At 44.0% G+C, this 72,089-nt stretch overlaps 2 protein-coding genes across 2 annotated transcripts in view; one reads left to right on the forward strand and one right to left on the reverse strand.

Annotated features, from left to right (window-relative positions):
• NECAB2 (N-terminal EF-hand calcium binding protein 2) overlaps positions 1–4,384 on the forward strand; it is a 208,632-nt gene extending 204,248 nt beyond the window's left edge. The window contains exons 12-13 of the mRNA XM_070953191.1: positions 370–461; positions 4,356–4,384. Of these exons, the coding sequence (XP_070809292.1) occupies positions 370–461; positions 4,356–4,384 (121 nt within the window). The remainder of the gene's footprint in view (positions 1–369; positions 462–4,355) is intronic.
• A 9,721-nt stretch (positions 4,385–14,105) lies between these two features.
• On the reverse strand, positions 14,106–39,535 carry SLC38A8 (solute carrier family 38 member 8). Its single transcript, XM_070953139.1, has 10 exons — positions 39,347–39,535; positions 35,334–35,532; positions 32,465–32,618; positions 30,462–30,566; positions 26,707–26,758; positions 25,382–25,496; positions 23,454–23,601; positions 21,561–21,757; positions 17,395–17,446; positions 14,106–14,208 (listed from the first exon to the last, which is right to left on the reverse strand). The coding sequence occupies exons 1-10, from the start codon at positions 39,533–39,535 to the stop codon at positions 14,106–14,108; spliced, it is 1,314 nt and encodes a 437-aa protein (XP_070809240.1).
• Positions 39,536–72,089: the final 32,554 nt, after the last annotated feature.

Raw genomic sequence — 72,089 nt, forward strand, 5'->3', positions numbered from 1 at the left:
GCTCAGGGGTGAAATCTACTTACCTTCCCAACCGGTTCGGAAGTGCACGTGTGCACGCTCATCACATGCGCACTTGGACCCTCTGCACATGTGCAAATCATTCTGCACATGCGCAGAAGGTAAAAAAACAGATAACTTCCTGGTTAAAACCAGGAAGTAACGACGACCGGGCGGGTGGGCAGAGCCTCACGCCGCCATCGCTACCGGTTCTCCAAACCGGGATCATTTCACCCCTGGCTTAGCTGGAGACTCATGATTTAATTAGGGCATCCGTTAGAACCCTGACAGCAAGCCAGCTTTTGCTCCACCAGTGTTCTGAGTTCAGAAACCAGCTGACATTCTTCTCTGTCCTTCTCCTTGCCTCCACAGGCACCTCCAGAGTCCCATCTGTAAAAGTTTCCAGCATGTCAAAGTGGATACACTGAATCAGCCAGAAGGAGTTTCCAGCGTGTCGGTGCCAGGTCTGAACCCTAAGATTGTGATTAACACTAAGATCTAGAGTGGCCTTGGGGTGGAGACAGGACTTAAATGTTTGGATGTTTTGATTAAAAAAATCAATGTTTCCTTGGAAACTAGCTTGAATCCTGACACATCCCTGGTTTTCTTGGCCAAAAGAATAGAAAGAGGTCTGGGATTGACTTCTTCCAGGGTTTCCCATTATAGAAACAATGCTGGCTTTTCCTGGTGGTCTCCCATCCTATTACTAACCATGGCTGACTCTGCTTAGCTTCTACGCTACCAAGAAAGCCTGGTTTTGCAGAAGCCACAGCATATAATGCCAACTCAACGTGGATGTGATTTGTTCACTGTACGAGATTGCATTTCATTTTTAAGGGCCAAATGGGCTGAGTCAGCTTCATGAGCTGAGTTCACACAACATGCCGAGATAGGTTGAAATGGAACCCGACAGTTCATGGCTGAAGATATTGTGGGAGACCCTGTCACTGTTTAGCAGGTTGGGTGAATGAGATTATCGTGGAAAGACGTGTCTTGAAAGACATCCCAAGGAATGTAACTGTGGGAATGGTATTTTGATCAGATGGATTGCGATGTTGTGTGAAGCCAGCCTTTGCTTGCAAAGTGGAAGGATCAAGAGAAGAGATATATTTAATTGAAATAAATGAAGGTCTCCTTCTTGCTCAGGGATAGAAAGAATGGCAGCAAAGACAGGCAGATGATAGATTAGATAGATAGATAGATAGATAGATAGATAGATAGATAGATAGATAGATAGATGATAGATAGATAGATAGATAGATAGATGATAGAATACATACGTACGTAGGTAGGTAGGTAGGTGGATGATAGGTAGGGATAGATAGATAGATAGATGATAGATGATAGATAGATAGATAGATAGATAGATAGATAGATAGATAGATAGATAGATAGATGATAGGGAGAGAGAGAGAGAAAGAGAGAGAGATGGTAGGTAGGTAGGTAGGTAGATGGATGGATAGGTAGAGAGAGAGTGATAAATAGATGATAGGTAGGTAGGTAGAGAGAGATATGGATGGATGGATGGATGGATGGATGATAGGTAGAGAGATAAATAGATATAGATGATAGATAGATAGATGATAGGTAGGTAGATAGATAGATGGATGATAGGTAGAGAGATAGATAGAACAGATAGATGATAGATAGATGGATGGATGATAGGTAGGTAGATAGATCAGATAGATGATAGGAAGAGAGAGAGATGGTAGGTAGGTAGGTAGGTAGACAGACAGACAGACAGACAGACAGACAGACAGACAGACAATAGATAGATAGATAGATAGATAGATAGATAGATAGATAGATAGATAGATGGATGGATGATAGGTAGGTAGGTAGGTAGGGATAGATAGATAGATAGATAGATAGATAGACAGATAGATAGATAGATAAATAGATAGATAGATATAGATGATAGGTAGGTAGGTAGATAGATCAGATAGATGACAGGAAGAGAGAGAGATGGTAGGTAGGTAGGTAGATAGATAGATAGACAGACAGACAGACAGACAGACAGATGATAGATAGATTAGATAGATAGATAGATAGATAGATAGATAGATAGATAGATAGAGATAGATAGATGGATGATAGGTAGGTAGGTAGGTAGGGATAGATAGATAGATAGATAGATAGATAGATAGATAGATAGATAGATAGATAGATAGATAGATCAGATCAATAGATGGATGATAGAAAGAGAGAGAGATGGTAGGTAGGTACGTAGGTAGGTAGGTAGATAGATCAGATAGATGATAGGAAGAGAGAGATGGTAGGTAGGTAGGTAGGTAGGTAGGCAGGCAGACAGCCAGACAGCCAGCCAGCCAGCCAGACAGATAGATGATAGATAGATAGATAGATAGATAGATAGATAGATAGATAGATAGATAGATAGATAGAGATAGAGAGCTGGTAGGTAGGTAGATAGATCAGATAGATAGATAATAGGTAGGTAGGTAGATAGATCAGATAGATAGATGGATGATAGGAAGGGAGAGAGAGAGATGATAGATAGATGATAGATAGATAGATAGATAGATAGATAGATAGATAGATAGATAGATGATAGATAGATAGATAGATAGATAGATAGATAGATAGATAGATAGATATGATAGGTAGGTAGGTAGGTAGGTAGATAGATATAGATGGTAGGTAGGTAGATAGATGGATGGATAGGTAGAGAGAGAGAGAGAGATGATAGGTAGATAGAGAGAGAGAGAGGACGGACGGATGGATGGATGGATGGATGGATGGATGGTAGGTAGGGAGTGAGATAAATAGATATAGATGATAGATGGATAGATGATAGGTAGGTAGGTAGATAGATGGATGATAGGTAGATAGATAGATAGATAGATAGATAGATAGATAGATAGATAGATAGATAGATAGGATAGATGATAGGTAGGTAGGTAGGTAGATAGATCAGATAGATGATAGATAGATAGATAGATAGATAGATAGATAGATAGATAGATAGATAGATAGATAGATGATAGATAGATAGATAGATAGATGATAGGTAGGTAGGTAGATAGATAGATCAGATAGATAGATGGATGATAGGAAGGGAGAGAGAGAGAGATGCTAGATAGATAGATAGATAGATAGATAGATAGATAGATAGATAGATAGATAGATAGATAGATAGATAATGATTAGGTAGGTAGGTAGGTAGGTAAGTAGATAGGTAGATAGATAGATAGATAGATAGGTAGATAGATGATAGATAGATAGATAGATAGATAGATAGATAGATAGATAGATCAGATCGATTGATAGATGGATGATAGAAAGAGAGAGAGATGGTAGGTAGGTAGATAGATATATAGATGGTAGGTAGGTAGGTAGATGGATGGATAGGTAGAGAGAGAGAGAGAGAGATAGATAGATAGATAGATAGATGATAGGTAGGTAGGTAGGTAGAGAGAGAGAGATGGATGGATGGATGGATGGATGGATGGATGATAGGTAGAGAGATAAATAGAGATAGATGATAGATAGATGGATAGATGATAGGTAGGTAGGTAGGTAGATAGATGGATGATAGGTAGATAGATAGATAGATAGATAGGCAGGCAGGCAGGCAGGCAGAAGATACACAGATAGACAGATAGATGAGAGAGAACGAGAGAGAGAGAGAGAGAGAACGAGAGAGAGAGAGAGAGAGAGACCATATTTTTCGGAGTATAAGATGCACCTTATAGGGGGTGAAAATTTGGGTGTGTCTTATACACCAAATGTAGCCCAGCCCACCCACTGGCCCCAACCCTTTGCCCTCTGCCTCCCAGCAGTTTACCTCTTTGCAGCAAGCAGCAAGAAGAAACAGCCTATTTCAGCTTCAGCACAGCCTAATTAGCACAAGTTGATTGTCAGTTGGATCAACCTCCCGACTCTCAGTTGTTTCAGGTTGCAGGCATTGCCATTGCCTATTGCTGCGCCGGCCTCTGCTGCTTGCTGCAAGGAGGTAAATTGTTGGGAGCAGATTTGTTGTTTCTGCTGCTAATCAAACTATGCTGAAAACGAAACTGAAAGTAAAGCAGACTGTTTGCTGTTTGCTGCAAGGAAGCTAAATTGCTGGGAGGCAGAGGCAGATTTCTTATTATTTTCCTCACCAAAAAACTACTCTGAAAAATATGGTAGAGATAGAGGTAGAGAGACGGCGAGACAGAGAGACATATAGAAATATATAGACATAGAGATATGGATATGGATATATATATATATATATATGTATATATATATATATGTATGTATGTATGTATGTATGTATGTATATAGACATATATGTACTACATATGTATATTTGACTCCCTAATCCTTTTTTCTGAGCGCTTCTCTTTTCATTGCAGCTGCCTGGTGCACCCTCAACCGAGACTGAACTGGAGAAGAGAGTGTCCCAAAGGGAAGTTCAGATGGGTTTCCTTCTCCTCGCCTGGCCGGTGCCAACGTCCTTTCCTCTCTTTGGCAGAGAAGCACACTCTTATCTTTTCTAATAACTTTGTTACCCGTGTCGTTTCTCCTCCTTCCCTTCCTCCCAATGCATTTCTGTCTAGAAATGAGATTTCTTTGCCCTTTGAAGTGGAGGAAGGAACAACAAGAAGTCTAACTCTCTTCCCACTAGGCCATGGCCAGCAAACCATTTTTTCCTCCCCTGAGCTACATACCCCAAGCCTGTAACAAATGTTGGTCTGGTCTGGTAGCCGCCAGAGATGAGGGCTTGATTGCAAGTCCCAAAGGTGTTTTTTTTTTTCAAGAGGCAACTGGACTTTTTGGTTTTTCTTTGAAGACTTTTCTAATGTAGGTAATGCGGGTCCAGCTAGATGATCACTGAGGGGCCCTCTTTATTCATAGTATTGTAGGAAAGAAAATGTGCCTGTTTGAGAGGAGCAACTAACTATATCCAGTTGAAAGGCAGAGAATTCCTTTGAAGTAGAAACATTCAGAAGAGGGGCCCCTCAGTTGTCAGAGATAGAGACATTTGGCGATATACAGTTTGAAGGTTAAAAGAGATCAAGGATGACCACATGAAATATCAACAAGAGATAATTTGAATCTATGCTTCAGTGATTTACAAGAAGAAATACGACTGTTTGGCAAAGATAATGTAAAACTTAGTAATTAGGAAATGTCAATTAAATATAACAAATGTATATGACCACATAGATCCTTTGTTTGAAACTGTATAAAACTGGAGTCTCATGATCATAACTTTGCTCAGATCTTGAGGTATCAATACCTATCTGAACCTTATTGCAGTAATAAACTGACTCTGTCTGCCCCGAAGGGATGTCTCTTAATTCCTTCCTTCCATAACAACATTTCACTTCTCATCCAAGAAGCTTCTTCAGCTCTGACTGAATGGTGGGGAATGGAAGAACTGTGTCTACAACACAATCCTTTCAGCAGTTCCAAGAAGGCTCCACACCCATTTGGACCACTCAGGTGACCCTGAGGACACAGACAAACCTCCCAAGTGGTCTCAATGGCTCTCTAAAAGGATGCAAATGACCAGCTCTGTCTGCAATGGAATCCTTCCATTCCCCACCCTCCAGTCAGAGCTGAAGAAGCTTCTTGGATGAGAAGCGAAACGTCTTCAAAAGAAAAAACCAGAAAGTCCAGTTGCCTTCTGAAAAAAGCACCTTCAGGACAACCGTGGCCTAGATGGCTGAGAATCCATATAGACTTTTAGCTTGATTGCAAGGTTTCATGTAGCACTGGTGAAAATTCCTTGATAAATATAGCTCTGGTGGCTCAGCAGACTAAAGCAGTTATTAACCTCCACTTACATCTGCTGCCTGCAATTACTGCAAGTTCAAATCTCACCAGGCTCAAGGTTGACTCAGCCTTCCATCCTTTCTCAGGTAGGTAAAATGAGGACCCAGATTGTGGGGGCAATAAGCTGACTTTGTATAAAATATACAAAAGTATGAAGGCTATTGCTTAACGCACTGTAAGCCGCCCTGAGTCTCCGGAGAAGGGCGGCATATAAATCAAATTAAAATTAAAAAAATAAATAAATAAATAAATTTAGCAGGTGTTTCCCCAAGAGCATTCAGTGTTTCACCAAGGAAAGTTTTTTTTTTCTTCCAAACTAGATGGTTTGTGATGGCCTGCCTTAACAACCTGGCCTGGTTCAGACCACAGTGAAGTAACATATCCAGTGATCTGCAGTAGGGGAAAGGCTCTCTCTTCCTTTTGTTGTTTTAGAGATCGTCAAACTTGGCAGCTTTCAGACTTGTGGACTTATGCTGGCTGGAGAATTCTGGGAGTTGAAGTCCACAAGTCTTAAAGCTGCCAAGTTTTATGAACTCAAAAGACGTTGATAAACGTGCTCTGCTCGTCAAGCAACTCACAAAATTCCAGGAAATTCCAGCCAACTCCAGCATATTACTGCACATATCCTTTGATGTCCTTTTCCGTTTCTAAGGTCCTCTTCTCCTTGTCCCAAAGGTGCTTTTCCCAAAAAGCAACTGGATTTTCTTCATTTATTTTCCCCCCATTGAAAATGTTTTGCTTCTCATCCAAGAAGGTTCTTTGGTTCAGAACCGAAGCAGCTTCCTGGATGAGAAGCAAAATGAAAAGACGATTCAGGAGAGACATGACAGCTTGTCTTTCCAATACCTGAAGGGCTCTCACAGGGAAGAGGGCATTGATTTATTATCCATAGTATTTGCGGGAAGGAAAAAGAAGCAATCGGTGGAAGCTCATCGGAAGGAGATTCAACCTAGAAATAAGGAGGAATTCCCTGGCTGCAAGAACGATTAATCAGTGGAACAGCTTTCCTCCTGGAGTGGTGGGTTCAGAACAGTGGCGGATTCAAATAATTTTAACAACCGGTTTATTTATTTTTATTATTCATATTTCTATGCCGCCCACTCTCCGAGGACTCTGGGCGGCTTACACCAAAAACAGTATACTAAATAGCATATTGCCCCCAGCAATCTGGGTCCTCATTTTACCCACCTCGGAAGGATGGAAGGCTGAGTCAACCTTGAGCCAGTGAGATTTGATCCACTGATCTGCTGAACTAGCAGTCAGCTGAAGGAGCTGCAGTACTGCACTCTAAGCACTGCGCCACCTCGGCTCTTGGTTATGGTTTTCTGCCATAATGACCAGCTGGGTGGGTGTGGCCAGGGTGTGTGACAGGTAGCACTTGGCCTCCTGCACCGCCCTGGGAGCAAAAATGGGCTGCGGGGGGGAGGGCTGCACCCCGCGCCCCTTTTTGGGCCTAGGAAGCCTCCCTGCACTTACCTGGGAGCCAAAATGGAGTGCATGGGGACTCCTGGAAGGGGTGGGGCCGGCAAGCAATTTCGCCCAAACCGGCTGAATCCCACCACTGGTTCAGAACTGAAGAAGCTTCTTGGATGAGAAGCAAAACATTTTCAAGAGGAAAACAAAACAAAAGTCCAAAATTGCCTTTTGGAAAAGCACCTTTGGAGCAATCTTGACCTGGATGATTGAGAATTTCCATGACATCCTCTTCTCTTTGTCCACCCAACCACCACTTATTCCAACAGGTTGGTACTGAGTATTCCTGCAGAATCTGAACCATTCAGAATTGTTTCCAAGGTTTGTTTGTTTGTTTTTTTAAATTAGTAATAAGAGCTGCAAGAGACCCTTGGAGAAACCCCTCACCCATCTTGCCTGACCATTCCTGTACTCCCACTTTAACACCGTTGCATGAATCAATCAAAAAAAGCCTTGATGTATTTATCTCTCCCCCCCTCTCCGCGTACTGTAGAAAAAGTAGCATTATCTTACTCTGCCAAATAATGCACATTTTCTTTTCCAAACCGAAAATGGTTGTTTCTAACAAGACTGAAGCAGGCAAGTTTTTCATAGAACAAGGGATTTCCCACAGCCCCACAGCCCCACACCCCAAATCCTCACCTCTTTCTCTGGGCAATGTGGCTCATATATCTTCATTTTGACTGTAACCTTTGATAGCTGATGTGTACTGTTTTAGAAATAAAACGATGTAGCTCCCAAGCTTAGCACGGACGGCACAGTATCAGTGTTAGCAAACATATAGGCAAATTTTAAGATATAAACATGTGCCATTGTGTACGGTTTTATGACTAAGTACAGATAACCAAATAAAAAGGAAAAGATTAAAAGAGACCTTTGGATTTGTTTTCATTTTCCTCGCCATCTCTTAAGACAAGTGCTTCTCAGTGTTGAGACTCTAGAAAGAGTGCAGAGAAGAGGAATGAAGATGATTAGGGGATTCGAGACTAAAATATAGGATGAACGGTTGCAGGAACTGGGCACGGCTAGTCTAGTGAAGAGAAGGACCAGGGGAGACAGGATAGCAGTCTTCCAATATTTGAGGGGCTGCCCAGTGGTGGGTTCCAACCGGCTTTACTACTGGTTCTCTTCGTGCACGTGCTTTGCGCGTGATCACCGTGCGCATGCGAGCAAAGCTCGCAAGCGCGCCAAATTTGCACGTTAGGGATCTGCCCAGCTGAGGTGCGGCAATCCACTCTGCAGGTCTGCCGCAACTATCAGCTGGGCTAAAAAAGAAGAAATAAAAGGTAGGAATAACGCAGGGGTGAGCGGGAGGGCCCAGCTCCGGGACAAAGAGAACTGGTTCGGTGACGTCATATCGTCACTGCTACCGGCTCAGCCAAACCGGGAGGAACCCACCACTGGAGCTGCCCCAGAGAGTGCTATTCTCCAAAGCACCCGAAAGCCAGACAAGGAATAATGGATGGAAATTCATCAAGGGGAGATTCAACCTGGAAATAAGGAGGAACTTTCTGACAGTGAGAACACTCAACCCATGGAACAGAAGCTGCCTTCCGAAGTTGTAAATGCGCCAACACTGGAAGTTTTTAAGAAGAGATTGGACAACCATGTCTGAAATGGTATAGGGTTTCCTGCCTGAGCAGGGAGTTGGAATAAAAGACCTCCAAAGTCCCTTACAACTCTGATTCTGTTCTGTTCTATTTTCTATTCTATTTTCCGTTCTATTTTCCGTTCTATTCTATTTTCTATTCTGTTCTATTCTATTTTCTATTCTATTTTCTATTCTATTTTCTATTCTATTTTCTATTCTATTTTCTATTCTATTTTCTATTCTATTTTCTATTCTATTTTCTATTCTATTCTATTCTATTCTATTCTATTCTACTCTACTCTACTCTACTCTACTCTACTGATGTGGACAGGGTTCTGGGTAAGATTAGTGCCGCCACGTGTTTATTGGACCCGTGTCCCTCCTGGTTGGTACTGGCCTCCCGGGAGGTTACACGAGGCTGGCTCCAGGGGATTATAGGTGCTTCTTTGGGTGAGGGTGCCTTTCCTGCTGCCTTGAAAGAGGCGGTAGTGAGGCCCCTCCTCAAGAAGCCTTCCCTGGACCCGGCTGAATTAGCCAACTATCGTCCAGTCTCCAACCTTCGTTTTGTGGCGAAGGTTGTTGAGAGCGTGGTGGCACGACAACTTCCCCGGCACCTGGATGAAGCTATCTATCTAGACCCGTACCAGTCGGGCTTCAGGCAGGGGTACAGCACAGAAACGGCATTGGTCGCGTTGGTGGATGATCTCTGGAGGGCTCGGGACAGGGGTTGTTCCTCTGTCCTAGTCCTATTAGATCTCTCAGCGGCTTTTGATACCATCGACCATGGTATCATGCTGCAGCGGTTGAGGGGGTTAGGAATAGGGGGCACCGTTTTGCGGTGGTTCTCCTCCTTCCTCTCCGACCGCTCGCAGTTCGTGTTGGCAGGGGGGCAGAGGTCGACCTCGAGGCGTCTCGCATGGGGAGTGCCACAAGGGTCGGTCCTCTCGCCCCTCCTGTTCAACATTTATGTGAAGCCGCTGGGTGAGATCATCCGTGGTTTTGGAGTGAAGTGTCATCTGTACGCTGACGATACCCAGCTGTACATCTCCACCCCAGACCACCCCAACGATGCCCTTGATGTGATGTCCCGCTGCCTGGAGGCCGTGCGGGCCTGGATGGGGAGGAACAGGCTCAGACTCAACCCCTCCAAGACCGAGTGGCTGTGGCTTCCGGCGCCCCGATATAGTCAGCAGGTGCCATCGCTGACTATTGGGGGTGAATCTTTGCCCCCCACGGAGAGGGCTCGCAATCTGGGTGTCCTCCTGGATGCGCGGCTGTCTTTAGAAGAGCATATGACGGCCGTGGCCAGGGGGGCCTTTTATCAGGTTCGCCTGATTCGCCAGTTGCAGCCCTTTCTGGATCGGGACGCCCTGCGCACGGTCACTCATGCCCTTGTTACTTCCCGGTTGGACTATTGTAATGCTCTCTACATGGGGCTCCCCTTGAAGAGCACTCGGAAGCTCCAACTGGTCCAGAATGCGGCCGCGCGGGTGGTTATGGGCGCAACCCGTTATGCCCATGTGACACCCCTCCTGCGCGAGCTGCACTGGCTCCCGGTGGTCTTCCGGGTGCGATTCAAGGTGTTGGTTACCACCTTTAAAGCGCTCCATGGCATAGGACCCGGGTACCTCCGAGACCGTCTTCTGCCACCAATAGCCTCCCACCGACCAGTTCGTTCCCACAGAGAGGGTCTCCTCAGGGTGCCGTCAGCCAAGTTATGTCGGCTGGCGACGCCCAGGGGGAGGGCCTTCTCTGTGGGAGCCCCAGCCCTGTGGAATGAACTGCCCCCGGAAATTCGTAAGATATCTGACCTCCGGGTGTTTCGCTGCGCATTGAAGACCCTGTTGTTCCGCCAGGCCGGACTATCAATACAATAGTTTTAAATTGGGGTATTTAAATTTACTGGGGTTTTAAATTTGAGCCATTTATTTAATTATTTTAAATTTTATATCATTGTTTTGTTTGTGTTTTTAAATAGGCTGTACACCGCCCTGAGTCCTTCGGGAGAAGGGCGGTATAGAAATAAAATTATTATTATTATTATTACTCTACTCTACTCTACTCTACTCTACTCTACTCTACTCTACTCTACTCTACTCTACTCTACTCTACTCTACTCTACTCTACTCTACTCTACTCCTATTCCTATTCCTATTCCTATTCCTATTCCTATTCCTATTCCTATTCCTATTCCTATTCCTACTCTTCTTTATATTCTCCATTCTTCTCCATTCGCAATCCTATTCCATCCTATCCTATCCCATCCTTGGCAGCTTTCTAATGCATGGACTTCAACTCCCAGAATTCCCCAGCCAGCATGGTTGAGGAGCACTGCTCTTAGATTTGGATTGTGCTATGGATTCTACCATTCTGATTTATGGGGGACAGTTCATGCTCAATGTAAGGCCATCCTAATAACATCAGTACTTGCCCAATTATCCCCAACGAATGTATGCAAAGAACATGTTGATTCCAGGTAGTAGCTGGACTGTCTTGCCACTCAGGTAGTCCTCGACTTACAACCACAACCGAGTCCAAGATTTCCATTGCTAAGCAAGGCAGCTGTTGAGTTTTGCCCCGTTTCATGACTTTTGCCACTGTTGTTAAGCAAATCACTGCGATTGTCAAATGAACCATGCAGTTGTTAAGTGAATTGGGGTTCCCCCGTTGACTTTGCTCTGATACAGGTAGTCCTCAATTTATGACCACAATGGGAACAGGCATTTCTGTTGTAGGACATTGTGGTTGTAAATCAAGTCATCACCTGACCAGACTCAATCTCGTGGCTGTTTTTAACTCTAGCCATAAGTCAAGTCACCATGTGACCAGACCCAATCTTACAACCATTTTTACCATCGTTGTATGTTAAGTCATAATCGTTATAAATGTGAAACCAGATTAACCATTGCATTTTTTAACCATTGTTTTGCCAGAAACTAGCAGAAAAATTGCACATTCATATAAACATTCATATATACAATTTTTAAAATGCATCACTTATTCACGTATTTATACGAACCATCAAATACCAGAGACAGACAGACAGACAGACAGACAGACGGAGGGGCTCTATAGTCAAATTCTATATAATCAGAGTTATTTTTAAACTGGCATCTTTGAGATGCAATAGACACCTATTCTCATATTCCCCAGCTAGTTTTGACTATCAAAGCACCCTTGAAAGCAACATGTCGGAGAAAGGATGGAGCAGAGAAATAATCCAGAGAACTGAATGTTAAGGGATTGAGTGGTAAGAATTGCTTTGATCCCAACATCAAATGATGTTTCTTGGCACTTGCTTCAAAACAAAATATGGGGTATTCCAGACCCCACTACAACTATATCCATACAATGCAGAAAGCTGTTTTGAGGAATGCCTATGGAGATGCTCAGTCCTCCAGGTCATGGTTGTCCCAAAGGTGCTTTTTCAAGAGGCAACTGGACTTTCTGGTTTTTTCTTTGAAGACCTTTCGCTTCTCAGCCAAGAAGTTTTCCCAGAGCTGAAGAAGCTTCTTGGATCAGAAGCGAAAGGTCTTCAAAAGAAAAAACAAGAAAGTCCAGTTGCCTCCTGAAAAAGCACCTTTGGGACAGCCATGACCTGGAGGACTGAGCATCTCTACAGGTGTTTAGTTATACAATTTGGGATGGAGACCCTTTGAATGGTGTGGGAGTCGGAATGGATTTCCAGAGGGAAAAAATTGCAGACTACAGGAATCATTTGCACTACTCAGGTGGCCCTGAGGACACAGATAAACTTCCAAGGGGCCTCAATGACTCTCTAAAAGGATGCAAACGATCAGCTGTCTGCCAGGAATATAAATCCTTCTGTTCCCCACCATCCAGTCAGAGCTGAAGAAGCTTCTTGGATGAGAATTGAAAAGTCTTCAAAAGAAAAAGCAAAAAGTCCAGTTGCCTCTTGAAAAAGCACCTTTGGGACAGCCATGACCTGAATGACTGACGATCTCTATAGACGCACATTTGTATGATTGTTGGATCGGGGTAAAATGCTCCCGGTTCGGACCAGATCGCCTGATCCGGTAGCGATGGCAGCGGGTGGTTCGGAGAACCAGTAGCAAAAATCCCTGTGGCCCCCGCCCCCATGCCCAGCTGAGCTGCATGATCATCAGAGGCTTTTTTTTTTTTTTACTTTTAAAAGCATTTTTTCTACTACCTCTTCTGACAAAAGAAATGCTTTTAAAAGTTAAAAAAAAGGCCTCTGATGTTCGCGCGGCTCAGCTGGGATCGTCAGAGGCTTTTCAAAGCATTTTTTTCTGCAACCTCTTGGCCGAAGAAGTGGTAAAAAAAATGCTTTGAAAAGTCTCTGACGATCCCAGCTGAGTTGCCTGATCGCCAGAGGCTTTTCAAAGCATTAGAAAAAATGCTTTGAAAAGTTTAAAAAAAAAAAAAAGTTGGCTACGCACACCCAGTCACATTACCCCTCCCCCACCAAGCCATACCCACAGAGCCGGTAGTAACAAATTTTACATTTCACCACTTGTTAAGTGAGTTTTGCCCCATTTTACAACCTTTCTTGCCATGGTTGTTAAGCAATTTCACCCCTGTGCTGGATGCTGCAATCAGTCATACAAGTGAGCTGCCAGGAATCTAAATTTTGCTCAGGTCACTACAGCGGTAGGGCAACAGTCATAAGTTTGAGTTTAGTCATATAACTGACTTTTTAGGAAGCTGTTATTAATTGAAACCATCATTAAACAAACTGTCATTAATTGAAGACTGTATGTAATGTGCAATAAAATCTGCCCAGCACCCCTGTTAAATATCCATAAGAATATTTAAAAACAGCTCCATCCAACAAGAGACATGACTAACACGTCACTTTTATTAACAATACCAGATTGATAAAATGTGAGTATGAGTTAAATTATAACCAGCATAGTAAAATCTCAGTTTAAGGGGCCATTTAAGGAACGGGGTGGGGGTGGGGGGTTCTGTCACTGCCATTTCTTTTCCATGATGTCATTTTCACTACATTGGCACCATTGTGTATAATGATGCAATTGATGTGAATGTTACAGTGTAAATCACTGCAAAGGAAATAGCATGAATTGTCCGGATTATTTGCAAATGCCGGTGCTGAAATTCTTAGGCAATTCTTTGCTTCCAAAGAACTGCTAAAATTAACCCCGTTCAACTGAGATTTTACCGCATCTGTCAGTGACACGGAGCATTGCATCACAATAGTCCAGTTGTGAAGAAGAGCGTCTCTTAGAGGCAACATCACCTCGCCTGATGACTTTGGCTAGAGTTTGTGCAATAGGACCATGACGGCAGATGCTGTGCTTTGCCCAAAGATGAAAGCTCCACAAAAGACGGTGATGATTCCCCAGGCAATTAGGCAGGACCTGCAAGGAAGTGGGGAAAAGAGGCCGTATTGCACATATTGTTGTGGCCTATCGGCCACCGGCCCCTCCAATAGCGGAATCGGAGGAGGAGGAGGAGGCATGGGAGTCGGGATCAGCATCAAGGCAACCTGGGAGCTCCGAGGGGGAAGAGGGAATGGAGCTGGCAGAGAGAGAGAGAGAGAGAGAGACAAAGGCAGAGCCTGGGTTGTCCGTCAGCCCTCAGATGGAGAGTCAACAGCCCCCAGGTCTGGAGGTGGCTGATGAGGAAGAGGAGGAACAGCTGGGTCCAGTGCCTGACGCGCAGATGCACAGAAAGCAGAGGAGAGGAGAGCAGTGGAAATCTATGGGCCGGTCCTCGGGATGGAAGAGCCACCGCTGCTAGCGAAGCCCCACCCTAGCTCTGGGGATAAAAGGCAGGGGGCGGAGATGAATAGGTGTGGCAGACAACTATTCATCTCCCTGCCAGACAAACTTGTTAGCCTGCGTTGAGAGAGAACCTATTTGCTGGGGCTGCTGGCACTCCTATTAAAGGAATTATTGATTTAAATACAGAGGTTTTGTCGTGTTTGGAGAGCTGGGTCAGAACACATGTCTTCTATAAAACCTGGATGAAGATCCAGCTTTTATAGAAATACCGGGACGTGTCAACCTGCAAAACTACCTCAGCTGAAGCCATGCTTACTTCTGCTTCATTTCTTGGTTGCCATTCAAGGGGGAGGAGGGAGCGCATGGGAGGGGAACTTGGGAATGTGGTGGCTCAGCCAGCTAGCCATAACATCTACCAGCCAGCGTGAGAACCAAGATATTGTGGTCTGCCAGCAGCCTGCGGAGCTGGCAGCGTAGTCGGACAGTGAGGAGGCTGGGGAGGACAACGGGCCAGTCCTGGAGTCTGGGGAAGGCTCAGATGAGGGCTCTGCGTCGGAGGCAGAGATGGGGCCAGGGCCATCTGGGAGCAATGTGCAGACCCCGGAGCCTCTGGAGGCTGACAGCAGAAAGGGAGAGGAACAGGAGGAGCCTGTTCCCAGTGCATGCATGCGAAGAGCTGCCAGAAGGCAAGAGCAGCTGAAGAAAAAAGGACAACTCAGGAGTAAGGCCAGGAGATGATTGGCCACTCCCATAAGGCTTAAAAGAGCAGCAACGAGTCATTGGGTTCTTTGTAGAAAAGCACCGTTGATTTCAGCGTCTCTTGAACTTTGTGGGGGTTTTGCCAAGAAAAGCCTTTGGCAGGTTGCCAAAGACATCAAAGGTTGGTGATAAGGCCGTAGGACTGGTTATGAAGAATTTGTTTTGGACTAAGCCGAGAATGAATTAATTCCCAGCTGTTTTAATAAAATAAGTTTGTTCAGGACTGAATTGTGTTGGGCAATCACTATGTGGGCCTCGGTCACAACACAAGGTCATGTCAATGGACACCTGTTGAAGTTGAGCGAGAATCTACATCTGGACTGATTGGCCCATTTGACCTGAGAGGCAAAGGGGGGTGGGGAGATCTCATTCTTTTAACTATCTATAAGTGCGGGAATAATTTAGAGCTAGTTTCACCTTTCTAAGTGCCGATATGATGTACTCAATAAAGGATCTCTTGAACTTGAACAAAGTGTCAGAGTCCTGACCGAGTTGACAGGATGCTCGGAACAATGACAGGACGTTCATTTAAAAATAAATTTTATTTTTTTTCCCTATTAAAATTGGTTGCTGCTTGCCCAACAAGTCCCTTTGGCAAAATGGGCGGATAAGCCAGGGGTGAAATGCTCCTGGTTCGGACCGGATCACCCAATCCGGTAGCGATCGCAGCGCGAGGCTCGGCCCACCCACCCGGTTGTTGTTACTTCCTGGTTTTAACCAGGAAGTAATGTTTTGTACCCTCTGCGCATGCACAGAATGTTTCACTTTTTTGCTTTTAAAAGTAAAAAAAAAAGGCTCTGACGATCACAGCTGTGCATCGCGATCGTCACAGCCTTTTTTTTTTTTACCTTTTAAAAGATTTTTTTACAACCTAGTTGGGCGAATAGGTTGTAAAAAAAATGCTTTTAAAAGTAAAAAAAAGATCGCCCCAGCTGATCTCTCCCACCCACGTGCGCTGTTCTACTTACCCCATGCTTCCTTTTGGTGTACACTGCACGCGCACGCACACACCTCGCATTTGGTGCGTGGTGCGCAATGCGCATGCATGCTGCAGTGCGCATTTGGCATGCAGCGCGCTTGCGCAGCCAGCGAACCTGGTAGTAAACCAGTTCAGATTTCACCACTGGAATAAGCCTCTCTTAACGTTTTTGCAAAATGTTGCCAGCTGCTGTGATCACGACTTTCTCGGCTTCAGGATTCTTCCCAGCTGAAGCTTTGCAAAAGCACGTAGCCAGGGGTGGGTTCTAAATTTTTTTACTACCGGTTCTGTGGGTGTGGCTTATTTTGAGGGCGTGGCTTGATGGTCATGTGACAATTCTTTAGGATTTAGCAGAGGTACTGGTCTACCAGGCTTTTAACTGCTTGCAGAGCTGTACCGGTCTACAGCTGTTCTTGGAACGTCCTGGTCTACTCATTCGTTTTTGGAGGCATTGGTCTACTCATTTGTTTTGGGAGGCACCGGTCTACTCATTTGTTTTGGGAGGCACCGGTCTACTCATTTGTTTTTGGAGGCACCGGTCTACCCATTTGTTTTTGGAGGCACTGGTCTACTGCCACACTGCCTTTTAACACTGATCAGCTGTAGGGCGGCCCTTTGAAGCCCCGCGACAAGAGTTTAAACAGTTTTTTTTCCTTCTAGCCGATCAGCTGGGACTCGGGAGGCAGCAATAGATTGGGGGTGGGGCCAAATAAAAGGTAAGAATAACATGGGGGGGGCGGAGGGGGCAGCTCCCAAACAAAGAGAATCAGTTCGGTGACATCATATCATCATCGCTACCCGGCTCGGCCGAACCGGGCCGAACCAGAAGGAACTCACCACTGCACATAGCCTATGCAAAGGCTGTAAAAATGCAGCTGGAAGAATCATGAATCCATTTTGCACCTGGTCACACAATGAGGAAGCCGCTTTGCAGTAAGCGATGCGGATTGGCTTCAATCTATTTGATGCCTAAAAGTAGATGACCGATGAATGGAACCAGCCACTAATTCTAATGCAACTAAACTGTCCGTTCCTATTGTGCAGAAAAAAATTGGTTGAGGGGTTAGGGGTGGTAAACGTACTTGGTTCTTGGCCTGAAGGGCTCAGTCTCCATTGCAAACACCAAACACAAACCTGAGAAAAAATAGATAGCATTCAACATAAACAATTCCTTAAAGATCAGTGTTGGCGCAGTGGTTAGAATAAAGTATTGCAGGCTAATTCTGCCAGCTGCCAGCAGTTCGATCCTGAGCGGCTCGAGGTTGACTCAGCCTTCCATCCTTCCAAGGTGGATAAAATGAAGACCCAGATGGTTGGGGGCAAGAGGCTGACTCTGTAAACAGCTTAGAGATGGCTGGAAAGCACTGTGAAGCGGCATAGAAGTCAAAGTGCTATTGCTATCTTCCTTCCTTCCTTCCTTCCTTCCTTCCTTCCTTCCTTCCTTCCTTCCTTCCTTCCTTCCTTCCCTCCCTCCCTCCCTCCCTCCCTCCCTCCCTCCCTCCCTCCTTCCTTCCTTCCTTCCTTCCTTCCTGTTAGAATGCAGTATTGCAGGCTCACTCTGCCCACTGCCAGCAGTTCGATTCTCACTGGCTCAAGGTTGACTCAGCCTTCCATCCTTTCGAGGTGGATAAAATGAAGAGCCAGATTGTTGGGGGCAAGAGGCTGACTCTGTAAACAGCTTAGAGAGGGCTGTGAAGCAGTAGATTAAGTCTAAGGGCTATTGCTATCTTCCTTCCTTCCTTCCTTCCTTCCTTCCTTCCTTCCTTCCTTCCTTCCTTCCTTCCTCCCTCCCTCCCTCCCTCCTTCCTTCCTTCCTTCCTTCCTTCCTTCCTTCCTTCCTTCCTTCCTTCCTCCCTCCCTCCCTCCCTCCTTCCTTCCTTCCTTCCTTCCTTCCTTCCTTCCTTCCTGTTAGAATGCAGTATTGCAGGCTCACTCTGCCCACTGCCAGCAGTTCGATTCTCACTGGCTCAAGTTTGACTCAGCCTTCCATCCTTCCGAGGTGGATAAAATGAAGAGCCAGATTGTTGGGGGCAAGAGGCTGACTCTGTAAAACGCTTAGAGAGGACTGGAAAGCACTATGAAGCGATATATAAGTCCTATTGCTATTGTTTTTTTTTTCTTTAACTAATGAAGGTTTAAATCACATATGGAAGGTTTTAACCAAATCATATTTGGCTTCAAAACATTGTCGCGAATGTGTTTGAGGGGAAAGTGATCGTACCGCTCCATAATGCACTCTTTATTTTTTTTATGCAGAACAAAAAAAAACGCTCAGTAAATATACAATTAAAAATTCTAGTATAAAATAATAAAGAACAACTAAAATATATAATAAAATCCGGTCTGTTCATTATACATGGTCTGACTATACTAAAATTATAATCCCTAAACTGTGTGGCCCGTGGTAGGTTCAACAGTAAAAGGGAAAGGAGTAAGCAGTGCAAAGGGTTTGCCACAAATTGTTATATAACTTCGCTTTGGTAGAGAAGACACGTCTTTGCGATGAATCCCCAGTGCTGCTGCGTAGAATCTGTCCACCTGCGCTGTAGTTAATGCACTAATTAACTAATTAATTAATTAACTAATTAACTAATTAATTAACTAAGTAGAGCAGTGTTTCTCAACCTTGGTAGCTTGAAGATGGGTGGACTTCAACTCCCAGAATCCCCCAGCCAGCAACGCGTTGCTGGCTGGGGGATTCTGGGAGTTGAAGTCCACCCATCTTCAAGCTACCAAGGTTGAGAAACACTGAAGTAGAGTATTAACGTAATCTACGTCCAGTTCTGATTCGCCATGATACATAAATGATTCTGAGGCTCCAGAAAGAAGAGTAACGAAGATGATAAGAGGTCTGGATGCTAAATCGTATGATGAACGGTTGAGGGAACTGTGTCTGTTTAGACTAATGAAAAGAAGGCTGAGGAGAAACGTGATAGCCATCTTCCCATACTTGAAGGGCTGTCACAGAGAAGAAGGGATCGACGTATTCTCCAAAGCACCAGAGGACAAGACAAGAAGCAATGGGTGGAAGCTCATCAGAGGGAGATTCAGTCTGGAAATAAGGAGGAATTTCCTGACAGTAAGAATGATTAATCAGTGGAACAGCTTTCCTACTGGAGTGGTGGGTGCTCCATTGGAGAGGGAGAGAGAGATAGACTAGATAGATAATTAGATAGATAGATAGATAGATAGATAGATAGATAGATAGATAGATAGATATAGAGATAGATATAGATAGATTAGATAGATGATAGATAGATAGATAGATAGATAGATAGAGAGAGAGAGAGAGAGAGAGATAGCGATAGAGAGATAGAGAGATAGACTACCGTGTTTCCCCGAAAATAAGACCCCCCCTGAAAATAAACCTTTCCCCAAAAATAAGCCCTCCCCAAAAAATATTTAACTGCATGCACAGCCGGTCCCCGCCATTTCCTCTGGTTAGGGTTAGGGAGGCAGAGCTGGAAATCAGGTAAGACGACAAAAGGATCCCCATCTTGCTCCACGCACCCCAAAATAATAAAACCTCCCCAAAAATAAGGCCAAGCACTTATTTCGGGTTCAAAAAAATATAAGACAGGATCTTATTTTTGGGGAAACACGGTAGATAGAGAAAGAGAGAGAAAGAGAGATCAGATGTTGAGTCAATTCAGTTATTATTATTTTTTTTTTAATTTGATTTATATGCCGCCTTTCTCCGGAGACTCAGGGCGGCTTACAATGCGTTAAGCAACAGCCTTCATCCTTTTGTATATTTATACAAAGTCAGCTTATTGTCCCCACAAACTGGGTCCTCATTTCACCTACCTTAGAAAGGATGGAAGGCTGAGTCAACCTTGAGCCTTGGCGAGATTCGAACCCTGCAGTAATTGCAGGCAGCTGGTCTTAATAAGCTTAATAACAGGGTGCCTTAAACCCCTGTACTACCAAGGCTCCTTATTAGATAGAGACCTCCTTATCCGAAATATTTAGAAATAGAAATAGAATAACAGAGTTGGAAGGGACCTTGGAGGTCTTCTAGTCCAACCCTCTGCCCAAGCAGGAAACCCTACACCACTTCAGACAAATGGTTATCCAACATCTTCTTAAAAACTTCCAGTGTTGGAGCATTCACAACTTCCGGAGGCAAGTGGTTCCACTGATTAATTGTTCTCACTGTCAGGAAATTTCTCCTTAGTTCTAAGTTGCTTCTGTCCTTGATTAGTTTCCACCCGTTGCTTCTTGCTCTACCCTCAGGTGCTTTGAAGAATAGTTTGACTCCCTCTTCTTTGGGGCAGCCCCTGAGATACTGGAAAACTGCTATCATGTCTCCCCTAGTCCTTCTCTTCATTAAACTAGACATACCCAGTTCCTGTAATATATTTGTTTACACAATATATTTTTCTTATTAAACAAGGATGAGAAAGTTTATAACTGTTTATAGGCCCGTTATGTAAGGAGGGTTCATTTTATTTTTCTTTTCAACATCCAGCGAGGGTGGATTTTTTAAAATATGTTTAATGTAATTGTACGTTTGGGTCATTTTTCTGTACTTTTCTGTACACATTTTTTTTTCTTTTTTGTTGTTACTTCGATGTATGTTTTTTTTTCTGTTTTGTATTTTATTCCTATTGATAAAAGATAATATATTATGAATGAATGAATGAATGAATGAATGAATGAATGAATGAATGATGATGGATGAAAATAAACAAGAGATTGGACAACCATTTGTTGTCCAAGGAACCTGGATAGCTCAACAGACTAAAAAGCCTGTTATTAACATTCAGCTGTCTGCAATTATTGCAAGATCGAATCTCGCCAGGCTCAAGGTTGACTCAGCCGTCCATCCTTTCTAAGGTAGATAAATTGAGGACCCAGTTTGTGGGGGCAATAAACTGACTTTGTATAAAATATACAAAAGTATGAAGGCTATTGCTTAACACATTGTAAGCCGCCCTGAGTCTCCGGAGAAGGGCGGCATATAAATCAAATTAAAAAAAAAATAAAAATAAAAATTTGTCCGAGTTGACATAAGGACTTCTGCCTTGAACGGGGGGTGGACTTGAAGACCTCTAAGATCCCTTTGAGCCCTAGGATTCTGTGATTCAATGGAAATCAGCAGACTGGTTATTTTTACAAAATAAGTCATCAGGCAAGTTTTCGCATCCTGACCAGCTGCTGCTACCCCCTCCCCCCTTCCCTCCCTCCTCCCTTGACGGTCAAACTCTTTAACGATTCCCAGGAGAGAAAAGACACATGGACCTACCTGGAAAAATGAAGATGAAGAAGGCCCCAATGCCTCCAATGACGCTGACCACTTCGCTGATGTCAGGTACACACAGGGCAATGATGAGGGTGATTACTACCCAGGCAGTGGTCAGCAAAATCCGTATACATTTCTCATTGGTTTCCATCTGGATGCAGCCCTGCTTGGAGCCGAGGCACACATCTTGGAGGACCGACCTAAGAGACATATTGGTGCATTTATATAATGGCTCAAGAATCTGGTGATGCCTTAAACCAGTGTTTCTCAACCTTGATAGCTTGAAGATGGGTGGATTTCAACTCCCAGAAGTCCACCCATCTGAGCTAATGCTCATCTGTTTTAATAAAGTCTGTTTCTTTTTTGGAACTGTTTTGCATTTAATATCAACTACACAATACACAGGTTTTAAAGTGGCCAAGGTTGGACACCCCCCCACCCACATCTAGAGGAATAAATGGATTAATGTTTAAGGCAGTGTTTCTCAACCTTGGAAGCTTGAAGATTCTGGGAGTTGAAGTCCACAAGTCAAAATCGCCAAGGTTGTACCTCCCTGCTCTAAATACTTTCCCAGATAAGCTTTGACTTCCTCAGATTCCTTTAAACCCAGAAAAGTGAATATTATCAACCACGACGGAGTGGTCTTTAAAAGAGGAACTGTTGGTCCTTGAAGACAGGAAACACAACTGTGAATATCATCTCCAGCAGGGGGAGATGGCTTGGTGGGCTGGCATGGCTTGGTGGGTGTGGCTTGGTGGGCGTGGCAGGGGAAGGATACTGCAAAATCTCCATTCCCACCCCATTCCAGGGGAAGGATACTGCAAAATCCCCATTCCCTCCCCACTCCGGGGGAAGGATACTGCAAAATCTCCATTCCCACCCCATTCCAGGGGAAGGATACTGCAAAATTCCCATTCACTCCCCACTCCAGGGGAAGGATATTACAAAATCCCCATTCCCTCCCCACTCCAGGGGAAGGATACTGCAAAATATCCATTCCCTCCCCATTCCGGGGGAAGGATTCTGCAAAATCTCCATTCCCTCCCCACTCCAGGGGAAAGATACTGCAAAAGAGCCTTGGTAGTACAGTGGTCTAAAGCACCCTGTTATTAAGACCAGCTGCCTGCAATTACTGCAGGTTCAAATCTCGCCAAGGCTCAAGGTTGACTCAGCCTTCTATCCTTTCTAAGGTAGGTAAAATGAGGACCCGGTTTGTGGAGGCAATAAGCTGACTTTGTATAAATATACAAAAGAATGAAGGCTGTTGCTTAGCGCATTGTAAGCCGCCCTGAGTCTCCGGAGAAGGGCGGCATATAAATCAAATTTAAAAAAAAAATCCCCATTCCCACTCCATTCCAGGGGAAGGATACTGCACAATCTCCATTCCCATCCCACTCCAAGGGAAGGATATTGCACAATCTCCATTCCCACCCCACTCTGGGGCCAGCAAGAGGTGGTATTTTCCGTTTCTCCGAACCGCTCAAAATTTCTGCTACTGGTTCTCCAGAACCTGTCAGAACCTGCTGGATTTCACCCCTGATCTCCAGCTTCATTGTCAGCTTACATTAACAAATCTTGCAAGACTGAAAGTATTCCTCTCTCCCCCCTCTCCTTATACTCTCTGAAAGACTAGGGAGGGTCACTTCAGGAACTCTTCCCATGCCCTCCCTCCTTCTGGGGGACGAGACCACTTTTACATCCCAGTTGTCCCAAGAACTTCCTACTGTCTCCCAAAAGATCTTGACAGCAACTCAAGTCTTTTGCTGGTTCTCCTCGATGAATAAAAAGACTGTGTGTGGTGACCCAGTTTTGAGAAAACGTCAAACCGTTGGGTTTTTCTGAAACAGACTTTAACACTTCTGAATGTCCTAGAAACTGTTATTTTTTGCTTCTCACCTTCCTAGGAAAAGGACTATCGGGTAGATGGTGATAATGGAGATGCCAAATAACAGCCGGGCTACAATAACCATCACATCATTTCCAGGGTAGGACATTAGGATATCCGCCGCGACATCAGCTCCAAATGTTAAGTAGCCGTACAAACCTGGCAGGAAATAAACCATGAGGTTATAACTAGACGATCTGTGATCTGATGCCTCATCGTTTCAGAAAAATTTCCAATGCAAATAAATCTCTGGTCTTCTGCCCGTTTATAATATATAATAATATATAATACTGTGTTTTCCTGAAAATAAGACCCTGTCTTATATTTTTTTGAACCCCGAAATAAGCCCTTGGCCTTATTTTCGGGGCGGTCTTATTATTTTGGGGCACGTGGAGCAAGACGGGGCTCCCCTTGCCGTCTTACCTGATTTCCAGCTCTGCATTTAAATATTTTCAGGGAGGGTTTATTTTCGGGGGGAGGCTTATTTTAGCGCATGTGCTCAAAAGCCTGATTGGGCTTATTATCAGGGGATGTCTTATTTTCGGGGAGACAGGGTATATTATATATTATATACAGTACGCTGTTTCCCCAAAAATAAGACCCAACCAGAAAATAAGTCCTAGCATGATTTTTCAGGATGCTCATAATATAAGCCCTATCCCCCAAAATAAGCCCGTTAAGATTGTCAGCCAGATGGATGCATTTAGTACCATATTTCCCCAAAATAAGACCCAATTGGAAATAAGTCCTACCATGATATGTTCGTAATATAAGCCCTATCCCCAAAATAAGCCCCAGTTAAGACTGTCAGCCAGATGAATGCATTTAGTACCGTATTTTCCCAAAAAATAAGCCCTAACCAGAAAATACAGCCTAATGCATTTTTTGGAGCAAAAATTAATGTAAGACACAGGGAAACATGATATTATATAATATAATATATAATAACTCTCCACTTTTGGTAGGGATTTCCTCCTTGATGGTTCTCTGATTAATCAAGGAAGTGGTTAATCAAATTGGCAACTATATGTAAATGGGCAGCAAATTCCACATGCACACAAACACAAGATGTTAACTAGTTTGACAATGAATTATCTACCAAGCTCAGAGACCACTAAAAACTCCACTAGCTTAGTTATTTGGGTGAAAGAAAATGTATGGCAAACTCTTAAACTTCTAAACCCAAAAGAATTATTTGCCCACCAATGATTCTCACCAAGTTGCTTTTAGTGAAATTTCTTGAGGGGTTATAAGAATTCCAGCAAACTGGACTATTTCCCATCTAGGATCAATATATATCCCAATATCTATTTGTCAGATTTCAAGCGCTACGATGCTCAGGCTGCCTAGCCAGTAGTTGACTAGAATGGAGTGGCATTGAAATCCAGTCTGGTGCCGTCTGAACTTAGTTGTTTTCTTGCAGGCATTTCATTGCTCAAACCTGGGGTGAAATGTTACCAGTTTGCACCGGTTCGTGCAAACCAGGAGCGGCAGCAGTGGGTGGTTCGGAGAACCGGGAGCGGCGGCAGCACGCCCAGATGCCATTACTTCCTGGTTTTAACCAGGAAGTAACCTGTTTTTTACCTTCTGCGCATGCGCAGAAGGGTTTGTGCATGCGTAGAGGGCCCAAGCGCGCACATCATGCGAGCGCACATGTGCACGGAGCGAGTGCGCAGCATGTGCACTTCCGAACTGGTAGGGAAGGTAAGTAGATTTCATACCCCGGCTTAAACTAGGTAATATCGTCAGTGCTGGCTTCACTAGCACTGAAGATGTTACTTAGTTTGGGTAATGAAACATCTGCAAGAAAACTACCAAGCTCAGAGAACATCCCCTCACGTCAACCTTGAGCTACAAATATTCTCCTTTATTAGTACCTTCTGAGGGTACCAGATGTGAAAAGTTTCTTCTCTGACGGAGAACGTTACGAGAAAGATACCTGTCAGGGAGTATATAAACAGACAGAAGAGCATGGACATCACAGAAACCAGCACCCAGTGGGACAATCTCTTATCGCTCAGGCTGCAGTAGATGGCCACACAGGCTTCATGACACTGGAAGGCAAACACAAAGCACTGGAATTCAAAGCAGAGCGCTAAACATCCTGCCTGCCCAGAACTCACTGCATTGACTTCTTCCTCACTTCACATCCCTAAAGCTGTCGATGTTCTAGTTAGTAGTACAATATTACCAGAGAAGAAGCTATGCAAGATTAGGTAAACAACTCTTAATGCCTTTTTGGCAATGTTGTTACAGTGGGCTTTGGCACTTAGATCTTTAGAAATGAGTACTCCAAGGTCCTTGACAGATTGATCTACAAGGTCATGTCCATCTAATTTGTATTTTTTGTGTTGAGATATATATCTATCTATATCTATATCTATATCTATATCTATATCTATATCTATATCTATATCTATATCTATATCTATATCTATATCTATATCTATCTATCTATCTATCTATCTATCTATATATATATATATATATATATATATCAACACATATATATTTGGTATATAGATAGATATATATACCAAATACATTTTACTGATAAATAAAGGGAGACTGGTATAGATCTATTTCAAGCTTCTTAGCTCTCATCAGCCAGCCTTACCCTTACTTGGATTCGAACCTGGGCTGCCTGCATGTTAGGCAGTTGTATTAACCACTGAGTCACAAGTTCTCCTCCCTTCATCAACCTGAGCCAGGGGAAAGATTAAGTGTTTTACCGAGACACCTGGTCTACTCCAACATGTGGGAGTAGCAGAATGCTCTCTCCCACATGTTGGAGTAGACCAGTGTCTCGGTAAAACACTTTATATATATACATATGTGTGTGTGTGTGTCTGTGTGTGTGTTTTCCTCTAGCCAGGTTTTCCCTACGTAACCAAGGTTATATATATAACCTTAAGGTATATATATATATATATACATTATAGGTATATATATATATATATATATATTCTGACATATAGTTAAAGTCTTTTTGAAGGGTAGTTGCATTGTCGGTGGTGCTTAACATATCTCAAGACTTCTCAATTTCCTGATTTTGAAGTAAACAAGGAATGGGGAATCAATGACAAAGTTACTCTTTTTCTCCTGATAGTAAAAAAAGGTACACTTACATCTAAGTTATTGCATCCTCAGAGATACCTATAACTTTAAGTGTCCTTTTGCAACGAGGATGGACAAAGGATATGGATTAGCTCCCATATCTCCTTCACCCTTTAAGGAAAAAAGGGAAAATATTCACTTTATTACCTGAAATCCGAAACAGATGGTTGGGACAACGCTGAACATGGAGGCCCAAGAGCTGTGCGATTGAAAAACAAAACAAGGATGTACATTATGAAGGTGCCTGCCATTGGTCTACATGGAAACGGCCAAATAAATCAGAGTCTATTGGCTATCTAGGTAGGAAAATACCCTGAAAGATATTTAAAGAATGCATCTCCTCCCCCGTTGTAGATTGGCTTCTTCCTTAGTCACCTTTCTGCATTTCAATGTTAATATTTATCTTTTTAAAGTGTACGTTGTCATTTTTATCTCGTAATCCACTTAGCGAAGCTTGATGATAAGATGGGCAGCATAGACATTTAATAAAAATATAAGTAAATAAAAGAACATTTGGGTGCCCCCGTCCCATCATCTTGCCTTGCCACCTGTCAGAAATGGTGTAGGGCTGTGATGGCGAATCTATGGCATGTGTGCCACCTGTGGCATGTGGACCCATATCAGTAGGCATGTGAACTCAGCTCTGGAGTGCAAGGAGAAGAGAAGAAGAAGGAGAAGGAGAAGGAGAAGGAGAAGGAGAAGGAGAAGGAGAAGGAGAAGGAGAAGGGAAGGGAAGGGAAGGGAAGGGAAGGGAAGAGAAGAGAAGAGAAGAGAAGAGAAGAGAAGAGAAGAGAAGAGAAGAGAAGAGAAGAGAAGAGAAGAGAAGAGAAGAGAAGAGAAGAGAAGAGAAGAGAAGAGGGAAGGGGAAGGGGAAGGGGAAGGGGAAGGGGAAGGGGAAGGGGAAGGGGAAGGGGAAGGAGAAGAGCAGAGAAGGAGAAGAGCAGAGAAGGAGAAGGAGAAGGAGAAGGAGAAGGAGAAGGAGAAGGAGAAGAGAAGGAGAAGGAAAGAGAAGAGAAGAGAAGAGAAGAGAAGAGAAGAGAAGAGAAGAGAAGAGAAGAGAAGAGAAGAGAAGAGAAGAGAAGGAGAAGGAGAAGGAGAAGGAGAAGGAGAAGGAGAGAAGAGAAGAGAAGAGAAGAGAAGAGGGAAGGGGAAGGGGAAGGGGAAGGGGAAGGAGAAGAGCAGAGAAGGAGAAGGAGAAGGAGAAGGAGAAGGAGAAGGAGAAGGAGAAGGAGAAGAGAAGAGAAGAGAAGAGAAGAGAAGAGAAGAGAAGAGAAGAGAAGAGAAGAGAAGAGAAGAGAAGAGAAGAGAAGAAAAGGAGAAGGAGAAGGAGAAGGAGAAGGAGAAGGAGAAGGAGAAGGAGAAGGAGAAGAGAAGAGAAGAGAAGAGAAGAGAAGAGAAGAGAAGAGAAGAGAAGAGAAGAGAAGAGAAGAGAAGAGAAGAGAAGAGAAGAGAAGAGAAGAGAAGAGAAGAGAAGAGAAGAGAAGAGAAGTTGGAAGGGACCTTGGAGCAGTGGTGGATTTCAAAAATTTTTACTACCGGTTCTGTGGGTGTGGCTTGGTGGGCGTGGCTTGGTGGGCGTGGCAGGGGAAGGATACTGTAAAATGTCCATTCCCACCCCACTCCAGGGGAAGGTTACTGCAAAATCCCCATTTCCTCCCAATCAGCTGGGACTCGGGAGGCAGAGAATAGTTGAGGGTAGGGCCAGTCCGAATTTTTACTACCAGTTCTCCGAACTACTCAAAATTTCCACTACTGGTTCTCCAGAACTGGTCAGAACCTGCTGAAACCCACCTCTGATGTGTGCGCCGGCCAGCTGATTTTCGGGCCTTCTGGGACCACCAGAAGTAGGGAAACAGGCTGTTTCCGGCCTCCAGAGGGCCTCCAGGGGGTGTAGGGAAGACTGTTTTCACCCTCCCCAGGCTCCTAGAGAGGCTCTGGAGACTGGGGAGAGTAAAAAATAGGCCTACCGGGCACACCATGCCATCGTGTGCCAAAAGCAGGGGGAGCACTAGGGGGGTGTTTCGCGTGCATGCGTGGGAGGCAGGGCGCATATAATTATGGGTTTGGGCACACACACACGTGATACGCCCCCACACACACTCCCCACGCTTTTGGCATGTGATGGCAAAAAGGCTAGCCATCACTGGTGTAGGGTCTTCTGCTTGGGAAAGCTGCGGGGTGGGGTTGGACTAGATGACCTACAAGGTCCCTTCCAGCTCTGTTAATCTTTTATTCTTATCTAAGTTGGTCAGGCAGAAAAGCAGTGCCAGGTGGTGAGGGAATAAATCTGTTTTCTCTGGCAATACCATTCACTTCATTTCCCCCCCCCCCATTTTTTTTTAATTTTAAAAACAAACTTTATTCAATATAAAAAGATAAAAAATTGTACAAAACGTTCTTAGCTCTACAAAAGAAAGTACAATTGTAAGTTGCAAAGATACTAAAAACTAACAAACAGGATTGTCTATCTATATTTGAACATGTAAATACATATATACATTAACCTTTATTTCTTAATGCCGGTGTAAATTTGTTATCCTTAATTTCTTACTATATTTGACTTTAGGTTTTTTTTTCCATCGATTGATCCATTCATACCATCTGTCCCATATTTTGTAATACTGTGAGTCTTCCTTGTTGTTTAATTTTAAAGTTAATCTATCCATTTCTGCACATATGAATATTTTTTGGATTATTTGTTGCTCTGTTGGCAACTGTTCTAATTTCCAGGATTGGGCTAGGGTTAATCTAGCCGCCGTAATTATATGTAATGTGATGTATTTTATTTCTTTTCTACTACTTTTTTTAAGTATGCCTAATAAAAAAAATTCAGGTTTTAGGTCAATCTCTTCTTCTGTTATTTCTGTTATCCATATTTTAATTTTCATCCAGAATTTTTTAATTTTTGGGCAAAGCCACCAAAGATGATTAAAGGTTCCCACATTAAGAAGATCCGTGATCAACACATCTGGACATTTTATCCAGTTTGCTCCCAGGGAAGATAATCATTATGATTGATAAGAATAATACTGCCTAATACTGCAGTCACCCTGTTGGAGACCATGGCATCTCTTGGCACCTATGGCAGGGGGTGTCAAACTCAATTTCATCGAGGGCCACATCAGGGCTGTGGTGGACCTTGGGGCAGGGGTGGGTTCTTCTTACCTTTACTACCAGTTCGCAATGGGATCGCGTACATGCCTTGCTTCTGCACATGCGCAGATCGCTTCTGATGATGTCAGGGTCAGTGGGAGGAGCCTCCCGCCGGTTTTGCTACTGGTTCTATAGAACCGGTCCGAACCGGGGGCAACCCACCGCTGCCTTGGGGGCAGCGGTGGGTTTCACATTATGTTACTACCGGTTTGCACATCCGCCTGCCTTCCGTGTATGCGCCTGGCCTCAAAATGTACCTAAATAAGATGGCAAAGAGCCGAGACGGGTGGCCAGGGCCACCCACGATTTCCGCTACCAGTTCAGGCGAACCGGTCTAAACCGGCTGAATACCACCTCTGCTTGGGGGTCCAGGTGGGTGTGGCCGACTGGGTGGCTGTAGCCAACTGGGTGGGCACGGCCAGCTTGATGCCACTCACTGGGTGTGGCCAACTGGGTGGGGTGTGGCCAGCTTGGCATGTTTCCTCTTCGCATTGAGTAGACTGGGCTGAAGCCGGCCCTTTACATTTTCTAGGATGGTTCCAAGGGCCAGATCCGATGTGTTTGACACCTTTCTTTGATGCCCCTCACCTATGGGCTAGTTTGACCCCTAGGGCAAATGAGAAGCACTAGACAGGAGTTTCAGCAGCACTTTCTCAAGAGTCTCCTCACATAATCCCACGACAATGTATGACTTGCATCAAGGAGACTAATTCAAGTACAACTACGGGTGTCTATATATCCATACTTACCTAGCAGAATGGAGACGTTCCTGCTTAACAGCGTGATTGGTTTGGAGATAATATTTCAGCACAATGACCAGCATCAGGTAGCAGGCAGCTAAAGTACCAAGGATACTGGAAAAGATGCGCAGAAAGAGCAAAATTGGACAGAGGCAAAAGATTCTGCAGGAAGTCCTCAAGAGGACCAACCTAGAACTGAAGAGATATTTCCTAACGGTGACAACAGTTAACAGTGGAACGCCTTGCCTCCAGAAGTTGTGGATGCTCCATCACTGGAGGTTTTAAAGAAGAGATTGGACAACCATCTTTTGATGGTTTGAAATGGTAAAGGGACTAGAAGATCTTTGAGGGGCTGCCCCAGAGAGGAAGGGGTCAACCTGTTTTCCAAGGCACCCGAAGGCCAGACAGGGAATAATGGATGGAAACTGATCAAGGAGAGATTCAACCTGGAAATAAGGAGAAATTTTCTGACAGTGAGAACAATCAACCGATGGAACAGAAGTTGCCTTCAGAAGTTGTGGGAGCTTCATCACTGGAGGCTTTCAAGAAGAGATTGGACTGCCATCTGTCGGAAATGGTGTAGGGTCTCCTGCTTGAGCAGGAGGTTGGACTAGATTACCTCCAAGGTCCCTTCCAATTCTGTTCTTCTGTTTAAAGGAAAACCTCCAAGGTCACTTCCAACTCTGTTCTTCTGTTATATGACTATAATGGAGCCTGCCCGTTAAGGTCGTAAATTTTGACGGTCGTAAAATGACCAATCCAATGCTATGATGTTTTTTGCAGCAGTCATTAAGCAAACACCACAGCTGTAAAGCTGCCACTGCTGCAGTCGTTGAGCAAAGGTCGTGGTCATTAAGCAAACCCTATGGGCACAACTTTGCTGAAAACCAGATGCCAGTGCCAGCCTTCAGCAAAACTATCACAAAATGAAGTCATGCGAATGCAGGAAGTGGTGGGTGCTCCATCACTGGAGATTCTCAAGGGAAGATTGGCAGCTATCTGTCTGGAAAGGTATAAGGTCTTCAGCAGGGGGTTGGATTAGAACAGGGGTCACCAATCTTTCGGACCTCAGGGATCAGTAAATTCAAAATTTTAAATCCTGCGGACCACTAATATGATCTGCCTAATGACCGGCTGGGTGGGCGTGGGTAGGTGGTCATGTGACTGGGTGGGCATGGCCAACTCAATGTCATTCATGTGAAGGGGTGCCTCGCCCCTCCCCTCCCAGCCACTCCTTGCCTCCCCGCCCAGGCTCCTTAGGGCCCCAACAGGAAGCAGTTGTTGGAGCTAAGCAGCCACCACGAGAAAGAGTTGGCAAAACAGCTCAGTTCAAATTGGATCTGACCGAGAAGGAGGCTCAGTAGAAGCACCTCACTGAGGACTAGGAGCATAGGCATTCCAAGCAGAGGGAAGACCTGTGGGAGTGCAAGGCCAGGTACTGATGCTGGAGGCTCAGCAGGCTGAGATGGTCAGCCAGTTCCAGGCCACGATGCAGTCCCACTGGAACGAGGCCCTCCGGCTCCTTGCCACCAGCGGCTCTTCCCTCCAGCCTTTGCCCACAGCCCTGCACCAGGAAGCTAAAACAGACCCCAAGTCGGAATTTCTGCCCCCCTCCAACCCACACAAAAAGACCCCGAGGGGGAGACTCTACAGCAACACAAACGTTCATTGCACGTATCTGTCCCAGGGGCCGTAGTTTGAGGACCCCTGATTTAGTGCAATATAAATAATGCAAATAATTTTTCTGTGGACCACCAAAATTTTCTCATGGACCACCAGTGATCCACGGACCACCAGTTGGTGACCGCTGGACTAGAAGACCTCCCAACCCTATTATTCTATATTCTGTGCTCTTGTTTTGCACCTTACTCTGTCCAACCAGGGTAAAACCCATATTCTGTTTCACTTCCTCCCAAAACATACCCGGGATGTAAATCAGATCCAAGTTGGAGTTAGACTTAATCCCTGACGGGCCCCAGTTCCAAAAATGGGCCCTTTGAACTCTGTCTTACCTTGTATATTTTTGGAAGCCAATTTGTCTTGGGATGGAGAGCGGGAAAATCACCAGGAGGCACAAGGTAGACAAGGTGAAACGCTGGTCGATAAACCAGGGCTGGCGAAAAGTGTCTCCGTGCAGGGTTTCGTTGAGGGAGAAAGAATCGCATACTGGAAAAGAGTTAGAAGAGGGCAGGGTTAGAAGAGGCAGGAAATGAATCCAGTGGTGAAATCCACATTTTTTTATTACCAGTTGTGTGGGCGTGGTTTGGTGGGCGTGGCATGGCTTGGTGGGCATGGCATGTCTTGGTGGGCGTGGCAGGGGAAGGATATTGCAAAATCTCCATTCCCACCCCACTCTGGGGCCAGCCAGAGGTAGTATTTGCCAGTTCTCCAAACTGCTCAAAATTTACGCTACAGGTTCTCCAGAACTTGTCAGAACCTGCTGGATTTCACCCCTGAATGTATCCGAAGTTTGTCTTCTTCTGCTTTGTTTTTTTTAACGTACAGGCAGTCCTCGGTTTATGACCAACCACTTAGCAATCATTCTAAAGTTACATCATACCACGAAAAAGGTATTTGGGACCCTGATTCAAAGTTCTGACTTGTGCACCCTAACTCTAACCCACATCCTCAGTCATGTGATCACATTTTGGGCATTCAGCAACCGGCCAGCATTTTTGGCCATTGGAAGTATCTTGCAGTCACATGACCTTGATTTATGTTGGTTTTTTTCCCCAAAAAAACTGATGTTTACTTCCAGTTTTCTGGGGAAAATGCCCCCTAGCAAACAATAGGTTTTCTTAACACCTATTACAAAAAAGGTAATAAAATCCCACATAGTCACATGTGTTACCCAGTTAAAAATGGACATGACCTACGATTGTACCAGGGATGAAATTCAACAGGTTCTAACAGGTTCTGGAGAACCGGTAGCGGAAATTTTGAGTAGTTTGGAGAACCGGCAAATACCATCTCTGGCTGACCCCAAAGTGGGGTGGGAATGTAGATTTTGCAGTATCTTTCCCCTGGAGTGGGGTGGGAATGGAGATTTTGCAATATCCTTCCCCTGCCATGCCAACCAAGCCACGCCCACAGAAGCAGTAGTAAAAAAAAATTGAATTTCACCACTGAATTGTACCTCTTTTTATGGTTAGTATTTTGACTGTTGGAATTGAAGTCATGCACCATTGATGATTTCAATTGCTCCCATGGAATCTTACTTTGATTCAGGACTTTCACAAGCTTATCAGAAGACAAGCTGGCATGGTCCTCACCAACCTCAATAACTCCCCAAAAAAGAACTTCTAAGATAGGTGTGTCAAACTCAAGGCCTGCAGGATGGGGTGCTTAGATCTGGCCTATGGGGCCACCCTAGAAACAGGAAAGGACCAGCCTGCGGTGCCTCTGCCAGCAAAAATGGAGCTCAGGAGAGCTGTGCATGGCCTCCCTGAGCTCCGTTTTCACTGGCAGAGGACTGCAGGAGGCCGTCGCGGCCGAAAACGGAGCATTGATGAGTGACGTTGAGCTGGCCACGCCCACCCTGGCCACACCTGCCCCAGCCACGCCCACCACCCCGGTCCCCCAAGGTCAAACAGCCCTCAATGGAATCAAGTTTGAAAGCCCTGCTCTAAGGCCATAAGTCAAGTTGAACATTTTTTTTCTTCTGCACAGGTGGCCACATATCCAAGAAAATTTTATTTTCTAGCAATTCCTCTGGGGCTTACCATATTTTTTGGAGTATAAGTCGCTCCGGACTATAAGACTCACCTACGTTTTTTGGTGAGGAAAACAAGAAAAAGAAATCTGCCTCTGCCTCCCAGCAATTTAGCCTCCTTACAGCAAACAGCCTGCTTTACTTTCATTTTCGTTTTCAGCATAGCTTGATTAGCACAAGGGAAAAAAAAATCTGCTCCCAGCAATTTACCTCCTTGCAGCAAGCAGCAGAGGCCCACGCAGCAATAGGCAATGGCAATCCCTGCAGCCTGAAACAGCTGAGAGTCAGGAGGGACAATCAACTTGTCTAATTAGGCTGTGCTGAAGCTGAAATGGGCTGTTTCTTCTTGCTGCTTGCTGCAAGGAGGTAAATTGCTGGGAGGCAGAGACCAAAGGGTGGGGGCCGGCGGGTGGGCGGGGCTACATTCGATATATAAGACGCACCCAAATTTTCACCCCCTTTTAGGGGGGAAAAAGGTGCGTCTTATACTCTGAAAAATACAGTACGTAGGACACAGAGATAGTCCAGGAAATAAAGCTGAAGTCCAGGGTTGGTGCCTTGCAGCTCTCCAGATTCTTAGTAGATAAAAAATTGTATGTAAAAACAAAATGAATCAAGTCAGGGGAGATTTGAAACATCACTGGGCATGCCAGTTACTCCATGCACTCATTTTAGAATGGAGAACAAACTCTGTCTATGTGTGATTGATCATATTGACTTCTACTGTCCTGAATCTAATCCTTCTACGAAGCTTGGAAGAATTGCATCAGAGTAAACCAAGCACCTTAGGATATATGCTTTAAATCAGGGGTGTCCAACCTTGGCAAATTTAAGACTTGTGGACTTCAACTCCCAGAATTCCCCAACCACCATAGCTAGAGAACTTAAGACTTGTGGACTTCAACTCCCAGAATTCATGGCTGGCTGGGGAATTCTGGGAGTTGAAGTCCATAGCTCTTAAAGTTGCCAAGGTTAGACAACCCTCATTTAAATCATAACGTCTAGGGCTATCCCGGAGAGGCTGAACATTTTGGCGCAGAATGGCCAACTTCATAACTGAGTATTTTTTTCTGCTCAAAAAACCCTCCCCACCACCTCACCCAGCCAAAAAAAGACTGTCGAGTCCCAAAGCAGAGTTAGCAAATTCCAAGGGAATCCAGGAATCTCACATTTTTCTAGTTGATCTCCCATAACTCTGAGGAAGGCCACAGAGATCATGAAGAGGTTCAAGATGAAGCACACTTCGCAAAGCTTGCCCACAGCTGATCCACATATTTCTCTCACCACACCTTGGTAGGTTGTCTGAGTGCTGATGGAAGCTGCATAACCCAAGATTACTAAGCCGCTAATGAGGAATATCAAAGATCCCTGCCAGGAGAGACAAGAGAAGAAGACACTGAAGAGAAGTACTGTAGAAGCCAACTGAAAACAAGCCAATGAAATATGTCCCTGTCCATGGTGCTGAAGTCTAAGGAGTCTCTCTAAGAATTACCTTGGGTAGTCACTACTTGCATTTCTACAGAAGGTACATGGCAGACCTCTTACCATTGGCCCATCCACTTGATACATTAGACCAAGTTCACACAACTCATATTAGCCCAACATATCGTCCACATGTACATTCCATGTTATGCCCAAATCATCTATATTAACATGATGGCCCAATTCACCCAACAGATTAAGTCCATGACCAGGTTCCCCACAGAACCCCAGATCACAAATGTGTTTAGTCCAGTCTAGGCATGTGATGTAAACCAAGTTTTCATCCTTAAAGAGGGGATCAAATTGAGAGAACTGCTGCTGAGGATGTATTGCGCATTTTTTCCATTTGTCCTAAATTCTAGACCCTACAATTTGGATAAAAAGTGAAATTAATGTCACAGTTTACTTAGAGAATCATAGGGCCGGAAGGGATCTTGAAGGTCTTCTAGTCCAACCCCGTGCCCAAGGAAGGAGATTTTATTCCATTCTTGAGAAATGGCTGTTCATTCTTTTCTTGAAGACCTCCAGCGATGGAGCACCGACTACTTCTGGAGGCAAGCCATTTCCTGTTCTCACTGTCAGGAATTCCTCCTTAGAACTTGTAAGAAAAGAAAAAGCAAGAGAAACTTTGTCCTCCCTGGGACAAATTAATATGCAACAAATTAATAGGCTGTTGTTAACCACAGCTCCAGAAGGAAGAATGGATAAGTAAACTTTGACTCCAGTTTCATCCTCACAAAAACTCAGATAAAAAGCTTATGATGAATAATAACAATTGGCTTGAAAGTATGCTTCATCTGCCAGGGATGACAAGCTCATCTTTTTCTTTAGATGTTTGAGAAGGTTGGTTCTTGATTCTTACCAAGCAAGCTCTCAGGCAAAAGTGTCTATCAGAACGTAGCCAGCTTCAGAACGTGGGCATTGGCTGAATATTACAAAACAGTTTTCCATCAAAAGAAATAAGTAACCCAATCCTGCTTGAAGTTCAAATATATGATTTTCTTTACAAATTTACCAAAAAATTAGTAACACATGTTAAGGCTTAAATTTTCATGGACCAATGCAACTGTAAATTTATTAGCCTTTACTATGACACAAGACAAGCCATTTTGTTGATGCAACTAAATAGTGTGGAATTGGACACAAAAGGATCATATTCTTTAAAATGTGGAGAATTTGGATGCATGTATAACTTTCTCAGGATGTTTATATCGATGTATAAATCTCAGGACTTGTTTTTTACTTGCCTGCTGGTGGTGCTGTGTGGGTGTGAGAGAGAGAGACAGGGAGAGACAGAGAGAGACAGAGAGAGAGACACAGAGAGACAGAAAAAGAGACAGAGAGAGACAGAGACAGAGACACACAAAGACAGAGAGAGAGACAGAGAGAGACAGAGACAGAGAGAAACATAGAGACAGAAAGAGACAGACACAAACACACACACAGAGAGAGAGAGAGACAGAGACAGAGACAGAGACAGAGACAGAGACAGACACACACACACACACACACACAGGGAGATAGACAGAGAGAGAGAGACAGAGAGAAAGACAAAGAGAGACAGAGAGACAGACACACAGAGACAGACAGAGAGAGACAGAGAGACAGAAAGAGACAGACACAAACACACACACACAAAGAGACAGAGAGAGACACACACACACAGAGACAGACAGACAGACAGAGAGACAGAAAGAGAGACAGAGAGAGAGAGAGAGAGAGAAAGAGAGAGAGAGACAGACAGAGAGAGAGAGAGAGAGGGAGAGAGGGAGAGAGACCTCATCTGATGAGAAATTCAGAAATGGAAAAGACTGAACATGTTATTATGTTACATTGCTGGTTGCAATAAAGCTACCAAACAGCTGTGGATTTTAGATGGTCTCTCCCTCCCCCCCCCCATCTCCATCCTGGCCAATGCAGCTTTGGACATATTTTCACAATCTCCAGGAATGTTCCTTTTGTAGTGTAAAGGTTTTGACCACCTTAAACCTACTGAAAATCAAAAGCTACATTGCCCAAGGACATCAAGAAATCTTAAAATAATTTGAAATGTAGATTATTTTAAGAGAGATCCACTCCAAATTCCATTAAATTATAATTTTTTTTCCTCCTTTTCTTCTCATACCTAACTTTCCTTCTAGGGTTGTTCAAGTCAATGTTGTGGTTAAATAAAGAATAAACCATACACTGTGCTTTATGGGATATGGGAGGAACAGGGAAGGAACAGAACAGCACACGAATATAAATAATGCACCGTGGATTTAAATTATTCATCCTTAAATGAAGAGCCAGCATGCTTTTTCAATGCCCATTCTCCACTCTGAAGGGGAGAGCTCAGTTGAACCTATTTTTTCAAATGGCATAAAATAGCTTTTCATGTACAGGTGGGCTGTAGGAAGAGAAAGATGCTAAATCAGAACCAAGCACTGCTAGGCAAATACAGGTCATCCTCAATTTACAATCCCATTTAGGGCCAGAATTTCCATGGACAAGCCAGGCGGGGGTTTTATTTTATTTTTTTTTAATTTGATTTATATGCCGCCCTTCTCCAGAGACCCAGGGTGGCTTACAAGGCGTTAAGCGATAGCCTTCATACTTTTGTATATTTTATACAAAGTCAGCTTATTGCCCCCACAAACTGGGTCCTCATTTCACCCACCTTAGAAAGGATGGAAGGCTGAGTCAACCTTGAGCCTGGTGAGAATTGAACTCGCAGTAATTGCAGGCAGCTGGAAGCTAAATACTACCTTTAACAGTAGCATTCGTCTGCTGCGCCACTCAGGTTCAATGAGTCGCACCCGATTTCATGACTTTTGCCACAGGCATTAAGTGAATCACATGGTTGTTAAGCAGAACTGGCTTCCCCCACTGACTTTCCCCGTCAGAAGGTTCTACATGGTGACCGCATCACCCCAGAAGACTAAAACCTGCTGGTTCTCAAGTACCCGAATTTCGATCACGTGACTTTGGGGTTGCTGCAACAGTCATAAGGGTGAGGACCGACTGCAAGTCGCTTTTTTTCCCCAATGTCGATGACTTTGAACGGTCACTAAACAAATGCTTGTAAGTCAAGGACTACATGTAGCTGCATTTCTGTCAAAGGACCTCTCTAGTCTTCCGTCCTTAGGTTATTAGCAACCTGTGGAACTTACTTCCAAATCAACAGTTAGGACTGGATGACCCGAAATTTATCACTATTTATTCCATGAGGACAAGGTAGTCCAATCTACAAGAAATCTCAGGGTAGTCCAATCTGCAAGAGATCTCAGGGTAGTCCAATCTGCAAGAGATCTCAGCTATCCGATCTACAAAAGATCTCAGGTGGTCCAATCCACAAGAGATCTCGGGTATCCAATCCACAAGAGATCTCAAGTATCCAATCCACAAGAGATCTCAGGTATCCAATCCACAAGAGATCTCAGTGGTCCAACCTACAAAAGATCTCAGGTGGTCCAATTCACAAGAGATCTCAGGTGGTCCAATCCACAAGAGATCTCAGGTGGTCCAATCCACAAGAGATCTCAGGTGGTCCAATTCACAAGAGATCTCAGGTGGTCCAATCCACAAGAGCTCTCAGGTGGACAATCTACAAGAGATCTCAGGTGGTTCAATCCACAAGCGATCCCAGGTATCCAATCCTCAAGCAATCTCAGGTAATCCAATCCACAAGACATCTGGAGAACTTTCCGTTGGCACTTACCAGTTCCACGGAGATCGCTGGGGCCATTCCACCAGCTTTATTGAAGGCCCAGGGGAAGTTTAGGAGTCCAGCTCCCAGGGCAGATTTGAGCAAGATGAAGATGGCACCCGATGAGGAAAGCTGGCGGCTCTCAGACTCCAGAGATGGCTTTGCTAGCAAGCTGATGCTCTCTCTAGCCATCTCCTCCATGCCTGAAAAGAGAAGGAGGAGTGGGTGTTTTATTGCTATCAGGTCTAAGTGGACATCAACAATTCCACAATACTTCTCAAGGAAGTCAATCCAGCTCCATGGCTTTGCAGAAAAGCTCAAAAGATTTTCTCCATCTGGGGGGGAAAAATGACAAAAATAATGGGCAGAGGGGGTCCAAAGGTTTTTTTTCCCCACCCCCTGCCCCACTCACAAGCTTAACCTACTGCGGGGAGTGGGCTGGGAAATGAGAGGAACATTTTAAATAGAGTAAACAGTCCTAGGACTGAAGGAATGTGAAATGCAAGTGTACATATGCAAGTGCTAAAAATAAATGAAGCTTCTCTGGGCAATTTTCAGCCCCTAACGGACACTTAAGGACGGCTGCAGGATTTGAGTTTGGCCAGTCTAGAGAAAAGAAGAATTAGGGGGGACATGACAGCAATATTCCAGTATTTTGAGGGGCTGCCACAAAGAAGAGGGGGTCAATTTATTCTCCAAAGCACCAGAGGGCAGGACAAGAAGCAACGGATGGAAACAAATCGAAGAGAGAAGCAACCTGGAATTAAGGAGAAACTTCCTAACAGTGAGGACAATTAACCAGTGGAACAGCTTGCCACGAGAAATCATGGGCACTCCCCATCACTGGAGGTTTTTAAGAAGAGACTGGACAGTCACTTGTCTGAAATGGTCTTGGGTCTCCTGCTTGAGCAGTGGGCTGGACTAGAAGACCTCCAAAGTCCCTTCCCTTCCCTTCCCTGTTCTCTGTTCTCTGTTCTCTGTTCTCTGTTCTCTCCTCTCCTCTCCTCTCCTCTCCCCTCCCCTCCCCTCCCCTCCCTTCTCTCCCCTCCCTTCTCTTCTCTCTCCTCTCTCCCCTCTCCTCTCTCCCCTCTCCCCTCCCCTCTCCTCTCCTCTCCTCTCCTCTCCTCTCCTCTCCTCTCCTCCCCTCTCCTCTCCTCTCCTCTCCTCTCCCCTCCCCTCCCCCCCCTCTCCTCTCCTCTCCTCTCCTCTCCCCTCCTCTCCCCTCCCCTCCCCTTCTACTCTCTCTTCTCTTCTCTTCTCTTCTCTTCTCTTCTCTTCTCTTCTCTTCTCTTCTCTTCTCTTCTCTTCTCTTCTCTTCTCTTCTCTTCTCTATTCTATTCTATTCTATTCTATTCTATTCTATTCTATTCTGGTCTCTGGTCTCTGGTCTCTGGTCTCTGGTCTCTGGTCTCTGGTCTCTGGTCTCTGGTCTCTGGTCTCTGGTCTCTGGTCTCTATTCTATTCTATTCTCTGTTCTGTTCTGTTCTGTTCTGTTCTGTTCTGTTCTGTTCTGCTCTCTTCTCTCTTCTCTCTTCTCTCTTCTCTCTTCTCTCTTCTCTCTTCCCTTCCCTTCCCTTCCCTTCTCTTCTACTCTCTTCTCTTCTCTTCTCTTCTCTTCTCTATTCTATTCTATAGAAGGTTCACTAGGAGAGGTTAAAAGTGAACATCATGAAAATAGCAAACATGCTAGAGATTCAGCAGGGAGATGTTTGCTGACCAAGGCCAGCTTAAACCAGAGCCATTGTATGCAAGATGGCAGCACCCAGTCTTTGGCTCAACATTCAGATGTTCTTAAGATGTTCAGTTCAATGGCATCTCCAGCATGGCGGGTGGGGAATTCTGGGACCTGAATGTCAATTAAGATTTTCAGTCATCCAGGTAGAGTTATCTGAAGTTGAGTCATGGGAACAGGACTTCTTCTCTTTTTTGGTTTGAAACGTTTTGCTGTTGATCCAAGGAGCTTCATTTTGAGCACATTGGTTAGGGGGACCTCATGTATGTCCTCCAGGGTAGTTTCATTTCCCACCTAACTGAATAGATTCATTAGATCAGTGTTTCTCAACCTTGGCCGCTGGACAATGTGTGGACTTCAACTCCCAGAATTCCCCAGCCAGCTCTGCATTAGATGAAAATGAATCCACCCCAGAGGACATATATAGGATCCCCCTATTCAATTTCCTCAGAAATTGAAGAAGTTCCTTGGATAAGCAGTGAAACGTTTCAAATCAAGAAAGAAAAGAAATCCAGTTGCCATGACTCAACTTCCAGTCTAGTTCTTGAAGTCCACCCATCTTAAAGTTGGTTGAGGAAACACTGAGCTGGACATCTTAAGGCTGAGGAGCAGCGAGTTTAACTCATCAAAGCAGCTTCCCTGTCAACAAATTCCAGAAATCCAAGCCAATCTCAAGCTTGAGATTTCTGAGGCATGGAGGTGATGCTTCAGACAAAAGAGATATCCAAGAAGTTGGGTGTCTACTCAAGTGTTGAAAGAGCCCAGAAGTTGGCCATGGCTGCATGAAGAAGCCTTGATGCTTTTGTCATGCATTACAGCTGCTATCTTTATTTTCTTTTATTCTTTTATTTTCTTTTATTCTTTTATTCTTTCATTCTTTTATATTTTATTATTTTTGGCACTCCCTCTGCAGATCTCCATTTGCTACCAAAGTTTCAAATACTTTCAGACATAAAACAAGGCAGACACCATAAAGGCCAGTCCCCAAATGAGCATAATGAAGTTAGTAATAAGGTGACCTGCTTTCATTTGGGAATTTTACAGGTTTTAAAAAGCTAAATGTATGCCAACTAAAAAAACACCAAGGCAACATATCAAGAAAGAACTACACAGCTCAGTGTAATTTTCAAAAGCAGAAAGGCACCGAAAAGTGTTGAATAGCGTGGGTGGATGCGTTAAAAATATGTATATATATTTTAGCCTATTTGTTTTTCTATAGACCCAAGAACGGGTAGATTAGTCTACAGAAATTATAGGTAAAGATAAAGGTTCCCCTCGCACATATGTGCTAGTCGTTCCCATCTCTAGGGGGCGGTGCTCATCTCCGTTTCAAAGCCGAAGAGCCAGCGCTGTCCGAAGACGTCTCCGTGGTCATGTGGCCGGCATGACTCAACGCCAAAGGCGCATGGAACTCTGTTACCTTCCCACCAAAGGTGGTTCCTATTTTTCTACTTGCATTTTTTACCTGCTTTCGAACTGTTAGGTTGGCAGAAGCTGGGACAAGGAATGGGAACTCACCCCGTTACGCAGCACTGGGGATTCGAACCGTTGAACGGCCGACCTTTCGATCGACAAGCTCAGCATCTTAGCCACTGAGCCACCATGTCCCTGCAGAAATTATACTGAGAAATTTTAAAAAAGAATTTGATTTGTCAGAACTAAGGTCAGCTTCTTTTTATCTGGTTATCTATCACCAGATCAGTAATTCGTTTTTTTTTTTTTACTTCCTAGCCATGTGACCTTCTGATCTCGGTAAGCAGGATAAAGAGATTTTAATCAGCTGCTATAAAGAATTATGAATGGCTAATTGTTCCTGTCATCCTGATTATGTCTTTGCAACCTGCTGCATTCGGAGCCATTCAAAGTGTCCCTTTCAACCACCAGCAGCCTCCAAAGCAATGCTTAATTGGCTGGTGGGGTTCAGAATTTAGCTGTTGGGCTGGAAGTAAAGGGTTTGGCCAATAAGGGAAGGCTCGGCACAGACTGGCACACTTTGATATAATTTTGGAAGGATGGGGGAAAATTCAAAGTCTTTTGAGAACTTTCGCTAATCTTGCCTTCGTGACACCGTAAGTAGAGCCAATATCCCACCTTTATTATTTTTACAAATAACTCATGGCAGCAAAGATAGACAACACACCTTCCTGCTTCTCTTATTTTCTTGTGAGATGAGTTGGGCTGAGAGTGACTGGCCCAAAGTCACCCAGCTGGCTTTCATGCCTAAGGCAGGACTAGAACTCACTGTCTCCTGGTGATTGGCCCAAAGTCACCCAGACAGGTTTCATGCCTAAGGCAAGGCTAGAACTCACCATCTCCTGGTGATTGACCCAAAGTGACCAGTCCTCACACTTACGACCATCGCAACATTCCCCACGGTCACATGATCAAAATTCAGGCTCTTTGGCCATCAGGATATATTTATGATGGTCGCAGAGTTCCAGGTTCACACGATGGCCATTTGTGACGTTCCCAGCTGGCTTCTGACAAGCAAAGTCGGTGGGGGAACCCAGATTAACGATGGCATGATTCACTTAACAACTGCAGTGATTTACTCAGCAACCTCGGCAAAAAAAGGTCCTAATAATCAGGTGTGACTCATTTAAGTGTCCTCCTTAATAAATTCAATGTAGAGAAATTCAATGTAGAGAAAAATAAAGTCTTACACTTAGGCAAGAAAAACCAAAAGTACACATATAGACTGGGTGAAACGAGGCTTAATAGCAGAAACTGTGAGAGGGATCTTGGAGTGTTAGTGGACAACCAGTTAAATATGAGCCAGCAGTGTGCAGTGGCAGCCAAAAAAGCCAGTGCAATCCTAAACTGCATTAACAGAGGGATACAATCAAGATCAAGGGAGGTACTAATACCACTCTGTAAAGCCTTAGTAAGGCCACACCTTACTCACTATAACCACACTATAAAAAAGATGTTGAGACTCTAGAAAAAGTGCAGAGAAGAGCAACCAGGATGATTGGGGGACTGGAGGCTAAAACATATGAAGAACAGTTGCAGGAACTAGGCATGACTAGCCTAGTGAAGAGAAGGACCAGGGAAGACATGATAGCAGTCTTCCAATATTTGAGGGGCTGCCCCAGAGAGGAGGAAGAGGGTTAAGCTATTTTCCAAAGCACCCGAAGGCCAGAGAAGGAATAATGGATGGAAACTGAACAAGGAGAGATTCAACCTGGAAATAAGGAGGAATTTTCTGACAGTGAGAGCAATCAACCCATGGAACAGAAGCTGCCTTCGGAAGTTGTGGGAGCTTCAAGAAGCTTCAACTCTTTCAAGAAGAGACTGGACTGCCATCTGTCAGAAATGGTGTAGGGTCTCCTGCTTGGGTGGGGGGTAGGACTAGATGACCCACAAGATCCCTTCCAACTATGTTAATGTGTTAATGTGTTAATAATGGAAATTCTGGTCCAGTTGTGCTTTTGTAAGTCAAGGACTACCTGTATACACATTCAAGGGGAAAAGTTATTCTCAACCAAATTCAAATCTTAATTTACTGAGGTTCAGCTAAGACATTTTATGAGAGTCCACCAAACTGGCGCATTTGGTTTCCCCGAATTATGATGTGCAGTTTGCACATCTTTTAGTCCTATTTTGGATAGCGTTGTGATGACTGTTTTTCACCCTTACAACCCTTGCAGCATCCCCATGGTCATGGGTTCAAAATTCAGACGCTCGACAACTGATTCATATTTATGACGGTTACAGTATCCCAAGGTCCTGTCGTCCCCTTTTGTGACCTTCTGACAAGCAAAATCAATGGGTGAAGCCAGATTCACTTAACAACCAAGTTACTAAATGAACCACTGGAATGATTTGCTTAACAACCGTGGCAAGAAAGGTCGTAAAATGGGGCAAAACTCACTTAACAAGTGGTGAAATGTAAAATTTGTTACTACCGGTTTTGTGGGCGTGGCTTGGTGAGGGGGTGGGGTAATGTGACTGGGTAGGCGTAGCCAACTTTTTTTTTTTAACTTTTTAAAAAAGTAAAGAGGTTGTAGAAAAAATGCTTTTAAAAGGCTCTGACGGTCCCAGCTGAGCTGCACGATCATCAGAGGCTTTTTTTTTTTACTTTTAAAAGCATTTTTTCGGCAGAGGAAAAAATGCTTTTAAAAGTAAAAAAAAAAAGCCTCTGATGATTGTGTGGCTCAGCTGGGCATGGGGGGGGGGACAGGGATTTTTGCTACCGGTTCTCCGAACCACCCGCCAACATCGCTACCGGATCGGGCGATCCGGTCTGAACCGGGAGCATTTCACCCCTGAAATGTCTCCCTTAGCAACATAAATTTCGGGCTGCATTGTGTTTGCAAGCTGAGGACTACCTGTAGTGATTTTTCTTTCTTTTACTGTTTTAAAAAAAAACGGCAAAAAAATGTTGGCAAAAATTCAAGTTCCAATCAGATTGCTTTCAAAACCTCCTTTAATGGGGCCTTGCATTTAACCCGAGAAAGAGGCTATAGCTGTGAAGAAAAAAAACAAGTAGTAGGCCAGTTAAATAATTTTCTTAGCAAGGAAGAGCTCTTCAGAGCTAACCTGTTAGTTTAAGGGTATCCCTTCCACTTTTTTTCTACCAGCTCTTGGTCAGTGAAGGAAAGGAATTATTTTTGAATAATAGAGAAAATAGAGATGTAAGAGAGGCATGGAGGTAGCCTTGAAGAAAATATTTAGAAGCTGCTTTATAAACAAGGGCAGAAATGTTCCTTAGACTTAGAATAAGGGGGTCAACTTATTCTCCAAAGCACCTGAAGACAAGGACAAGAAGCAATGGAGGGAAATTTATCAATGAGAGAAATAACCTAGAATTAAGGATAAATTGCCCAATCATGGCTCAGTTCCCTCTGTAATTCTCCTTGGATGAATAACAGAATTAGAAGGGACCTTGGAGGTCTTCTAGTCCAACCTGCTCAAGCAGGAGACCCTATGCCATTCCAGACAGTGAGCACACTGTCAGGAAATTTCTCCTTAGTTCTAGTTGGATCTCTCCTTGAATAATTTCCTTCTATTGCTTCGTGTCCTGTCTTCAGGTGCTTTGGAGAACGATAGAGGGTCTAGAATGGTATGGGGTCTCCTGCTTATGCAAGGGGGGTTGGATTAGAAGATCTCCAAGGTCCCTTCCAACTCTGGTATTCTGTTCTATTCTGAGAACAGGTGGTCTCCCTCTTCATTGTGGCAACCCCTCAAATATTAGAATGCTGCTTTCAAGTCACTCCTAGTCCTTCTTTTCATTAGACTAGACCAGGGGTCTCCAACCTTGGCAACTTCAAGAGCTGTGGACTTCAACTCCACAGCTTGCTGGCTGAGGAATTCTGGGAGTTGAAGTCCACAGGTCTTAAAAGTTGCCAAAGTTGGAGACCCCTGGACTAGACGTCATTAGAAGGCACCCTGCTTTGGCTTCTGTACACCAAAGCCCAAATACTAGAGAAAAGACAAGGCAGGAATGACCCTTTCCAATATCTTTTTTTTTATTAAAAAGTTTTTTAAAAAATTTACACATATTTTCACCTTGCACCACTTATATTTTCCTTATAACCCACAAGTTTATATTTAATCTTCAACAAAACATTCTTTAATATAGGATTAATATAATTTAAAACAAAATATAAAAGTTTAAGTAATGTCCTTCTTCTAACCCATAAACTTATATTAAATGATCTGCACCTGTCCATAACTTTTACATCCCCAATATATATATATATTTTAACCTTTCCAATATCTTAAGATCAGCGTTTGTGTTCCATTTCTTCTGGCAGGCAAAACCTTAAATCCAAATTGGGATCTGGGACAAAACGAAAAAAAAACCAAAACAATATAAAAGCAGATGAGAAGTTGACCTATAGCTGCCCCAATGAGTCCTCCTCAGTCAATCCAGCAGAGCTTCTATAGCAGTGTTTCTCAACCTTGGCCACCTGAAGATGCGTGGACTTCCCTGCCGCGTGGCAGCAGCCCTGCCTGAGCTACTCGAAGTGATAGCCGCGGTGGCAGTTGATACACCCAGGCTTATGGTCATGGGTGATTTCAACTTGCCATCTGTTGGTGAAACGTCTGGGATGGCTCGGGAGTTCATGGCTTCCATGACGGCCATGGACCTGACCCAGTTAGTTCATGGCCCCACTCACGGGGGGGGGGGCACACTCTAGACTTGATTTTTGTCTCTGGCCAGTGGTTGAGTGATCTTGTTATAGGGGATATAGATATGGAACCCTTGTCATGGTCAGATCACTCACTCCTTCGTCTGGACCTTCGTACCGCTACACCCCACCGCAGGGAGGCGGACCCAATTAGATGGGTCCGCCCCAGGCGCCTGATGGATCCTGATAGGTTCCAGATGGAGCTTGGGCCAATTCCTGATGATCTGGCACACGACTCGGCCGAGGACCTAGTAGCTGCCTGGGACCGGGCGGCTGGTGGGGCCTTGGATCGAGTCGTGTCTTTGCGGCCTCTGACCCAGTGTCGATCCCTCGCGGCTCCTTGGTTCACCGAGGAGCTGAGGGAGATGAAACGCCGGAAAAAGACGCCTAGAGAGCGGTTGGAGGGCCAGTCGCGCTGAATCTGACCGAACACTGGTAAGGTCGCATATTAAAACCTACCTAGTGGCGATAAAGACGGCAAAGTTCAATTACTTTTCCGCCTCTATTGCGTCATCAGGGAATTGTCTGGCTGCCCTGTTCAGGGTAACCCGCTCCCTGCTCCACCTGGGAGCGCGGGAGGATCCCTTGAAAGGCAGGGCGGAGGATTTCGGACAATACCTGCATGACAAAATCGCTCAGATCCGGGGGGACTTGGACTCTGACTGGGTAGATCAGGGCAGGGTGACGAGGAATAGTCTTGAGAATGTTATCTGGGAGGAGTTTGATGCTGTGACTCCCGATGATGTGGACAGGATTTTGGGGAGACTTAGTGCGGCCACATGTTTACTGGACCCGTGTCCCTCCTGGTTGGTACTGGCCTCCCGGGAGGTTACACGAGGCTGGCTCCAGGGTGTTATCAACGCTTCGTTGAGTGAGGGTTACTTCCCCACGGCCTTGAAAGAGGCGGTGGTGAGGCCTCTCCTCAAGAAGCCGTCCCTGGATCCGGCAATATTGGCCAACTACCGTCCTGTCTCCAACCTTCGCTTCCTGGTGAAGGTTGTTGAGAGTGTGGTCACGCGACAGTTCCCGCAATTCCTGGAGGAAACATCCTATCTGGATCCGTTCCAGTCTGGTTTCAGGCCTGGGCACAGCACGGAAACGGCATTGGTCGCGTTGGTTGATGATCTCTGGAGGGCTCGGGACAGGGGTTGCTCCTCTGTTCTGGTCCTGTTAGACCTCTCAGCGGCTTTTGATACCATCGACCATGGTATCATGCTGCACCGGTTGGAAGAGTTGGGGATGGGGGGCACCGTGTTACGGTGGTTCTCCTCCTTTCTCTCCGACCGGTCGCAGTTCGTGTTGGCAGGGGGGCAGAGGTCGACCTCGAGGCCTCTTATATGTGGAGTGCCTCAGGGGTCGGTCCTCTCGCCCCTCCTGTTCAACATTTATGTGAAGCCGCTGGGCGAGATCATCCGTGGCTTTGGGGTGAGATACCATCAGTACGCTGATGATACTCAGCTGTACATCTCCATCCCAGGCCACCCCAACGATGCCCTTGAAGTGATGTCCCAGTGCCTGGAGGCTGTACGGACCTGGATGGGGAGGAACAGGCTCAAGCTCAACCCTTCCAAGACTGAGTGGCTGTGGTTCCCGGCATCCCGATATGGTCAGTTGACTCCATCACTGACTATTGGGGGCGAGTCTTTGGCCCCCACAGAGAGGGCTCGCAATCTGGGAGTCCTCCTGGATACGCAGCTGTCCTTGGAGGAACATCTGACGGCTGTAACCAGGGGGACCTTTTATCAGGTTCGCCTGATCCGCCAGTTGCGGCCCTTTCTTGATCGGGATTCCTTGTGCACAGTCACTCATGCCCTCGTAACCTCTCGCCTTGATTACTGCAATGCTCTCTACATGGGGCTCCCATTGAGGAGCACCCAGAGGCTCCAACTGGTCCAGAACGCAGCAGCGCGGGTAGTGACGGGAGCAGCGTGGCGCTCCCATGTAACACCGCTCCTGCGTGAACTGCACTGGCTCCCGGTGGTCTTCCGGGTGCGCTTCAAGGTGTTGGTTATCACCTTTAAAGCGCTCCATGGCATAGGGCCTAGCTATCTTCGAGACCGCCTGCTGCCACCGACGACCTCCCATCGACCCGTGCGCTCCCACAGAGAGGGCCTCCTCGGGGTGCCATCAGCCAAACAATGCAGGCTGGTGACCCCCAGGGGGAGGGCCTTCTCTGTGGGGGCACCTACCCTCTGGAATCAGTTGCCCCCTGAGATAAGGAGAATCCATGACCTCAGTGCCTTCCGCCGAGCCCTTAAAACTTTCTTTTTTCAACAAGCCGGGCTGGCTTAATTTTCTTTTTAAGGGTTTTTTAATTGTTCTGTTTTGCTTATCGTTTTAATTAATGGGGCCAAATCTATATATATTTTTAAATGTGTTTTAATGTTTGTATTTGATGTTTTTATCTGGCTGTTCACCGCCCTGAGTCCTCAGGGAGAAGGGTGGTATACAAATTCAAAAATAAAAAATAAAATAAAATAAAAATAACACCCAGAATTCCCCAGCCAGCTGGCTGGGGAATTCTGGATGTTGAAGTCCACGCATCTTCAGGTGGCCAAGGTTGAGAAACACTGCTATAGGCAGCCCACACCCAAAGAGAAGCTTTGAGGGATTGGTGTTTGGTAGCTTCCTAGAGTTTGCCTGGCATTGGTGAAGGTAGAAAAGGTGGAGCCGGTGACCTCTGACAGGAGGATAAAGGGAGGCGGGTCATCTCCTTGGGGATTCTGGTGGCTTTATGACTTCACACCTGCAGGCTAAACTGTCAGTTGCTGCCAGTTATCAGTTATCAGAGTGAAGATGCCTCCCAAGGGACCGGTTGGTCTTCACAGAGGCTCCTGGACTCTGGGGAACCTTCCCTTTTTTTGTAACCAGCAGTCAGTGGGGTAAGTGGCGCTCACATGTAACACCTCTTCTACGCGAGCTGCACTGGCTTCCAGTGGCCTTCCGAGTGCACTTCAAGATGTTGGTTCTTACCTTTAAAGTGCTCCATGGCTTAGGACCTGAGTACTTACGAGACCACCTGCTGCAACCGATAACCTCCCACCAACCAATATGCTCTCACAGAGTAGGCCTACTCATAGTACCATCGTTAAAACAATGTCGTCTAGTAGTTCCAAGGGAGAGAGCCTTCTCTGTGGCGGCACCTACTCTTTGGAACAAAATACCCCCTGGAATACGAATAATCCCAGATCTTCACACTTTCCGACATGCCCTGAAGACCTTTCTGTTTCAACAAGCAGGGCTAGCATAAACATCTAAATTCTATGCCAAGGTCTTAGCAGATACACCAAGTTGACTCAATTTATTATTTACTGTTTATAAAAAAAAATTATATGTATATGAAATCTTATTCTGTTCACCACCCTGAGTCCTTCGGGAGAAGGGCGGTATAGAAATTCAAATAATAATAATAATAATAATAATAATAATAATAATAATAATAATAATAATAATAATAATAATAATTGAGAGTTTGGGTTGAGTTCAGGTTGAGGGTGAAGTTGAGAATCAGGATCAGGATAAGAGGGAGAGTCAGGGAGATGGAGAGAGAGGAAGAGGGGGCACAGGGAGGAGAATAGGGAAGGGGAAGAAAAGGGGGATCATGAGGGGAAGGGTTAGGGAGAGGAGAGAGAGGGTAGTGGAGGAGAGGAGTGGTAGAGCAAGTGGTGGAGGAGAGAAAAAGGGAGGGAGGGGAAGATGGGGAGAGGGAGGGGAAGAGTGGGAGGGTGGGAGGGAGGGGAGGAGGCAGTGGGACAGGAATGAAAGGGGGGAGAGTGTGGGGAGGGGAAAATGGAAAGGCAGAAGGAGAAGGGGGTAGGAGTGTGTGAGGGGGAGAGTGAGAGGATGGGAACTGGAGAGAAGGTAAGGGAGGGGCATAAAGAAGGGGAGGGGACTATGAAGGGGTCAGGTGAGGAAGGAGAGGAAAGGAGGGGAAGAGGGGAGGGGGAGCGAAGGGAGAGAAGAAGGGGAAGGGTGGGGGAGAGGGAAGGGAGAAGGAGGAGAGGGGGAGGGATAAACGGGAAGTGAAGGAGACAGGAAGGGGAAGGGGAAAATGACAGAGGGAAATGGGAAACGGGAGACGGGAAACGGGAGAGGGAGAGGAGGAGAGTGAAGGAAGGGTCTAGATATTTGAAATAAAATTTGGGAATTAATTATAAGGATTCTTCTCATGGGAGATTGGCTTGTTTTTAATATAAAAGAGGTAAACATTTTCAAAAAATAGATATTAGAGAGAACTTTAATTAAAGAACTTAATTAAAGAACATGAGCCTTGGTGGTGCAGTGGACTAAAGTGCTGTTAAGTAGCACCAGCTGCCTGCAATTACTGCAAGTTCAAATCTCACCAGGCTCAAGGTTGACTCAGCCTTCCATCCTTCCGAGGTAGGTAAAATGAGGACCCGGATTGTGGGGGCAATAAGCTGACTTTGTATAAAATAGAAAACCACTTGGGGGGCCCGAAAGCTCTACTAAGCAGGTATATACAAAAGTATGAAGGCTATTGCTTAACACATTGTAAGCCTCCCTGAGTCTCCGGAGAAGGGCGGCATATAAATCCAATAAATAAATAAATAAATAAATAAATAAATAAATAAATAAATAAATAAATAAATAAATAAATAAAAAGACTGAATGGCTACAGACTGGCATAGAATATTATAACATTGGAAATACTGAAATACTGAAAGATACTTTTGAAAACTGGAATCAGAAGTTAATATTGTTAATGTCAAGAGTGATGTTTGCTTCTATGGATAGACTGTGTGCAAAAGATGTTTTGACAAGACAGAGTTGACACTAGAAAAAGTGTCAACTATGTCAATGACATAGAAAAATATGTTTCACTGGGCATATAAAATAGTTAATGCTGATTAAACCGGTTAAACTGAACCAGTTAATGCCAATGTTAATCAAAAGTGAATTACGGATAAGCCGAGTAACCTGGATAATTCTTTTATATTGGATTTACAAAAGAGATTTTCTAAAGCGAAGTTGAATCTTGTGAGGAAGGGTAAAAAAAGAATGAAAAGAAATTGAGTTCTAGAACAGTACCTGAACATTGAATTACTTGAATGGAATAAAGATTAAGACTGTTAAGAGTACAATGAAGGAATTTTACAAGTTGGTTTATTTGATTAAAGGAAAAATGCGTATGTTATTTCTGGCAACCGTTAATGAACTCTTCACACCAAGACTGAAGTGATGATATTTTATCAGTTTGTTTATAGATAAGAAATGAAGAGATCATGGTTAGAATTTAAGAGGTCGTGAAATGTTACTAAAATTGTTATACTTGTGATGAAAACCTGGGAATATATATTTCTTTCCTTTTCCTTTTCCTTTTTCTATATTCTTTGTAGGAAGTTAGCACCTACCCCTCTCCTAGAAATATGAAATATTTTAGGAGATATTAAAAGGGCAGAATATTTCCCCTAAAAGGGAGGCAGAAACTCAGCCCCCCCCCCCCTTTGTCAATGGGCCATTAAGGCCAGTCTATTCAATATAACAAAGATCTACGTCCTTCAGGCAGAGCCATAGTAGGAATTGCCCAAAGCCCCTTCATTACATCATCACCCAGCAAAAGTCAACCAAGCTTGGGACTCAGAAACACAACCTACAAAGTTACCCCTGCATGGCCTCATGGGAGTCTGACAACCAGTCAGAATACAAGCTCAAATTCAAAAGCCCAGAGAGGGTATAAAACTCTGGCACTCTCAGCATCTCTTCCTTTTTTTCTCTTCACCCAAGATCTTCAAGGCATGTGATCCTGTCCACCGTTAAAAATCAACTTTCTAAGCAGCCACCATGTTTCCAGTGTTTTTCTCCCCACTTGGAACTGACCAGTGGTGGGTTACTCCCGGTTCGGCCGAGCCGGTAGCGGTAACAATATGACGTCACCAAACCGGTTCTCTTTGTTCGGGAGCTGGGGCCTCCCACCCCCACGTTATTCTTACCTTTTATTTGGCCCCGCCCCCAATCTATTCGCTTCCTCCCGAGTCCCAGCTGATCGACTAGAAGGAAAAAAGCTGTTTAAACTCTTGCCGTGGGGCTTCAAAGGGCCACCCTACAGCTGATCAGTGTTAAAAGGCAGTGTGGTGGTAGACCGGTGCCTCCAAAAACAAATGGGTAGACCGGTGCCTCCAAAAATAAATGAGTAGACCGGTGCCTCCAAAAACAAATGAGTAGACCGGTGCCTCCAAAAACAAATGGGTAGACCGGTGCCTCCAAAAATAAATGAGTAGACCGGTGCCTCCAAAAACAAATGAGTAGACCGGTGCCTCCAAAAACAAATGAGTAGACCGGTGCTTCCAAAAATAAATGAGTAGACCGGTGCCTCCAAAAATAAATGGGTAGACCGGTGCCTCCAAAAACAAATGGGTAGACCGGTGCCTCCAAAAATAAATGAGACGACCGGTGCTTCCAAAAACAAATGAGTAGACCGGTGCCTCCAAAAACAAATGAGTAGACCGGTGCTTCCAAAAATAAATGAGTAGACCGGTGCCTCCAAAAACAAATGGGTAGACCGGTGCCTCCAAAAACAAATGGGTAGACCGGAACGCTCCAAGAACAAATGGATAGACCGGTACAGCTCTGCAAGCAGTTAAAAGCTTGGTAGACCAGTACCTCTGCTAAATCCTAAAGAATTGTCACATGGCCATCAAACCACGCCCACAAAATAAGCCACACCCACAGAACCGGTAGTAAAAAAAAATTAGAACCCACCCCTGAACTGAATCCAGAAGGACATGGCTTCCAACACCTTTATATATTTTTTTTCTTTTTCTTTGTACCTTCTAAGCTTCCTTTAGCTTGTACAGTACGACAATTATAATCTCTTTAAAAATTACTTTTAAAAAAATACAGCCCTTAGGAACTTCTTCCTCTACATTATTTCTACTTGTTTACCAATAATTCTCAGCACAATAGCGTAATTTAATTATAAGTGAAACTCTACAAACTGTCTTCTCTAATATTAAAGAAAAGATCCAAATATGACGGGAATTAGCCCCGGTCCTTTTTTCACACAGAAGACAAAATTAATGAAGTGAAAATGGAAGTGTATGATGACAGTTGCCTCTTCATCCTTTTGTCAGAATAGAAAGAAGCAAAGACACATCATGCTGAAACACGGTTTATCATGATGTGCGAACCAGTGGTGGGTTTAGCAGAGTATTATGTCTCTCTGTGGGATGCCCGTCTCACTCAAGGAATACATGTGCCGACCTATTTTCTTCTCATACTTTTTTCACTCAAAAATACGGGGATATTTTCTGCACCGCTGTTTTTATGACGGGATCCTGGAGTGACTTCTGCTGAGTCTGCTACGCATTGACATTGCGGTTGTACGTGTCTTACTTGCACAATGCTGTCAAGGAGAAGTCCCCGGGATTTTGTACGAACGTGGAAAATCAAGCCAAGGAAATGTTCAAACAGCTCTGTGAAATAGCAGTGGCCAAAATGGAGTAGTCAATTCCCGGAACGTTCTGTTTCTTATGTACTCTGTCCAGAAAGGACCACTCTTAGTATTTTGGGTATGGCTCAGACCTTCCGTGGACAGGGAGATGGGTGTGGCATTTGGGGTGTGGTCTGCTCCTGAAAAGGGCCTATATTCACAAGCCATTTATTTGAATCAATGAATCAATGAATCAATAGGGCTATATTCAGGAGACCCTTATTTGAATGAATGAATGAATGAATGAATGAATGAATGAATGAATGAATGAACGAATGAACAAACCAATTAATCAACCAACCAACCAATTAACCAAACCAGTGGGGCATATTCATGAGCAACTTCCTGTTCTAAATACTACATTTCCAGAAATACGCAAATCATCATTAGGGCACTGAAGTGAACAGGTTCTAGATCTAGAAGAAAAGGGAACCTTCTAAGAATGACCATTCTTTTGCACTTAATTACTATGAAATTAAGGAAATTAAACTGACCTGATCCTGAAGTTCATCAGGGGACCAGGGGAGAGAGAGGGAGACAGAGAGAAATACATATACATGAAGGAATGGAATGGAATGGAATAGGATAGGATAGGATAGGATAGGATAGGATAGGATAGGATAGGATAGAATAGAATAGAATAGAATAGAATAGAATAGAATAGAATAGAATAGAATAGAATAGAATAGAATAGAGAAGAGGGAAGAGAAGAGGGAAGAGGAGAAAAGAAGAGAATAGGGAATGGAATGGAATGGAATGGAATGGAATGGAATGGAATGGAATGGAATGGAATAGAATAGAATAGAATAGAATAGAATAGAATAGAATAGAATAGAATAACTTTTTATGTTTTCACTGTATAATATATATCAGTGTAAGACACACAGAGTTACATTATGGTAGGATGGGCGGCCAATAAATTTTAGAAATAAAAATGGAATGGGAAGAGGAAGAGGAAGAGGAAGAGGAAGGGGAAGGGGAAGGGGAGAGGAGAGGAGAGGAGAGGAGAGGAGAGGAGAGGAGAGGAGAGGACAGGACAGGACAGGACAGGACAAGACAAGACAAGACAAGACAAGACAAGACAAGACAAGACAAGACAAGACAAGACCTTGGAGCAGTGGTGGGATTCAAAAATTTTTACTATCAGTTCTGTGGATGTGGCTTGGTGGGCGTGGCAGGGGAAGGATACTGTAAAATTCCATTCCTTCCCCAATCCAGGGGAAGGTTACTGCAAAATCCCCATTTCCTCCCGATCAGCTGGGACTCGGCAGGCAGAGAATAGATGGGGGTGGGGCCAGTCAGAATTTTTACTACCGGTTCTCCGAACTACTCAAAATTTCTGCTACCAGTTCTCCAGAACTGGTCAGAACCTGTTGAAACCCAGCTCTGCCTTGGAGGTCTTCTAGTCCAACTGCTGCTCAAGGAAACCCTATACCATTTTAGACATAAACTGTATGATGGGCAGCTAAAAGGTTAAAATGGACAAAAGAGAGAAGATGATACATAATTTTGAGCAATGGGCAAAAAATTTAATTCCAGGCCACTTTATATCAGGCATAATACATTAAATGATGAGCCCTTTCATCCCAGCTGTCAAGAGATAAAAGATTTTACCCTGATTTTTATAATTGCGCCAAGCCGAAGCTCGGTATGAAAAGACGTCTGCTTTTTTCGGGATTCTTTCATCAAATACCTTTTGCCTTCATCAAACTGTCTAATCTCTGCTGTAATCCCCAAACAGATAACGATGCACTGAGTAATTTGTACAGGTTTTCTGCCCTTCGATGCTCACTGTCCCATAATCAACCTTTGTCTATTCCATAATCAAGCTGGGTTAAAAAAGAAAAAAAAATCAGATTCACCCCAACAGGATTCAAGAAACCAAGACGAAGATGAAACACATTTTTTTAGACTTTAGAAAGACGTGGCGGCTTTGGTCGTCTGCCAGAGAGAAAAGCTCTTTTTTAAAGCTCTAACGTTGAAGAGTTTTAATACAGGGCAGAAAAACGGTGTGTGTGGGAGAGTTTTAAAAGGAGCATTCTGAATCATTTGCACCAGTTTTTGGACTCAGTTTTTCACGCTTTAGAATATATGGCTCCCCTTCTTCGCAAGAGAGAGAGAGAGACGCAGAAGGCAACGGAGACCAAGATCAGAGAAAAGATGCCAAAAAGAATTTGGGGTGGAAGTAATAAAACCAATGAATTCAGTGTTTTGTTTTTTTTTAAATAAGTGGATGGATCCTATGTCGGAATCACTTTGTTCCTTAAATTTCAAAGATGCTTAAACTGTCGATGCTTTGCAGGGAACAAAGTGTGCTTTGAAAGTTTTTGCGGACTATGAGTCACAGACAGCGAACGGAAAATTTAAGTGGAGGGACCAGGTGAGGTTAAGATTTGGAAGATGTTTTTCAAATCAGGATCGGTAGGAGATTGTGATTGGGGTAAAAAAAAAAGTGTTTTTGTTTCGTTTTGTTTAAAACTTCACACACACTGCACAATTCCAGTTTGAAGACCTCTGCCCAGGGGTGAAATCCATCAGGTTCTATCAGGTTCTGGAGAACCGGGTAGCAGAAATTTTGAATAGTTCAGGGAACCGGCAAATACCACCTCTGGCTGGCCTGAGTGGGGTGGGAATGGAGATTTTGCAAAATCCTTCCCCCAGGGAGATTTTGCAGTATCCTTCCTCTGCCACACCCACCAAGCGTGGGAATTGAAGTCCACAACTCTTAAAGCTGCCAAGTTTGAAGACCTCTGCCTTAAGAGAATCATTTTTGCCATTTTTCTCCTGCACGTACCATATTCCACATTGATGCTAAAAGATCCCCAAACTGATATTTGCACAGATCCTTGCAAACCTGCTCCTAAATCGAAACTCCAAATATCAGACCACCATGTAAATGCCATCTGACCTTTTAATGGCTGATCTCCAAGTCCGCTTTAATTTCCGTCATGCCCTGGAGACCCTATTCTTCCAGCACGGTGACAAATTTAAACAGACATTATGACACATTTTAAATGGCAGCTTCTTATCGCCCTTGAAAGCCTTACCGTCAAATAAACCTCAAGAGGGCCATCAAGAGAAGATCCATTACAAGGAAGAGAACAGAATAATAGAATTGAAAATGACCTTGGAGTTAAAGCCCCCTCAGCCCCCCAAGCAGGAAACTCTATACCAGTGATGGCTAACCTTTTTGTTGTCATGTGCCAAAAGTGTGCGCATGCGTGCGCCCACAGCCATAATGCAATACACATGCAACACCCGTCCTACATGCGCCCCGCCCACCTGCACATGCGTGTGCAACACCCACGTCCCCCCCCCCACACACACACCATTTTGGGCCTAATACGCCTCCCTGCAGCCTCCTGGAACCAAAAACGGGGCACGGGGTGGGGGCCACGCCGCCCCCCCCACCCTGTGCCCCGTTTTGGGCCTGGTACGTTCCCCTGCACTTATAACCCGTAATGCAATGTGCATGCAACCCCCCCCTTTGTGACCCCCCCACCCCACCTTACTCAGAAGATCATAATGAATACAACATTGTGTAAACTAGCAGAATAAGAGAATTGGAAGGGATCTTGGAGATCTTCTAGTCCTCCTCACACAGAAGACCCTATACCAGAGGTTTTCAAACATAGCAGCATTAAGACTTGTGGAGTTCAACTCCCAGTATTCTCCAGCCAGCATAGACCTCTGCCCAGGGATGAAATCCGGCAGAACCAGTAGCGGAAATTTTGAGTAATTCAGAGAACCGGCAAATACCACCTCTGGCTGGCCCGAGTGGGGTGGGAATGCAGATTTTATTATTTATTTTATTTATTAGTCCAATTTATATGCTGCCCTTCTCCGTAGACTCAGGACGGCTTCAATGCATTATAGCAATAGCCTTCATACTTTTTTGTACTTATTAGGGCGCCCCCCCCCCAAGCGGTGTTGTTCTATACAAAGTTGGCTTATTGCCCCCACAATCTGGGTCCTCAATTTACCTATCTCAAAAGGATGGAAGGCTGAGTCAACCTTGAGCTTGGTGAGATTCGAACTTGCACTAATTGCAGGCAGCTGGCAGCTATGTGCTAGCACTTAACAGCACTTTAATTCGCTGCACCACTGAGGCTTTTGCAATATCCTTCCCCCGAGTGGGGTGGGAATGGAGATTTTGCACTATCCTTCCCCTGCCACGCCCACCAAGCCACAGCCACAGAACCGGTAGGGAAAATTTTTGGATTTCACCCCTGCCTCTGCCCTATACCGTGTCAGACACGTCCATTCTCCTTAACAAACTCCAGCGATGAAGCATCCACAACTTCTGAAGGCAAGCTGTCCCATTAATTAATTGTTTTCATTGTCAGGAAATTTCACTTTAGAGGATAAAAAAAAAGCAAAACCAGACCCATCCTGGGTTTTAACCTATAAAGATGTACAGAGTTTAGTACCAAGGTACATTCGGGGGCATCGAGTCATCTGATATTAATTATACAGGGAAACTTGCTGATTATCATCTCTCATTACCCCAAAATAAGTTGTTCCTCTAAGAGTTTCAAAACTCTGTCAGTTTAAAACTAAGAAAGAAATAAGGGCATATTTGCTAAACACGGCTTTGATTTCACATTCAGGGTGAATCGTGTTTCCACAGAAATCTGGTTTTACCTAGTTGTGAAAACCGGTGGTATAATAGTCTGGATTGCATTTGATTTGGCCGGATGTCATTGCAAAGTATAAAGTCCTTACTAAAAGACAATCCCGATGTATTAAGAGATATTTGCTGCCAAAGTTAGAATATTTTGGACATGGGATGCAACACCCAGAAAAATACAGCTTCCTTCATTTAATTCTCCAAGGAAAGATTGAAGGCAAACGAGATCCAGGCAGAAGAAGAACATCATGGCTTCAAAATCTAAGAGACTGGTTTGGACAAAACTCAGCAGCAATTCATGCGGCTGTTGATAAAAATAGGATTGCCAACATCCGATGATGGATATGGGGGGGGGAGGAGGAGGAGGAGGAGGAGGAGGAGGAGGAGGAGGAGGAGGAGGAGGAGGAGGAGAAGGAGAAGGAGAAGGAGAAGGAGAAGAAGGAGAAGGAGAAGGAGAAGGAGAAGGAGAAGGAGAAGGAGAAGGAGAAGGAGAAGGAGAAGAGGAGGAGGAAGAACACGAGGAACACGAAGAAGACAAAGAAGAGGAAGACGAAGAAGAGGAAGAGGAAGAAGAAGAAGAGGAACACGAAGAAGAAGAGGAACACGAAGAAGAAGAAGAAGAAGAAGAAGAAGAAGAAGAAGAAGAAGAAGAAGAAGAAGAAGAAGAAGAAGAAGAAGAAGAAGAAGAAGAAGAAGAAGAAGAAATTCAAGGAGTAGAGAAGAGCAGCAAAGATGATCAAGGGGCTGGAGGCGAAACTGTACGATGAATGATTGAGAGAACTAGATATGTCTGGCCTAACCCTAACAAAGAGAAGAGTTAGGGAGGACATGAAAGCTGTCTTCCAGTACTTGAGGGATTGTCCCAGAGAAGAGGGGGCCGACCTATTCTCCAAAGCATCTGAGGGTAGGACAAGAAGCAACAGGTGGAAGCTGGTCAGAGGAAGATCCAACCTAGACCTAAGGAGAAATTTCCAGAGAGTAAAGAACAAATGATTCAGTGGAATGACTTACCTCCAGAAGTTGTGGGTGCTCCATCATGGAGGTTTTCAAGAAAAGATTGGACAGCCATTTGGAAGAAGGTCTCCTGCTTGAGCAAGAGGTTGGATAGAAGGCTCCTCCTAACCTTGTTTTCTATGCAATACAGCTCCTTTTTTCAACACAAGAGTTGATGGCAACCCTGAAAGCGTTTAGATCCCGGTTCAAACCTAGTAACATTTTCTGTTGTGTACACAAGTTACACAACTCGCTATCTACAAGAACAATAGGCTATTTAAAGGAAAGAAAGAAAGAAATCCGATGTAGCTTAAGTTCCCCTCATAAATCTGTTTCCGCTAATACCCACCTCTTCATCTGGTTTTTTCATTCCATATCGGAATAACCATGGCAACCTTTCTCCCGAAACTTTGAAATGACAAGGTCTGTTTGCACACTTTGCAAGGACCTTTGCCACTGTTCCCTCCATTATCTCTTACCTTCCTGATTGCCCTCAGAGGTGAGAACAATGATTCATGATCTGGTATCTGATGACCATGGTTGAATCTAAACACTTGAAACATCATTGGAGCTTCTGGGAATCTCTCTTTGCCCATGAACACTTCTAAGCGCACAGCTGGAGCATTTGATCACTCTAGGGCCGGGGTCTCCAACTTTGGCAACTTTAAGCCTGTAGGACATCAACTCCCAGAATTCCCCAGGCAGCAAAGCAGAATTCCCCAGCTGGCTGGGGAATTCTGGGAGTTGAAGTCCTACAGGCTTCAAGTTGCCAAGGGTGGAGACCCCTGCTCTAGGGGATTCCAGATGTGTGCCATCCAGCTCCCAGAATTACTCAGCCAGCATAGACTCATAGGGCTCAGAGGTCTTCTAGTCCAACCTCCTGCCCAAGGCAGGAGACTTTATACAAATGGTTGTCTAGTGTTTCCTTAGAAAAATCTCCAGCGATGGAGCACTCATCACTCTGAGAGGCAAGCTGTTCCATTTATTAATCTGGATCCCAGAAAAATTTTGAAAGTTGACATCTAAACAGCTGTTGGCAGCTCCCCAAGATGCTGGAGTCTTCCGAGAAACAAAACCCTGGTACTTAAAATCAAAAGGAAGGACTTGGGAATCCCACCTTATTGCACCAGTAAAGGAGAATATTTGCAGTTCAGGATTGAAGTGAAGACAATATTCAAATTAGATAACATCTCGTTTGCTCTGATAATGTTAACCTAGTTTGGGCAATGAAACATCTGCAAGGAATCCACCAAGCTCGGAGAACACTGAGGAGACCTCAATATACAATATTGTCTGGAGAGATGCCCACACAAGAGTGCCCACACAAAGGGTGGGTGTTAAAATTGCAATTAAAAATGTAATTTAAAACAACTCAATTCATAACTTTAAAATTGTTCAGAAGGTGAAGCTGTCAAATCTTTGTCACCCCATTGATCGTCAGGGTTCTCCTTTCTCCATTAGCATTCTTGGTTGCAATTTTAAAAGTGAATCAGTAGTTATGTGAAATTCTCAGCATTTAATTAATTTAACCGTCAGTTCCTGAACCCCCATCTAAAACACACACATACAGAGTTCCATCTGCTTTTCAGACCTAGCTATAAAACTCTGCACGAGTCAATGAAATCCTATAGGTTTCAGAAATCGGCTTCAGTCATTTGCAGCAGAGAAAAAAACCAATGATTTAATATAATTTGTGATCATTGCAAGGAAGAGTTGACACCAGGAAAATCACAGATGCTTGTGCAAAACTGTTAAACACTATTGTAATTATATGAGCTTGTTGTCACATAATATACAAGGTTTCCTTCAGGGGTGAAATCCAGCAGGTTCTGACAGGTTCTGGAGAACCGGTAGCGGAAATTTTGAGCAGTTCGGAAATCCGGCAAATACCACCTCTGGCTGGCTCCAGAGTGGGGAGGGAATGGGGATTTTGCAATATCATTCCCCTGGAGTGTGGTTGAAATGGAGATTTTGCAGTATTCTTCTCCTGCCACGCCCACCAAGCCACGCCCACAGAACCGGTAGTAAAAAAAAATTGGATTTCACCACTGGTTTCCTTATAAATCTATCCTGTTCAACATTGTTCATCCTTTTTCTATCTCAAGCCTACTTAGATATGCCAAGAAGTTCCACCACAGAGCTACCATTTCTTTGTGACAAGATATCCTTTCACAAGACTAAGTATTTCCCAGCAAATAGTCAAAAAAGCCATACTTAAGAGGAACAACCATTTTACTTTAACAGGTTCCTCTCGATGCATACTGTCTTTCCAAGCCACCGTACACAATGTTTTCCCTTGGCATGCCCGAAAATCCTGCCAATTGGCAGATTTCAAAGCAGAATGTACAAACACTAATCTCACCATTAATCCCAACATTAAAAATGCACAATAAAAAGCAAAAAAAAAAAAAAAACACATGAAAAATTCCCGGAAGGAAGTAGCAACCAGGGTTCTCATGGATTTCGGTTGGAAAATTTCCAAATCAAAGAGATCGTTTTCCATGCAGGTCCCATCTTCAATATTTTCCCAGTCGGTCAATTCTTACTGTTGGCCCAGTTGCAGTGCAAATCTGAAAGTTCAGGCTGATCATAAAAGATCCAAATTGGCTCTCAATTAACTTTTTCAGTGTTTTAAAAGCCAAGGATGCGCCTTAAATCAGGCTTAAAGGGTCCCTTTTAAAGAACTTGGGTCTTCTGCTTCAGAGTGCCAGATGTAGAAGACAATATTTTTATTTATTTATTTTTATTTTATTTTACTTCAAATTTATATACCGCCCTTCTCCCTAGGGACTCAGGGCGGTGTACAGCCAAATAAAAACACATAACAAATACATTAAGAACAGATTAAAAGGAAATATCTCAATTTGGCCCAAAATTTAAAAAGACAAACAAATTTAAAATCATTTAAAGGATTTGTTAGGCCAGCCCGGCTTGTTGGAAAAGGTAAGTTTTAAGGGCACGGCGGAAGGCACGGAGGTCTTAGATTCTCCTTATCTCTGGGGGCAGTTGATTCCAGAGGGTGGGAGCTCCCACAGAGAAGGCCCTCCCCCAGGGGGGTCACCAGCCTGCATTGCTTGGCTGATGGCACCCCGAGGCGGCCCTCTCTGTGGGAGCGCACGGGTCGATGGGAGGTCGTTGGTGGCAGAAGGCGGTCTCGAAGATAACTAGGTCCTATGCCATGGAGCACTTTAAAGGTGGTAACCAACACCTTGAAGCGCACCCGGAAGACCACTGGGAGCCAGTGCAGCTCGTGCAGGAGCGGTGTTATGCGGGAGCACCATGCAGCTCCCACAATTACCCGCGCGGCCGCATTCTGGACCAGTTGGAGCCTCCGGGTGCTCCTCAAGGGGAGCCCCCTGTAGAGAGCGTTGCAGTAGTACAGGCGAGAGGTGACGAGGGCATGAGTGACTGTGTGCACGGAATCCCGATCAAGAAAGGGGCACAACTGGCGAATCAGGCGAACCTGACAAAAGGTCCCCCGGCAACAGCCGTCAGATGTTCCTCCAAGGACAGCTGCGTATCCAGGAGGACACCCAGATTGCGCGCCCTCTCCGAGGGGGCCAAAGACTCGCCCCCAATAGTCAGCGATGGAGTCAGCTGACTATATCAGGATGCCGGGAACCACAGCCACTCAGTCTTATTTTACCAAAATAAATAACAGAGTTGAGAGGGACCTTGGAGGTCTTCTAGATCAACCCCCTGCTCGCAGGAGACCCTATCATTCCAGACAAATGGCTGTCCAGTCTCATCTTAAAAACCTCCAGTGATGGAGCACCCACAACTTCTGGAGAGAAGCCGTTCCACTGATTTGTTTTCATCCTACTGTGATTCTGGAGCTCAAATCATTCTGTATCATTCTCTAATTTTATCTCCAGAAATAAAAATCCTGTTGGGCTCCAGGGAGGAAAACTGAGGTTAGTGAAGTCCAACATTTAAATAAATGCACAGTTCTGAACCTGAGACCCAGTGGTGAAATCCAAATTTTTTTTACTACCGGTTCTTTGGGCATGGCTTGGTGGGCGTGGCAGGGGGAGGATACTGCAAAATCTCCATTCCCTCCCCACTCTTGGGGGAAGGATACTGCAAAATCTCCATTCCCATCTCACTCTGGGGTCAGCCAAAGGTGGTATTTGCCGGTTCTCTGAACTACTCAAAATTTCCGCTACCGGTTCTCCAGAAACTGTCAGAACCTGCTGGATTTCACCCCTGCTGAGATCTTCAATAATGGCAGCCAACATTCCCACTTCTAAAAGTTCCTTCAAGACAAACTCACCTTCTCCTGACTTCATAGACTTGTTCACATAAGCTTTCTTGGCAGGAACAAAAAAAAATTAAAAAATGCTATTGTCTTCTCAGGAAAGTTATTTTTTTTTTCCTAACTTTTCCCAACTTTCCAAGCTAGGAAAATCCACAGGATTTCCTAGCACTCTGGTTTTTTGTTTTTTTTTAAACAAAACATAAAAATCCATCTTCCATTAACAATTACAAACAGTGTGTCGATTGGTTACAAATCCTTTGTGCTTCGTCCCCATATTCATATTTTACTAAGTATCCAATTTCTCATATTATCAATCTAATATATATCTTTATATCATTATCATCATTTGTCATTTATCTAACAATGGCATTATCATTCCAAAAAAGATATATATATCACATATTATATTATAACATTCATTTTATAATTCATATTTCATTTCCATGTTTTAGTATCTAGCCATCGGTAAAATAACTCCCATATCTTATAATATTGTTTATCTTCTTGTTCTCTAATTTCAAATGTCAATTTACTCATTTCAGCGCATTCCATGATTTTCTTAATAACTTCATTTTGCATTGGCATTTTTTCATTTTTCCAGTTTTTAGCAAACACAATTCTAGCCACTGTCAATACATTCACAATCAAATATCTCAATTCTCTGTTATATGTTTCTGACCCAATTCCTAATAAAAAAAAATCTCTGGTTTAAAGTCTATGTGTTTTTTTGTCATTTTTTCCAACCAGTATGGATTTTAGTCCAGTATTTTTTGCCTAGCACCCCAACCCCACAACCCAAGCCCACAACCTGGCTTAGATTTGGGAGACCATCCAGGCTCTGTAAAAGTTTCCACTTCTAATTCATTTTTGAATACAAATAAACCTGTTCCGTTTGACTCCGTTCCCCTGCTTAGGAAGAACTGTGTTTTGAGGAACTGTTTAATTGGCAGCAAAATATAAAAATACCACTGAAGAGAAATGTTTTAAAAAGAAATTTCCTATCAAAGCCATTCAAAGCACCACACGTTAAAGAGAAGGCACTTACGTGTTCAAACACTACAGCTTAACAACAACAATTGAGTTGGAAGGGACCTTAGAGGTCTTCCAGTCCAACCTCCTGCTCCTGGACCTACTGCAAATCAAGCCTAACCAACACCATTGTCCTTTTCACACCTTTTCTTCTCGCTCATCCCATCTTGGAAGCACCATCCAACGTTCCTAGAAACAAAGTTGAGAGTTTCTCCAACTTAATCAGGCAGGCCCCATGGTCCTCCTGGAGTCCTTGCATTTGCTTCCCAAGCTGGCCACTTACAAGAGTCCACCCATCACTCAGACCAAGACGGAAGACCAAAATTGGACAGAGGAGGAGGAGGAGGAGGAGAAGGAACTCCTAGACAATCAAAGTGCTGCATCAAAGAGAGAAAAAATGGCCACTCTACCCATGTTGATGTTTGTTAAGCTGCTCCCAATACCTCCTCCCTGGCATCCAGAAGAAAGGATTAAAGGAAGCCCTACCTAGAAGCTTTCTTTGAAATGGAATATTTAGAGCCGGGAATTAGTTGGATATTCTTGCTTTCTCATGCTGGCTTGGCTTGGCTTGGCTTTGGTGGGGGGTGGGGGGTGAAGAAGAAATCTCAAGTTGCAGTCATAGCCACTCCCTTCCTTCTGCCTTCAGGTTTGTGGATTTGAAAGAGGCTCTCAAGAGTTCACACACCCCGCCCCTCCTCAGCTGAAGCAACTTGTCAGTTTAATCCTCAATTAGCTAACACTCCCCTCTCTTGCAACTCTGGCCAGATCTGGGTTACAGGCTCAATCAGTGGCTTGGAAAGACAGTGTGTTATCGAGAGGAACCTGTTAAATGGTTGTTTCTCTTAAACATGGCTTATTTGACTATTTGCTGGGAAACACTTAGTCTCCTGTTAAATGGTTGTTTCTCTTAAACATGGCTTATTTGACTATTTGCTGGGAAATACTTAGTCTTGTGAAAGGATATCCTGTCACAAAAGAAATGGTAGGTCTGTGGTGGAACTGCTTGGCATATCTAAATAGGCTTGAGAAAGGAAAAAGGTCACATTTTAGCAATGGGTTAGCAATGTTGAACTGGATAGACTTATAAGGAAACCAGTGGTGAAATCCATTTTTTTTTACCTGTTCTGTGGGCGTGGCTTGGTGGGTGTGGCAGAAGGATACTGCAAAATCTCCATTTCCACCACACTCCAGGGGAATGATAGAGTAGAGTAGAGTAGAGTAGAGTAGAATAGAATAGAATAGAATAGAATAGAATAGAATAGAATAGAATAGAATAGAATAGAATAGAATAGAGAATGGAATGGAATGGAATGGAATGGAATAGAATAGAATAGAATAGAATAGAATAGAGAATGGAATGGAATGGAATAGAATAGAATAGAATAGAATAGAATAGAATAGAATAGAGAATGGAATGGTATGGAATGGAATGGAATGGAATGGAATAGAATAGAATAGAATAGAATAGAATAGAATAGAATAATAATAAAGAATAGAATAGAATAGAATAGAATAGAGTAGAGTAGAATAATAATAAAGAATAGAATAGTATAGTATAGTATAGTATAGTATAGTATAGTATAGTATAGTATAGTATAGTATAGTATAGAATAGAATAGAATAGAATAGAATAGAATAGGAATAGAATTAGAGTAGAGTAGAGTAGAGTAGAGTAGAGTAGAGTAGAGTAATAATATAGAATAGATAATAGAATCTGTCAGGAAATTTCTCCTTATTTCCAGGTTGAATCGCTCCTTGATCAGTTTCCTTGTCTGGCCTTTGGGTGCCTTGGAAAATAGCTTGACCCCCTCCTCTCTGTGGCAGCTCTCAAATATTGGAAGACTGCTATCGTATCTCCCCTGGTCCTTCTCTTCACTAGGCTAGCCATGCCCAATTCCTACAACGGTCCATTGCATGTTATATGCATCAGATTAGAAAGTGGGAAATGGTGAGTTCTAGTCCCACGTTAGGCATGAAAGCCAGCTGGGTGATCTTGGACCGAGTCACTCTGGGCCCAATCCACCTCACAGGCTTGTTGTGATGGAGAAAATAGGAGGAAGGAGTACTGTGTGTGTTCCCCACCTCGAGTTACGTGTACAGTAATAAAGATGGAATAAACATCAATATTTTTTTTATAAAAGTAATGTAGATTTTTATAAGTAAATGTAGATGTCAAGACTTAGGAAAAAGTGCAGAGAAGAGCAACTAATATGATTAAAGGTCTGGAGACTTAAAATATATGAAGAACGGATGCAGGGGCTGGGGCTGGCTGGTCTAGAGAAAAGAAGAATTAGGGGTGACAAGATAGCAGGATTCCACTATTTGAGGGGCTGCCACAAAGAAGAGGGGGTCAAATTATTCTCCAAAGCACCGGAGGGCAGGACAAAGAAACAATGGGTGGAAACTAATCAAAGAGAGAAGCAACCTGGAATAAAGGATAAACTTCCTAACAGGGAGGACAATTAACCAGTGGAACAGCTTGCCACCAGAAGTTGTGGGCGCTCCATCACTGGAGGCTTTTTAAGAAGAGACTGGAACTGTCACTTGTCTCAATGAAATAGGGTCTCATGCTTGAGTAAGGGGCTGGACTAGAAGACCTCCAGGGTCCCTTCCAGCTCTATTCTATTCTGAATGAATGAATACCTCCAGCCAAACAATTGAACTTGTATTATTGGGGGATTAGCCAATTCTGCAAATCCTGATCATTTACGGCTGTGTGAATGGATATCTACAGAGCAAGAAGATGGTGCAATATATTTACCTCATGGCGTCATTGCATAGATGGGGGGGATTTGCAAATTAAGGTTCTGATGTTTGCCAAAGTTAACGAACTGATGATGTTACCTTAAAATGCTACTGAAACAACTTGGAGAACAATACAACATTACACATATTCACCACCAGCCCAAAATATTTCCAGAATAGTCAGGACAGCTGTTTTCAACCTCAAAATGGACCATCTGAACTGCATTTTGAAATTTGCAACGGTTTTACATTCCACTAAACTTGTTGCAATTTATGACACTGATTTGTGTGGTTCTTCAAATGAAGAAAAATCCTTGCTTGTCCTCCCTGAAGTTCTGCCAAGAGAGATGCTGGTTGCTGTGGTAATTCTGTCTGCTGTGACACTTCAAAGGGCAAAAATCCTTTCGGATTAATTTAGCCTTCCCCAAAGCATTTTCTCCAGATAGACTAATAAATCCCCAAATTGCACAGCTATAATAAACTTGGTTAATTTGAATTCTAGTTAGCATTGATAGGAGTTTAAGACTGCTCTGCAAATTCTGACAATTTATGGTTGTGTGAATGGATGTCTCCCGAGCAAACGAGAACGTAGTGCAATTCATTTGTCTCCTACCATCATTGCATAAATGAGGGAATTTGCAAATTTAAAGTTCTGATGTCTAAGATCGAAGCCAGTGACACGTTTGCCAGCTGTTTAAGGTTCCTGTGTTGTGCACAGGACACAAACTAATTTAATTCAGAAAGACCAAAAGCAACTCAAGCTTTGCAATCCCAAAGGCGCTTTTTCAAGAGGCAACTGCACTTTCTGGTTTTTTCTTTTGAAGACGTTTCCCTTCTCATCCAAGAAGCTTCTTCAGCTCCGACTGGATGGTGGGGAATGGAAGGGTTGATATTCCTTGCAGGCAGCTGGTCATTTGCATCCTTTTAGAGGGTCGTTGAGGTCACTTGGAGGTTTGTCTGTGTCCTCAGGGTCACCTGAGTGGTCCAAATGGGTGTGGAGCCTTCTTGGAACTGCTGAAAGGATTGTGTTGTAGACACAGTCTTCCATTCCTCACCATCCAGTCAGAGCTGAAGAAGCTTCTTGGATGAGAAGTGAAACATCTTCAAAGAAAAACAAGAAAGTCCAATTGCCTCTTGAAAAATACACCTTTGGGACAACCATGACCTGGAGGACCGAGAATCTCCATAGATATCAGGTTTTGCAAGCACAATAACTGAATGGGATTGGGACATGGTTTCCAAAATGGGGATTTATACTCACACCTAACCTTGATTTATATATATATAAAAAGTGACATCCATCACTGTGGGATGAGGGACCATCAGTGTGTTGATGATACCCAACTGTACATCTCCACCCCTAGGGAATTAAAGCAATGATGCTGATACCAGTGGGGTCCTTGGAGCTCCCTGAACTTGGTGCTTTTCTGGCAGATGTTTCATTATCAAACTACCATATTTTTCGGAGTATAAAATGCATCTTTTTCCCCGCTAAAAGGGGGTGAAAAATTAGGTGTGTCTTATACACCGAATGTAGCCCCGCCCACCCACTGGCCCCCACCCTTTGGCCTCTGCCTTCCAACAGTTTACCTCCTTGCAGCAAGCAGCAAGAAACAGCCCATTTCAGCTTCAGCACAACCTAATTAGCACAAGTTGATTCCCAACTCTCAGCTGTTTCAGGCTGCAGGGATTGCCATTGCCTATGGCTGCGCGGGCCTCTGCTGCTTGCTGCAAGGAGGAAAATTGCTGGGATTTTTTTTTCTTGTGCTAATCAAGCTATGCTGAAAACGAAAATGAAAGTAAAGCAGGCTGTTTGCCGCAACGAGGCAAAATTGCTGGGAGGCAGAGGCAGATTTCTTTTTCTTGTTTTCCTCACCAAAAAAGGTAGGTGCGTCTTATAGTCCGAAAAATACGGTAAGTAGAGTCATCAGTGCACCGAGGACATTACCTAGTTTGGGTAAGGGATGTCTACAAGAAAACCACTGAAAACCAGGTCTTCACCGCTTTTCGGAAGGCCAATAGGGTAGGTAATGCTCCTTTATAGATTATATTTTTTAAAAATTACTTTAATGGGGTTTTTTGTTGTTGTTGTTAGTATTCCAGTTAATTATCTGTATTTTTTTTTTAAACCGTGTGAGCCATCCAGAACCAGGCATGCGAAATGGGTGAGCACCAGGAACGGGTTGAACAATAAAATGGATAAAACCCCACTGCCACTTTTGTGCTATGTAAAGAAATTTTATTTTGCTTTGCTTGAAAATACTATCAGTTGGTTTCATCCGGGAAGGCTCAAATTGTAGAATTATGACGATGAGGAGGAAACCCATTCTCTCTTCTCTCTCTTTCTCTATATACCGTATTTTTCGGACTATAAAACGCAGCTACCTTTTTTGGTGAGGAAAAGAAGAAAAAGAAATCTCCCTCTGCCTCTGAGCAATTTTGCCTCATTGCAGCAAACAGCCTGCTTTACTTTCATTTTCGTTTTCAGCATAGCTTGATTAGCACAAGGAAAAAAAAAATCTGCTCCAGCAATTTACCTCCTTGCAGCAAGCAGCAGAGCCCTGTGCAAAACAGTTGAGAGCAAATCAGCTGAGAGTCGGGAGGCCGATCTAATCAACTTGTGCTAATTAGGCTGTGCTGAAGCTGAAAGGAGCTGTTTTTTCTTGCTGTTTGCTTGCAAGGAGGTAACTGCTGCGAGGCAGAGGCCAAAGGGCGGGGACCAGTGAGTGGGCGGGGCTACATTCGGTGTATGAGACGCACCTAAATTTTCACCCCCTTTTAGGGGGGAAAAAGGTGCGTCTTATACTCCCAAAAATACGGTATATGCAATTTCATGTTATTTATCCAAGGATGTTTATCTAGTTCCTTCTGGAAGGGGTCTCTGAGTGGATTAGCCAGGATCATTAACCAGCAAGACGGTGGCTACATTCACACAATCCGCCCCAATGATAGTACAACAGGCTGTCTTTAGTGCACAGGAAAGATAGCATTTTTAAGCCTTGGGAGATTCTCACATTTCACATGATGTTGGTGTTTTTGCAAAGACCAGCCATGTGGTGTGAAGACATGACACAACTTAGCAGAAAAGCGAGGCACAGGCAGAGAGAGAGTCGGTAATAAGATAAAGGCTTAAGTCCTACCACTTCAATCCCTCTGAATTCCATCAAAGCGTGAAAGAGCCTTAATAGCCCTTTAGGGACTAATTCAAGACACACATTTTTGTGAGCCAGGCTAGATGGAAATTCATCATCCTATTTTTTATTTTTTTTAAATTTTTCACAGGCCTGAGATATCTTCCTGCTCATCCATTCTTTGATATACTAATTAGCTCCTGAAATATTTCTGTCACCTTAGTTTTTGTTTCTCTTTAAAAACGGATAAGGCTCCCGGTTTTATAGGTTCTCACTCTGGAAATTGTTCTCAATGGGACTTAAGAGGGACTGTCTTTTGCTGAAGCTGTATATGTAAAATGTTCAGAAATGGTCACGGGGGAATAGGGGACGTAGAATAGTTCCCCATATTATTTGACTTTCTCCTCCTGTGAGGTTCTTGGTGCTCTCTGAACTAGGTTGTTTTTTTGCGGACGTTTCATTACCAAAGTATGTTACATCATCAATGCTGGAAAGGGAGTGGGGTTTTCTCCCTGTTTAGATACGAGTAGCTTGACCTGCCAGTATTGGCGAAGGGCTGTTTTCTTCTTGGTAGTTCTTGGATTAGGCCATTAACATTTTTATTGAGTTATAAAGTAATGTAAAATACAAATTTTTTCTTTTATGTACAC

The sequence above is a fragment of the Pituophis catenifer genome, unplaced genomic scaffold (genome assembly GCF_029215685.1).
Source record: "Pituophis catenifer annectens isolate HBS135680 unplaced genomic scaffold, rPitCat1.0.hap2 SCAF_13, whole genome shotgun sequence".
Classification (NCBI taxonomy): Eukaryota; Metazoa; Chordata; class Lepidosauria; order Squamata; family Colubridae; genus Pituophis; species Pituophis catenifer.

Excerpts from the sequence above, each read along its gene's own strand:
- SLC38A8 (XM_070953139.1), bottom strand. The coding sequence starts at position 39,535 with ATGGAGGAGATGGCTAGAGAGAGCATCAGCTTGCTAGCAAAGCCATCT. Across the intron at positions 32,619-35,333 it reads GGGAGATCAACTAGAAAAAT|TATGCGATTCTTTCTCCCTC; the intron begins GTGAGATTCCTG and ends ACTCTTTTCCAG. Across the intron at positions 25,497-26,706 it reads CCATCTGTTTCGGATTTCAG|TGTCATGAAGCCTGTGTGGC; the intron begins GTAATAAAGTGA and ends TTTGCCTTCCAG.